This window comes from Dipodomys merriami, unplaced genomic scaffold (assembly GCF_024711535.1).
Source record: "Dipodomys merriami isolate MVZ:Mamm:240054 unplaced genomic scaffold, mDipMer1.0.p SCAF_47, whole genome shotgun sequence".
NCBI lineage: Eukaryota > Metazoa > Chordata > Mammalia > Rodentia > Heteromyidae > Dipodomys > Dipodomys merriami.
In genome coordinates, this window is record NW_027206035.1 from 11,136,243 (window position 1) to 11,202,664 (window position 66,422).

Sequence of the window (66,422 nt, forward strand, 5' to 3'; positions counted from 1 at the left end):
TTACATTGAGGATTAGGGTCATGGTTAGGGTTAGGGTGATGGTTAGGTTTAGGGTGAGGTTGAGGTTAAGGGTTAGGGTTGAGGGCTAGTGTTAGGGTAAGGGTTAGGTTGAGTGTTATGGTTATGGTGAGCGTGAGGGTGAGGTTTAGGTTTAGGATTATGTTTAGGGTCAGGTTGAGGGTTAGGGATAGGCTTAGGAGTAGGGTTAGGTTTAGAGTTAGGGTGAGGGTGAGGGGGAGGATTACTATTTGGATTAGTGTTAAGTTTAGGCTTAGGCAGATGGTGAGTTTGAGTGTGAGGGTGAGGGTTAGTTTTAGGGTGTGTGTTAGGGTTAGGGTTAGGGTTAAGGTTAAGGTGAGGGTTAGGGTTAGGGTTAGGGTTAGGATGAGGGTTAGGCTGTGGGTTAGGTTTAGGTTTAGGGTGAGTGTAAGCGTTAGGGAGAGGGTGAGGCTTAGTATTAGGCTTAGAGTCAGGGTGAGAGTTAGGGTGAGGGTTAGGGTTCGGGTTAGGTTTAGGGTTAGTTTGAGGGTTAAAGTGAGGGTTAGGGTTAGTGTTATGGTTAGGGTGAGGGTGAGGGTGAGGTTAAGTCTTAGGTGAGGGTTAGGGTGAAGGTGAAGGATAGGGTTTTTGGTGAGGGTGAGGGTTAGGGCGAGGTTTAGGGTGAGGTTTAGGGTTAATGTTAGCATTAGCCTTAGGGTAAGGGTGGGGTTTAGGTGAGGGTTAGGGTTAGGGATAGGGTGAGGATTAGGGTTCGGTTTAGGGTTAGGGTGAGGGTTAGGCAGAGGTGTAGGTTCAGGGTTAGCGTTAGGGTGAGGGTTAGTTTGAGGGTTAGGTTGAGGGTGAGGTCTAGTGTGAGGGTGAGGTTTACGGTGAAGTTTAGGGTGAGGGTGAGGGTGACAGTAAGTGTTAGGGTGAGGCTTAGGGTGAGGGTGAGTGATAGTGTTAGCATAAGTGTTAGGGTTAGGGTTAGAGTTAGGGTGAGAGTTAGGGTAAGGGTTAGGGTTAGAGTTAGAGTGATGGTGAGGGTGAGGGTTAGGGTTTTGATTAGGGTTATTGTTAGGGTTAGGGTGAGGGTTAGGCTGAGGGGTAGGGGTAGGGTTAGGGTGAGGGTGAGGATTAAGTTTAGGGTGAGGTTTAGGGTGAGGGTGAGGATTAGGGATAGCATTAGGTTTAGGGTTAGGTTTAGGGTGAATGTTAGGGTTATGGTGAGTGTGAGAGTAAGGGTTAGGTTTAGGATTCGGGTTAGGCTTAGGGTGAGGGTTAATGATAGTGTTAGGGTTAGGGTGAGGGTTAGGGTTAGGGTTAGGGTTAGAGTTAGGTTGAGGGTGAGGGTGAGGTTTAGGGTTTGGATTAGCTTAGGATTAGGGTTAGTTTGTGGGTTAGGCTGAGGGGTAGGGTTAGGGTTATGCTGAGGGTGAGGGTGAGTGTTAAGGTTAGGGTGAGGTTTAGGGTGAGTGTGAGGGTTAGGGATAGCATTAGGTTTAGGGATAGGGAAGGGTGAGGTTAGGGTTAGGGTTAGGGGGAGAGTGAGGTTTAGGGTTAGCATTAGGCTTTGGGTTAGTGTTACGTTGAGGGTTAGGGTTAAGGTAGGGTTAGTGTGAGTGTGACGGTGAGGGTTAGGTTTAGGGATAGGGTCATGGTTAGGGTTAGGTTGAGGGTTAGGTTTAGGGTGAGGTTGAGGTTAAGGGTTAGGGTGAGGGCTAGGGTTAGGGTTAGGTTTAGGGTGAGGGTTAGGGTTATGGTGAGGGTGAGGGTGACGGTTAGGTTTAGGATTAGGGTTAGGGTCAGTATGAGGGTTAGGAATAGGGTTATGGTTAAGTTTAAGATTAGAGTTAGGGTGAGGGTGAGGGTGAGGGTTACGGTTTGGATTAGGGTTAGGGTTAGGGATAGGCTGAGGGTGAGTTTGAGTGTGAGTGTGAGGCTTAGGGTTACAGTGAGTGTTTGGGTTGTGGTTAGGTTTAAGTTTAAGGCGAGGGTTAGGGTTAGGGTTAGGTTAGGATGAGGACTAGGCTGAGAGGTTGGGTTAGGGTTATGGTGAGGGTAAGTGGTAGGGTGAGTGTGTGGGTTAGGATTAGGCTTAGGGTAAGGGTGAGAGTTAGGGTGAGGGTTAATGTTAGGGTTAGGTTTAGGGTTAGATTGAGGGTGAGGCTGAGGGTAAGGCTTAGGTGAGGGGTAGGGTGAGGGTGAGGGATAGGGTTTTTGGTGAGGGTAAGTGTTAGGGCGAGGTTTAGGTTGAGGTTAGCATTATCCTTAGGGTAAGTGTAAGGGTTTGGTTGAGGGTTAGGGTTAGGGTAATGGATAGGGTGAGGATTAGGTTTCGGTTTAGGGTTAGGATGAGGGGTAGGGTTAGGGTTAGGGTGAGGGTGAGGGTTAGTTTAAGCATTAGGGTTAGGGTTAGGTTTAGGCTGAGGTTGAGGTTGAGTGTGAGGGTGAGGGTAAGGGTTAGGGTGAGTGTTAATGTTGGGGTTAGGGTTAAGGTTAGGGTGAGTGTTAGTGTTAGGGTTTGGATTAGGATGAGAGTTAGGCTAAGAGTTAGGGTTAGGGTTAGGGTGAGGATAAGGGTTAGGGTGAGGGTTAGGATGAGGGTGAGGGATAGGGTTATGGTGAGGGTAAAGGTTAGGGTGAGGGTTAGGGTGAGGGTGAGGGTTAGGGATAGCATTAGGGTTAGGGATATGTAAGGGTGAGGGTGAAGGTTCCATTTAGGGTGAGGGTGAAGTTTAGGGTTAGCATTAGGGTTTCGGTTAGGGTTATGTTGAGGGTCAGGGTTAGGGAAGGGTTAGGGTGAGTGTGATGGTTAAGGTTAAGGTTAGGTTTAGGGTCATGGTTAGGGTTAGGGTGAGGGTTAGGGTTAGGGTGAGGTTGAGGGTAAGGGTTAGGGTGAGGGCTAGGGTTCGGATTAGGGTTAGGGTGAATGGTAGGGTTATGGTGAGGGTGAGGGTGAGGGTTAGGTTTAGGATTATGGTTAGGGTTAGGTTTAGGCTGAGGTTGAGGGTGAGGGTGAGGGTTAGGGTTAAATTGAGGTTTAGGGTGAGGGTAAGGGTTAGGGTGAGGTTTAGGGTGAGGGTGAGGGATAGGGTGAGGGTGAGGGTAAGATTTATCATGAGGGTTAGGTTGAAGTTGATGGATAGGTTTATGGTGAGGGTAAGGGTTAGGGCGAGGTTTAGGGTGAGGTTGAGGGTTAATGTTAGCTTTAGGGTTACGGTGATGTTGAGGTTTAAGGTGAGGTTTAGGGTTAGGTTTAGGGAGAGGGTGAGGATTAGGGTTAGTTTTATGGTTATGGTGAGGGTTAGGCTGAGGGGTAGGTTTAGGGTTATTGTTAGGGTGAGGGTTAGGGTGAGGGTTAGGGTTAGGGTGAGGATAAGTGTTAGGGTGAGGGTTAGAATGGGGTGGAGTTTTAGGGTTAGCATTAGGGTTAGGTTTAGGGGTAGGGTGAGGGTTACAGTTAGGGTTAGGGTGAGGGTGAGGGTTAGTTTAAGCATTAGGGTTAGGCTTATGGGTGAGCGTTATAGGGTTATAGGGTTAGCATTAGGGTGAGGGTGAGGGTGAGGGTTAGGGTTAGGGTGAGGGTGAGGGTGAGGGTTAGGGTTAGGTTTAGGATTAGAGTTAGGGTTAGGGTTAGGCTGATTGTGGGGGTGACAGTGAGGGTAAGGGTTAAATTTAGGTTGAGGTCTAGGGTCAGTGTGAGGGTTAGAGTGAGGTGAGTGTTTGGGTTAAAAAGGCTTAGGGTTAGGGTTAGGGTGAGGATTAGGGTGAGGGTGAGGTTTAAGGTGAGGGTTAGGGTTAGGGTTATGGTGAGGGTGAGGGTGAGGGTGAGGATTAGGGTTCGGGTTAGGATTAGGGTTAAGGTTGGGGTTAGGCTGAGGGTGGGGGTGAGGGTGAGCATGAGGGTGACGCTTCGGCTTTAGGTGAGGGTTTGTGTTAGCGTGAGGGTTAGGGTGACAGTGAGGGTTAGCTTAAAGTGACGGTTACGGTTAGGGTGAGGGTTCGGGTGAGGGTTCAGGTGAGGGATAGGGTGAGGGGTAGGATGAGGGTTAGGGTTAATGTGTGGTTTAGGTTTGGGTTTAGGGTTAGAGTGAGAAAAAGGGTTAGGGTGTGGGTTAGGATGAGAGTGAGGGTTAGAGTTAGTGTTAGGGTTAGGGTGAGGTTTAGCGTGAGGGTTATAGTGAGGGTTAGGATTAGGGTTAGGGTTAGAATTAGGGTGAGGTTGAGGGTGAGGGTTAGGGTTTGGATTAGGGTTAGGGTTAGGGTTAGGCTGAGGTTGAGGGTGAGGGTGAGGGTGAGGGTTGGAGTTATGGTGAGTGTTAGGGTTGGGGTTAGGGTTAAGTTTAGGGTGAGGGTTAGTGTTAGGATTAGGGTTAGGATGAGGACTAGGCTGAGGGTGAGGGTTAGGGTAAGGGTGAGGGTAAGGTTTGGGTGAGGGTTAGGGTGAGGTTGAGGGTTAGGATTAAGCTTAGGGAGAAGGTTAGGGTGAGGGTTAGTGTTAGGATGAGGGTTAGGGTGAGTGTTAGGGTTAGGGTTAGGGTGAGGGTGAGGGTAAGGTTTAGGGTCAGGGTTAGGGTGAGGTTGAGATTTAGGATTAGGCTAAGGGTTAGGGTGAGGGTTAGGGTGACTTTAGTGTTAGGGATAGGATTAGGTTGAGATTTAGGCTGTGGTTTAGGTTTAGGGTTAGGGTGATGGTAAGGGTTACGTTTGGGTTAGGGTTAGGCTAAGGGGTAGGGTTAGGGTTAGGTTTAGGGTGAGGGTTAGGGTGAGTGTTAGGGTGAGAGGAGGTTTAGGATGAGGGTTAGGGTGAGGTTGAAGTTTAGGTTTAGCATTAGGGTTAGGGTTAGGGATAGGGTGAGGGTTAAAGTTAGGGTTAGAGTGAGGGTGAGGGTTAGTTTTAGCATTAGGGTTACGGTTACGGTTAGTGTGAGGGTTAGGGTTAGGTTTAGGTTGAGGGCGATGGTAAGGGTAAGGGTCGGGGTTAGCATTAGGGTTAAGGTTAGGGTGAGGCTGAGGGTGCGGATAAGGGTTAGTATTAGGGTGAGGGTGAGGGTTAATGTAAGCATTAGGATTAGGGTTAGGATTAGGGTTAGGATGATGGTTACTGTTTGGGGTAGGATTCGAGTTAGAGTGAGGGTGAGGGTGAGCGTTAAGGTTTCAATTTGGGTTAGTGTTACCCTTAGAGTGAGGGTGAGGGTGAGCTTAAGGGTTAAGGTGAGGATTAGGGTGAGTTTGATGTTTAGGTTTAGCAATAGGGTTAGGGTTTGGGTTAGGGTGAGGGTTAGGGATAGGGTTAGGGTTCGGGTGAGGGTCAGTGTTAGGGTTAGGGTTAGGGTTAGGGTTAAGGTAAGGGTTAGGGTTAATGTTAGGGTTGGGTTTAGGGTGAGGGCTAGGGTGATGGTGAGGTTTAGTCGGAGGGGTAGGGTGAGGGTGAGGGTAACAGGGTTAGGGTGAGGCTTAGGGTGAGGGTGAGTGTTAGTGTTAGCATTAGGGTTAGGGATAGGGTGAGGGTTAGAGTGAGAGTTACGGTTATGGTTAGCTTAATAGTTAGAGTGAGGTTGAGGGTGAGGGTTAAGGTTTTGATTAGGGTTAGTTTTAGGGTTATGGTGAGGGTTAGGCTGAGGGGTAGGGTTAGGGTTAGGGTGAGGGTGAGGGTGAGTGTTAAGGTAAGGGTGAGGGTTAGGGTGAGGTTGAGGGTTAGGGATAGCATTAGGTTTACAGTTAGGGTTAGGGTGAGGGTTAGTGTTAGGGTTAGGGTGAGGGTGAGGTTTAGGGTTAGCATTAGGGTAACGGTTAGGGTTTGGTTGATGGTTAGGGTTAGGATAAGGATAGGATGTGTGTGAGGGTCAGGGTTAGGGTTAGGGTTAGGGTGAGGGTTAGGGTTCGTGTGAGGGTTAGGGTTAGGGGAGGTTGAGGGTGAGGGTTAGTGTGAGGGCTAGGGTTAATGTTAGGGTTAAGTGAGTGTTAGGGTTAGGGTTAGGTTTAGGGTTAGAGTGAGGGTTAGGGTGAGTGATTGGGTGAGGGTTAGGGTTAGGGTTAGGTTTGTGGTGAGGGTGAGGGTGAGGGCAAGGGTTAGAGTGAGGGTGAGGGTTAGTGTTTGCATTAGGGTTGGGGTTAGGCTTAGTGTGAGTGTTAGGGTGAGGGTGAGCATGAGGGTTAGGGTTAGGGTTAGGTTTAGGGTGAGGGCTAGGGTGAGGGTGAGGGTTAGACTGAGGGTTAGGGTGAGGGTGAGGGTTTCCTTTAGGAAAGGCTTAGGGTTAGGGATAGGGTGAGGATTAGGGTGAGGGTGAGGTTTAAGGTGAGGATTAGGGTTAGGGTAAGGATTAGAGTTAGGGTTAGGGTGAAGGTTAGGGTTAGGGTGATGTTTAGGGTGAGGGTGAGGGTTAGGGTAAGGGTGAGGTTGATGGTCAGGGTGAGGTTGTAGGTTGGGGCTAGGGTTAGGGTGAGGGTTAGGGTGACAGTCAGGGTTAGGGTTCAGGTGAATGTTAGGGTTAGGGTTAGTACGAGGGTTAGGGTTAGGTTTAGGGTGACTTTTAGGGTTAATGTGGGGGTTAGTGTTAGGTTTAGAGTTAGTGTGGGGATAAGGTTTAGGGTGTGGATTAGGGTGAGAATGCGGGTTAGAGTTAGGGTTAGGGTGAGATTTAAGGTTAGGGTTCGGGTTAGTGTGAGGATAAGGGTTAGGGTGAGGTTTAGGGTGAGAATGAGGGTTAGGGTTAGCGCTATGTTTAGTGTGTGGTTTATGGTGAGGGTTAGGGCAAGGGTTAGGGTGACAGTGAATGTTAGATTTAGGGTTAAGCTGAGGGTTATGGTTAAGCTGAGGGTTAGTTTTAGGCTTACAGTGAGGGTTAGGGTGAGGGTTCGGGTGAGGGTGAGGGTGAGGTTTAGGGTGTGGGTGATGGTTAGGGTTAGGGTGAGGGTGAAGGTGACTGTGAGGTTTAGGGTGAGGGTGAGGATTAGGGTTAGCATGAGGCTTAGGGTGAGGGTTAGGGTTAGGGTTAGGGTGAGGGTGAGGGTTAGGGTTAGTGTGAGGGTGAGGGTTAGGTTTAGGGTGAGGGTTAGGGATAGGGTTAGGGTTAGGATGAGGGTTAGGCTGAGGGTTAGGTTTAGGGTTAGGTTGAGGGTGAGGGTGAGGTTAAGGGTTACAGTGAGGGTTAGAGTGAGTGTGAGGGATAGGGTTAGGGTTAGTTTTAGTGTGGGCGTTAGGGTGAGGGTTAGGGTTTGGTTTAGGCTAAGGGTTAGGGTGAGGGTTAGGGTGAGTTTAAGGGTTAGGGTGATGGTTTAGTCGAGGGTGAGGGATAGGGTTATGATGAGGGTAAGGGTTAGGGTGAGGGTTAGGGTTAGGTAAGTGTTAGGTTTTGGTGAGTGTAGGGTAAGTGTTAGGTTGTGGGCTAGGGTTAGGGTTAGGGTTAGGATGAGTGTTAGGGTTATGGTGAGGGTGAGGTTGAGTTTTAGCTTTAGGATTAGGGTTAGGATTAGGGTGAGGGTTAGGGATAGTTTTAAAGTGAGGGTTAGTGTGAGGATAATGTTGAGGGTGAAATTTAGGGTGGGAATGAGAGTTAGGTTTAGCGTTTGGTTTAGGGAGAGGTTTATGGTGAGGGTTAGGGTTAGGGTTAGGGTGAAGGTGAATGTTAGAATTAGGGTTAAGGTGAGGGTTATGGTCAAGAGGGTTAGGTTTAGGTTTAGGGTGAGGGTTAGGGTGAGGGTGAGGGTGAGGGTGAGGTTTAGGGTGTGGGTGACGGTTAGGGTTAAGGTGAGGGTGAAGGTGACTGTGAGGGTTAGGGTGAGGGTGAGGATTAGGGTTATGGTGAGAGTTAGGGTGAGGGTTAGTGTGAGGATTAGGGTTAGGGTTAGGGTTAGGGTTATGATGAGTTTAAGGGTTAGCGTGTGGTTTAGGGTGAGGGTGAGGATTAGGGTTAGCGTTAGTTAGGATGAGGGTTAGGCTGAGAGTTAGGCTTAGGCTTAGAGTTTGCAAGAGATTGAGGGTGAAGGTAAGGATTATGCTGAGGTTTAGGTTGGTTGTGAGGGATAGGTTTAGGGTTAGTTTTAGTGTGGTCGTTAGTGTGAGGGTTAGGGTTTGGTTTACGGTAAGGGTTAGGGTGAGGGTTAGGGTGAGGTTAAGGGTTAAGGTGAGGGTTAGGTTGAGGGTGAGGGATAGGGTTCTGATGAGGGTAAGGATTAGGGTGAGGGTTAGGGTGAGGTTGAGGGTTAGGGTTTGGTTGAGTGTAGGGTAAGTGTTAGGGTGTGGGCTAGGGTTAGGGTTAGGGTTAGGATGAGTGTTAGGGTTATGTTGTGGGTGAGGTTGAGTGTTAGCTTGAGGATTAGGATTATGGTTAGGGTGAGTGTTAGGGATAGGGTTAGGTTTAGGGTAAGGTTTAGAGTTAGGGTTAGGGTGAGCGTGAGGGTTAGGGATAGCATTAGGGTTAGGGATAGGGAAGGGTGAGGGTTAGTGTTAGGGTTAGGGTGAGGGTGAGGTTTAGGGTTAGCATTAGGGTTTCGGTTAGGGTTAGGTTGAGGGTTAGGGTTAGGGTAGGGTTAGGGTGAATGTGAGGGTGAGGGTGAGGGTTAGGGTTAGGGTCTTGGTTAGGGTTAGGGTGAGGGTTAGGTTTAGGGTAAGGTTGAGGGTAAGGGTTAGGGTTGAGGTCTAGGGTTAGCGTTAGGGTTAGGGTGAGTGTTAGGATTATGGTGAGGCTGAGGTTGAGGGTTACGTTTAGGATTAGGGTTAGGCCAGGGTGAGGTTTAGGGATAGGGTTAGGGGTAGGGTTAGGGTTAGAGTTAGGGTGAGGGTGAGAGTGAGGGTTACAATTTTCATTATGTTGACGTTTAGGCTTAGGCTGAGGGTGAGTTTGAGTGTGAGGGTGAGGGTTAGGGTGAGTGTTAGGGTTGGGGTTAGCGTTAATGTTAACGTGAGAGTTTGGGTTAGGTTTAGGTTTAGGACGAGGGTTAGGCTGAGGGTTAGGGTGAGGGTAAGAGTTAGGGTGAGGGTGAAGGTTAGGTTTAGGTTTAGGGTTATGGTGAGAGTTGGGGGAGGGTTAGGTTTAGGTTTAAGTTTATGGTGAGGGTGAGGGTTAAGGTGAGGGTTAGGGTTAGTGTTAGGGTTAGGGTGAGGGTGAGGGTGAGGGTAAGGCTTAGGTGAGGGTTAGGATGAGGGTGAGGAATAGGGTTTTTGGTGAGGGTAAGTGTTAGGTCGAGGTTTAGCGTGAGGTTTAGGGTTAATGTTAGCATTAGCCTTAGGGTAAGGGTGGGGTTTCGGTGAGGGTTAGGGTTAGGGTTAGAGATAGGGTGAGGATTAGGGTTCGGGTTAGGGTTAGTGTGAAGGTTAGGCTGAGGGTTAGGGTTAGGGTTAGGGTTAGGGTGAGGTTTGATGTGAGGGTTAGGGTTAGGTTTAGGCTTAGATTTAGGGTGAGGGTTAGGTTTAGCGTGAAGTCTAAGGTTTGGGTGAGCTTTACGGTGAAGGTTAGGGTGAGGGTGAGGGTTACAGTTTGAGTTAGGTTGCTGCTTAGGTTCAGAGTGAAGGATAGTGTTAACATTAGGGTTAGGGTTAGGGTTAGGGTGAGAGTTAGGGTTAGTGTTAGGTTTAGAGATAGATTGAGGGTGAGGGTGTGGGTTAGGGTTTTGCTTAGGGTTAGTGTTAGGGTAAGGGTGAGGGAAAGGCTGAAGGGTAGGGTTAGGGTTCGGGTGAGGGTGAGGGTGAGGGTTAAGGTTAGGGTGAGGGTTAGGGTGAGGGTTAGGGTGAGGGTGAGGATTAGGAATAGCATTAGTTTTAGGGTTACGGTTAGGGTGAGAGTTAGGGTTATGGTGAGGGTGAGGGTAAGGGTTAGGTTTAGGATTAGGGTTAGGCTTAGGGTGAGGGTTAGGGATAGGATTAAGGTTAGGGTGAGGGTTAGGTTTAGGGTTAGTGTTAGAGATAGAGTGAGGTTGAGGGTGAGGGTTAGGGTTTGGATTAGGGTTAGGGTAAGGTTTAAGCTGAGGTTGAGGTTGAGGGTGAGCCTGAGGGTTAGGGATAGCATTATGTTTAGGGATAGGGAATGGTGGGTTAGGGTGGGGGTTAGGTTTAGGGTTAAGGTGAGAGTGAGGTTTAGGGTTGGCATTAGGGTTTGGGTTAGGGTTTCGTTGAGGGTCAGGGTTAGGGTAGGGTTAGCGTGAATGTGAGGGTGAGGGTTAGGGTTAGGGTTAGGGTCATGGTTAGGGTTAGTGTGAGGGTTAGATTTAGGGTGAGGTTGAGGGTAAGGGTTAGGGTGAGCCTTAGAGTTAGGGTTAGGGATAGGGTGAGTGTTAGGGTTATGGTGAGGGTGAGGGTGATGGTTAGGTTTAGGATTAGGGTTAGGGTCAGGGTCAGGGTTAGGGATAGTGTTAGGGGTATTTTTACAATTATGGTTAGGGTGAGGGTGGGGGTGAGGGTTACGTTTTGGGTTAGGGTTAGGTTTAGTGTTAGGCTGAGTGAGAGTTGGACTGTGAGTGTGAGTGTTATGGTTAATGTGAGTGTTATGGTTGGGGTTTGGGTTAAGTTTAAGGTGAGGGTTAGGGTTAGGATGAGGGTTAGGCTGAGGGTTAGGGTTATGGTTAGGGTGAGGGTAAGCGTTAAGGTGAGGGTGAGGGTTAGGATTAGGCTTAGTGTTAGGGTGAGATTTAGGGTGAGGTTTAGGGTTAGGGTTAGGTTTAGGGTTAGTGAGAGGGTTAGTGTGAGGGTTAGTGTTAGTGTTAGGGTTAGGGTGAGGGTGAGGGTGACGGTAAGGGTTAGGATGAGGGCTAGGGTGAGGTTGAGGTTTAGGGTTAGCATTCAGATTAGGGTTAGTGTGAGGGTTAGCGTTACAATTAGGGTTAGAGAGAGGGTGAGGGTTAGTGTTAGCATTAGGATTAGGATTAGGGTTAGTGTGAGGGTTAGGGTTAGGGTTAGGATTATGGTTATGGTTATGATTAGACTGAGGTTCAAGTTGAGCATGAGGTTGAGGATTAGGGTTAGGTTGAAGGTTAGAGTTAGGTTTAGTGTTAAGTTTAGGGTGATGGCTAGGGTTAGGGTTAGGGTTAGGATAAGGGTTAGGGTTACATTTAGGCTTAGGGTGAGGGTTAGGGATAGGGTTAAAGTGAGGGTTTGTGTGAGGGTAAGGGTTAGGTTTAGGGTTAGGGTGAGGGTATGGGATAGGGTTATGGTGAGGGTAAGGGTTATGGTGAGGGTTAGGGTGAGGGTGAGGTATAGGTTTATGGTGAGAGTAAGGGTGAGGGCAAGGTTTACGGTGAGGTTGCGGGTTAATGTTAACAATAGGGTTATTGTGAGGGTGAGGGTTAAGGTGAGTGGTAGGGTTAGGTTTAGGGAGATGGTGAGGATTAGTGTTAGTTTTATGGTTAGGGTGAGGGTTAGGCTGAGGGGTACTGTTACAGTTATTGTTAGGGTGAGGGTTAGGGTGAGGGCTGGGTTAGGGTTAGGGTGAGGTTGAGGGTGAGTGTAAGGGTTAAGGTGAGGGTTAGCGTGAGATGGAGTTTTAGGGTTAGCATTAGGGTTAGGTTTAGGGTTAGGGTGAGGGTTCCAGTTAGGGTTAGGGTGAGGCTGAGGGTTAGGTTGAGGGTGAGGGCGAGGGTTAGGGTTAGGGTTAGGATTAGTTAGGGTTAGGGTTAGGCTGATGGTGGGGTGACAGTGAGGGTGAGGGTGAGGTTTAGGGTGAGGTGTAGGGTCAGTATGAGGGTTAGAATGAGGGTGAGTGTTTCAGTTAGAAAAGGCTTAGTGTTAGGGTTAGGGTGAGGATCAAGGTGATGGTGAGGTTTAAGGTGAGGGTTAGGGTTAGGGTTAATCTGTGGTTTAGGTTTAGGTTTAGGGTTAGAGTGAGAATAAGGGTTAGGGTGAGGGTTAGGGTGAGAGTGAGGGTTAGAGTTAGCGTTAGGTTTAGGGTGAAGGTTAGAGTGAGGGTTAATGTGAGGGTTAGGCTTAGTGTTAGGGTTAGAGTTAGGTTGAGGATGAGGGTGAGGGTTAGGGTTAGGCTTAGGGTTACAGTTAGGTTTAGGCTCAGGTTGAGTTTGAGGGTGAGGGTTAGGGTTAGGGTGAGTGTTAAGGTTGGGGTTAGGGTTAAGGTTAGGGTGAGGGTTAGTGTTAGGGTTAGGGTTAGATTGAGGGTTAGGGTTAATGTGTTGTTTAGGTTTAGGTTTAGCGTTAGAGTGAGAATAAGGGTTAGGGTGAGGGTTAGGGTGAGAGTGAGTGTTAGTGTTAGCGTTAGGGTTAGGGTGAGGTTTAGGGTGAGGGTTAAGGTGAGGGTTAGGGTTAGGGTTAGGGTTAGAGTTAGGGTGAGGGTTAGGGTGAGTGTTAGTGTTAGGGTTAGTGTGAGGTTTACGGTGAGGGTAAGGTTTAGGGTGGGAGTTAGGGTGAGGGTGAGGGATAGGGTTATGGTGAGAGTAACTGTTAGGGCGAGGTTTAGGGTGAGCTTGAGGGTTAATGTTAGCATTAGGTTTAGGGTGAGGGTTCGAGTGACAGTGAGGGTAAGGGTTAGGGCGAGGGCTTGGGTTAGGGTTAGTGTTTGGGTGAGGTTTAGGTTTAGGGTGAGGGTGAGGGTGAAGTTTAGGTTTAGGACTAGGCTTAGGTTTAGGGTTAGTATTAGGGTGAGGGTGAGGGTGAGGGTCAGAGTTAGGTTTAGTGTGAGGTTTAGGGTATGGCAAGGGTTAGGGTGAGGGTGAGGGTGAGGTTGAGGGTGAGGGTGAGAGTTAGGTTTAGGGTTAGGGTTATGGTTAGTTTTTGGTTAGGTTACGGTGAGGGCTAGGGTGAGGCTGAGGTCTAGGGTTAAGGTTAGGATTAGGGTGAGGGTTAGGGTTAGGGTGAGTGTTACGGTGAGGGGTAGGGTTAGCTTTATTGTTATGGTGAGGGTTAGGTTTAGTGTGAGGGTTAGGGTTAGGCTTAGGATTAGCGTGAGGGTAAGGGTTAGGTTTAGGTTTAGAGTTAGTGTTAAGGTTAGTGTGAGGGTGAGGATTATGGTTAGTGTTAGGGTGAGGGTTAGGTTTAAGGTGATGTTTAGTTTGAGGGTGACAGTTAGGGTTAGTGTTCAGGTTCGGGTTAGGGTGTGTTTGAGGGTTAGGGTTAGAGTGAGGGTTAGGGTGACGGTGAGGGTTAGGGTGAGTTTGAGGTTTAGGGTTAGGGTAAGGTTTATGGTGAGGGTTAGGGTTAGGTTAATGTTAGGGTTAGGGTGACGTCTAAGGTTAGGTTTAGGGTGATGCGTAGGGTTAGTGTGAGGATTAGGGTTAGGGTTAGGGTTAAGGTTAGGCAGAAGGTTAGGGTTAGTTTTCGGGGGAGGGTAAGGTTTTGGTGAGGGTAATGTGAGGGTTTGGGTTAAGCTTAGGTTTAGGGTGAGGTTTAGGGTGAGGGTTAGTGTTAGTGTTAGGGTGTGGGTTAGGGTTAGGTTAAAGGTTAACCTTATCATTAGGGTGATGTGTACGGTTAGGTTTAGGGTGAGGGTTAGGGTTAGTGTGAGGTTTAGGGTTATGGTTAGGGTTAAGATTAGGATGAAAGTGATGGATGGGGTTAAGGTGAGGGTAATGGTTAGGGCGAGGTTTAGGGCGAGGTTGAGGGTTAATATTACAGTTAGGGTTACGGTGAGGAGGAGGGTTAGGGTGAGGGGTAGGATTAGGGTTAGGGATAGGGTGAGGATTACGGTTAGGGTTAGGTTTAGTGTTACGGTTAGGCTGAGGGCTACTGTTAGGGTTAGGGTTAGATGGAGGGTTACAGTGAGGGTTAGGGTTAGGGTTATTGCTAGGCTGAGGTTGAGGGTGAGGGAAAGGGTTAGGGTGAGTGTTAGGGTGAGGTTTAGGTTTAGGGTTAGCATAAGGTATAGGGTAAGGGGTAAGGTTAGAATTAGGGTTAGGGTGGGGGTGAGTGTTAGTGTTAGCATTAGGGTTATAGTTAGGGTTAGGTTTAGGGTGAGGGTGAAGGTGAGGGTTAGGTTTAGATTTAGGATTAGGTTTAGGGTTAGCGTTAGGCTGAAGGTGGGGGTGAGGTTGAGGGTGAGTTTTAGGGTTAGGGTTAGTTTTAGGGTGAGGTTTATGTTTAGGGTAAGCATTAGGTATAGGGTAAGTGTTAGGGTTAGAATTAGGGTTAGGGTCGGGGTGAGTGTTAGTGTTAGCATTAGGGTTAGAGTTAGGGTTAGGTTTAGGGTGAGGGTGAGGGTGTGGTTTAGGGTTAGATTTAGGATTAGGTTTAGGGTTAGGGTTAGGCTGAAGGTGTGGGTGAGGTTGAGGGTGAGTTTTAGGGTTAGGGTTAGTTTTAGGGTGAGGGCTAGGATGAGGGTGAGGGTTAAGATAAGGGTTAGGGTTAGGGTGAGGGTGAGGTCTACGGTTAGGGTTAGGATTAAGATTAGGGTTAGGGTTAGACTAAGGGTGACAGTGAGGTTGAGGGTGAGTGTTAGGGTTAGGGTTAGTTTTAGGGTGTGGTCTAGGGTGAGGGTTAGGGTGAGGTTGAGGGTTTTGGTTAGGAAAAGCTTAGGGTTGGGTTTAGGTTGAGGATTATGGTGAGGTTGAGGTTTAATGTGAGGGATAGTGTTATGTGAGGATTAAGTTAGGGTTAGGGTGAGGGATAGGGTTAGGGTGGTGTTTAGCGTGATGGTGAGTGTTATGGTGAAGGTGAGGGTGAGGGTGAGGTTGAGGGTGCAGGTGAGGGTTACGGTTGGGGTGAGCGTTAGGGTGACCATGAGGGATAGGGTGAAGGTGAGGGTTAGGGTTAGGGTTAGTGTGAGGGTGAGTGTTAGGGTTTGGGTGAGGGGTAGGGTGAGACTGACGGTTAGGGTGAGCGTTAGGGTTAGGGTGAGAATTAGGGTGAGTGTTAAGGTGAGCGTTAGGGTTAGTATGAGGGTGAGCGTTAGATTTAGGTTTCAGGTAAGGTTTATTGTTAGGGTGAGGTTTAAGGTAGGATTAGGGTGAGGGTGAGGGTTAGGATTAAGCTTAGGGAGAAGGTTAGGGTGAGGGTTAGGTTTAGGATAAGGGTTAGGGTGAGTGTTATGGTTAGGGTTAGGTTGAGGGTAAGGTTTAGGGTCAGAGTTAGGGTGAGGTTGAGTGTTAGGATTAGGCTAAGTTTAGGGTGAGGGTTAGGGTGATTTTAGGGATAGGATGAGAGTTAGGCTGAGGTTAGGTTTAGGGCTAGGTTGAGGGTAAGTGTTAGGATGAGGGTTAGGGTTCCGCTAAGGGGTAGTGTTAGAGTTATGGTGAGTGTTAAGGTAGGGTTAGGGTGAGTGTGAGGGTTAAGGTTAGGGTTAGGGTTAGGGTCATGGTTAGGGTTAGGGTGAGGGTTAGGGTTAGGGTGAGGTTGACGGTAAGGGTTAGGGTGAGGGCTAGGGTTCGGATTAGGGTTAGGGTGAATGGTAGGGTTATGATGAGGGTGAGGGTGAGGGTTAGGTTTAGGATTATAGTTAGGGTCAGAGTGAGGGTTAGTTATAGGATTAGAGGTAGAGTTAGGGTTAGATTTAGGGTGAGGGTTACGGTTTGGATTGGGGTTAGGTTTAGGGTTATGCTGAGATTGAGTTTGAGTGTGAGGGTAAGGGATAGGGTTAGGGTGTGTGTTAGGGTTGGGGTAGGGTTAAGGTTAGGGTTAAGGGTTAGGGTTACGGTTAGGGTTAAGGTTAGGATGAGGATTAGGCTGAGGGTTAGGGTTAGGGTTAGTATGAGGGTAAGCATTAGGGTGAGGGTGAGGGTTAGGTTTAGGGTTAGGGTTAGGGAGAGAGTTACGGTGAGGTTTAGGGTTAGGGTTAGGTTTAGGGTGACGGTGAGTGTAAGGGTAAGGCTTAGGTGAGGTTTAGGGTGATGGTGACGGACAGGGTTTTTGGTGAGGGTAAAGTAAACTTTAATTTAGGTGAGTTTTAGGGTGAGGTTTGGGTTAATGTTAGCATTAGCCTTAGTGTAAGGGTGAGGGTTTGGGTGTGAGTGAGGGTTAGGATTAGGGATAGGGTGAGTATTAGGGTTTGGGTTAGTGTTAGGTTGAGGGTTAGGCTGAGGTGTAGGGTTAGGGTTAGGTTTAGGGAGAGGGTAAGTGTGAGGTTTAGGGTTAGAATGAGGGTGAGGGTGAGGGTAAGTGTTAGTTTGAGGGTTAGGGTGAGGTTGAGGTTTAGGATTAGCATTCGTATTAGGGTTAGGGTGAGGGTTAGTGTTAGGGTTAGGGTTAGAGTGAGGGTGATGGTTAGTGTTAGCATTAGGGTTAGGATTAGGGTTAATGTGAGGGTTAGGGTTAGGGTTAATATTATGGTTATGGTTAGGGTTAGGCTGAGGGTGAGGTTGAGGGTGAGGGTGAGGGTTAGGGTTAGGTTGAGTGTAAGTGTTAGATTTAGGGTTAAGTTTAGGGTGAGTGTTAGAGTTAGGGTTAGGGTTAGGATGAGAATTAGGGTTAGGCTTAGGGTTCAGGTGAGGTTTAGGGTGAGGGTTAGGGTTAGGGTTAAAATGAGGGTTAGGGTGAGGGTAAGGTTTAGGGTGAGGTTTAGGGTGAGGGTGAGCGTAAGATTTATGGTGAGGGTTAGGTTGAAGTTGATGGATAGGTTTATGGTGAGGGTAAGGGTTAGGGCGAGGTTTAGGGTGAGGTTGAGGGTTAATGTTAGCTTTAGGGTTACGGTGATGGTGAGGGTTAAGGTGAGGGTTAGGGTTAGGTTTAGGGAGAGGGTGAGGATTAGGGTTAGTTTTATGGTTATGGTGAGGGTTAGGCTGAGGGGTAGGTTTAGGGTTATTTTTAGGGTGAGGGTTAGGTTTAGGGTGAGGTTGAGGGTGAAGATAAGTGTTAGGGTGAGGGTTAGAATGGGGTGGAAGTTTAGGGTTAGCATTAGGGTTAGGTTTAGGGGTAGGGTGAGGGTTACAGTTAGGGTTAGGGTGAGGGTGAGGGTTAGTTTAAGCATTAGGTTTAGGGTTATGGGGAGGGTTAGCGTTAGGGTGAGGGTGAGGGTGAGGGTTAGGGTTAGGTGAGGGTTAGGGTGAGGGTGAGGGTGAGGGTTAGGGTTAGGTTTAGGATTAGAGTTAGGGTTAGGGTTAGGCTGATTGTGGGGGTGACATTGATGGTGAGGGTTAGATTTAGGTTGAGGTCTAGGGTCAGTGTGAGGATTAGAGTGAGGGTGAGTGTTTGGGTTAAAAAGGCTTAGGGTTAGGGTTAGGGTGAGGTTTAGGGTGAGGGTGAGGTTTAAGTTGAGGGTTAGTGTTAGGGTTATGGTGAGGGTGAGGGTGAGGGTGAGAATTAGGGTTCAGGTTAGGATTAGGTTTAAGGTTGGGGTTAGGCTGAGGGTGGGGGTGAGGGTGAGCGTGAGGGTGATGCTTCGGCTTTAGGTGAGGGTTTGTGTTATCGTGAGGGTTAGGGTGACGGTGAGGGTTAGCTTAAAGTGACGGTTACGGTTAGGGTGAGGGTTCGGGTGAGGGTTCAGGTGAGGGGTAGGGTGAGGGGTAGGATGAGGGTTAGGGTTAATGTGTGGTTTAGGTTTGGGTTTAGGGTTAGAGTGAGAAAAAGGGTTAGGGTGAGGGTTAGGATGAGAGTGAGGGTTAGAGTTAGCGTTAAGTTTAGGGTGAGTTTTAGGGTGACGGTTAAAGTGAGGGTTAGGATTAGGGTTAGGGTTAGAATTAGGGTGAGGTTGAGGGTGAGGGTTAGGGTTTGGATTAGGGTTAGGGTTAGGTTTAGGCTGAGGTTGAGGGTGAGGGTGAGGGCGAGGGTTAGAGTTATGGTGAGTGTTAGGGTTGGGGTTAGAGTTAAGGTTAGGGTGAGGGTTAGTGTTAAGTTTAGGGTTAGGATGAGGGCTAGTCGGAGGGTGAGGGTTAGGGTAAGGGTGAGGGTAAGGTTTAGGTGAGGGTTAGAGTGAGGTTGAGGGTTAGGATTAAGCTTAGGGAGAAGGTTAGGGTGAGGGTTTGGGTTAGGATGAGGCTTAGGGTGAGCATTAGGGTTAGGGTTAGGGTGATGGTAAGGTTTAGGGTCAGGGTTAGGGTGAGGTTGAGTGTTAGGATTAGGTTAAGTTTAGGGTGAGGGTTAGGGTTACTTTAGGGTTAGGGATAGGGTTAGGATGAGAGTTAGGCTGAGGTATAGGTTTAGGGTTAGTTTGAGGGAAAGGGTTAGGTTGAGGGTTAGGGTTACACTAAGGGGTAGGATTAAGGTTAGGGTTAGGTTGAGGGTTAGGGTGAGGCTTAGGGTTAGGGATAGTGTTAGGGTGAGTGTGAGGGTGAGAGGAAGGGTTTGGATGAGGGTTAGGGTGAGGTTGAAGTTTAGGTTTAGCATTAGGGTTAGGGTTAGGGATAGGGTGCGGGTTTAGGTTAGGGTTAGAGTGAGGGTGAGGGTTAGTTTTAGCATTAGGGTTACGGTTACCATTAGTGTGAGGGTTAGGGTTAGGGTTAGGGTGAGGGCGAGGGTGAGGGTAAGGGTTAGGGTTACCATTAGGGTTAAGGTTAGGGTGAGGCTGAGGGTGGGGGTAAGGGTTAGGGTTAGGGTGAGGGTTAAGGTGAGGGTTAGGGTTAGGGTTAGGTTGAGGTTGAGGGTGAGGGTAAGGGTTAGGGTGAGGGTTAGAGTGAGCTGGAGGTTTAGTGTTAGCCTTACGGTTAGGTTTAGGGTTAGGGTGAGGGTGAGGGTTAGTTTAAGCATTAGGGTTAGGGTTATGGTGAGGGTTAGCGTTAGGGTGAGGGTGAAGGTGAGGGTTAGGGATAGGGTTAGGGTAAGGGTTAGGGTTAGGGTGAGGGTGAGGGTGAGGGTTAGGGTTAGGTTTAGGATTAGAGTTAGAGTAAGGGTTAGGCTGATTGTGGTGGTGACGGTAAGGGTGAGGGTTAGGTTTATGGTGAGGTCTAGGGTCAGTGTGAGGCTTAGGTTGAGGGTGAGGGTTTCAGTTAGATAAGGCTTAGGGTTAGGGTTAGGGTGAGGATTAGCGTGAGGGCGAGGTTTAAGGTGAGGGTTATGGTTAGGGTTAGGGTGAGGGTGAGGGTGAGGGTGAGGATTAGGATTAGGGTTAGGATTATGGTTAGGGCTGGGGTTAGGCTGAGGGTGGGGTTGAGGGTGAGGGTGAGGGTGATGCTTCGGCTGTTGGTGAGAGTTTGTGTTAGGGTGAGGTTTAGGGTGACGGTGAGGGTTAGGGTGAAGGTGACTTTTACGGTTGTGGTGAGGGTTCAGGTGAGGGTTCAGGTGAGGGTTCGGGTGAGGGGTAGGGTTAGGGGTAGGATGAGGGTTAGGGTTAATGTGTGGTTTAGGTTTAGGTTTAGGTTTAGAGTGAGAATAAGGGTTAGGGTGAGGGTCAGGATGAGAGTGAGCGTTAGAGTTAGAGTTAGGGTTAGGGTGAGGTTTAGGGTGAGGGTTAAAGTGAGGGTTAGGATTAGGGTTAGGATTAGAATTAGGGTGAGGGTGAGGGTGAGGGTTAGGGTTTGGATTAGGGTTAGGGTTAGGGTTAGGCTGAGGTTGAGGTTGATGGTGAGGGTGAGGGTTAGAGTTATGGTGAGTGTTAGGGTTGGGGTTAGGGTTAAGGTTAGGGTGAGGGTTAGTATTAGGGTTAGGGTTAGGATGAGGGTTAGGATGAGGGTTAAGTTTAGGGTTAGGGTGAAGGTAAGGGTTAGGGTGAGTGTTAGGGTGAGGGTGTGGTATAGGTTTATGGTGAGGGTAAGGGTTGGGTGAGGTTTAGGGTGAGGTTGAGGGTTAATGTTAGCATTAGGGTTAAGGTGAGGGTGAGAGTTAGGGTGAGGGGTAGGGTTAGGGTTAAGGAGAGGGTGAGGATTAGGGTTAGGGTTATGGTTAGGGTGAGGGTTAGGCTGAGGGTTAGGGTTAGGGTTATTGTTAGGGTTCGGGTTAGATTGAGGGTTCGGGTTAGGGTTAGGGTTAGGGTGAGGTTGAGGGTGATGGTAAGGGTTAGGTTGAGGGTTAGAGTGAGGTGGAGGTTTAGGGTCAGCATGAGGTTTAGGTTTAGGGTTAGGGTGAGGGTTAGGGTTAGGGTTGGATTGAGGGTGAGGGTTAGTTTTAGCATTAGGGTTAGGGTTATGGTGAGGGTTAGGGTTAGGTTGAGGGTGAGGTTGAGGTTATGTTTAGTGTTAGGATCAGAGTTAGGTTAGAGTTAAGCTGATGGTTGTGGTAACGGTGAGGGTGAGTGTTAGGTTTATGTTGAGGTCTAGAGTCAGTGTGAGGGTTAGGGTGAGGGTGAGGATTTTGTTTAGAAAAGGCTTAGGGTTAGGGTTAGGTTGAGGATAAAGGTTAGGGCGAGGGTTAGGGTGAGGGTGAGGGTTAGGGTTAGAGTTAGGTTCAGGGTGAGGTTTATGGTGAGGGTTAGGGTTTGGGTTAGGGTGACGCTGAGGGTTAGATTTAGGGTTAAGGTGAGGGTTAGGGTTAAGGTGAGGGTTAGGTTTAAGGTTACGGTGAGGGTGAGTGTTCAGGTTCGGTTGAGGTGTTGGGTGTTGGTGACGGTTAGGGTAAGTGTGAGGGAGATGGTGACTTTGAGGGTTAGGGTGAGGGTGAGGATTAGGGTTAGCGTTAGAATAAGGGTGAGGGTTAAGTTTAGGGTTAGGGTGTGGGTGAAAGTTAGGATTAGGGTTAGGCTGACTGTTAGGATTAGGGTGAGGGTTAGGGATAGGGTTTGGGTTAGCATGAGGGTTAGACTGAGGGTTAGGTTTAAGGTTAGGGTGAGGGTGAGGGTGAGGGTAAGGGTTGGGGTGAGGGTTAGGTTGAGTGTGAGGGATAGGGTTAGGTTTATATTTAGTGTGGGCATTAGTGTTAGGGTTAGGGTTTGGTTTAGGGTAAGGGTTAAGGTGAGGGTAAGGGTGAGGATAAGTGTTAGGGTGAGGGTTAGGTTGAGGTTGAGTGATAGGGTTCTGATGAGGGTAAGGATTAGGGTGAGGGTTAGGTGAGGTTGAGGGTTAGGGTTTGGGTGAGTGTAGGATAAGTGTTAGGGTGTGGGCTAGGGTTAGGGTTAGGGTTAGGATGAGTGTTAGGGTTATGTTGTGGGTGAAGTTGAGTGTCAGCTTTAAAATTAGGGTTAGGTTTAGGGTGAGGGTTGAGGATAGGGTTAGGGTTAGGGTAAGTTATAAGGTTAGGTTTAGGGTGAGGTGAGGTTTAGGGTTTGGAGTAGGGTTAGTGTTAGGGTTAGGGTGAGCGTTAGGTTGAGGGTTAGTGTTAGGGTTATGGTGAGGGTGAGGGTGAGTGTTAAGGGTAGCAAGAGAGTTAGGTTGAGAGTGAGGGATAGGGTTAGGGTTAGGGTTAAGGTTAGGGTGAGGTTTAGGGTTAGGGTTAGGTTTAACATGAGGGTTAGGTTGATGGTTAGGGTTCGGGGAAGGGTAAGGGTTAGGGTGAGGTAAAGGGTGAGGATGAGGATTAGAGTTAGGCTTACAGTTAGGTTTAGGATATAGGGTAAGGGTGAGGGTTAGGGTTAGGGTTAGGGTCAGGGTCAGGGTGAGGGTTAGGTTAGGTTTTGGGTTAAGGTGAGGGTTAAGGTGACAGTGAGGGTTAGGGTGAGGGTGAGGGTTAGGTTTTGGTTTAGGGTTAGGGTTAGGGTGATGGTTAGTGTTAAGTTTAGGGTTAAGTTGAGCGTTTTGGTTAGGGTTAGGTTTAGAGTTAGGGTCACGGTGAGGGTGATGTTTAATATTTGGATTAGTGTTAGGGTTAGGTTTAGGATGAGGGTGAGGTTGAGGGAGAAGGTGAGGGTTAGGGTTTGGTTGAGGGTTAGGGTTAAGGTTTATGTGAGTGTTAGGGTTAGGGTTAAGTTTAGGATGAGTTTTTGGCTTAGGGTTAGGTTTAGATTTCCGGTGAGGGTAAGGTTTAGGGTGAGCATTAGGGAGAGGGTGAAGGGTAGGCTGAGGCTTAGCCTTAGGGTGAGGGTAAGTGTGAGGGTAAGGGTGAGGGTAAGGTTTAGGGTGAGGGTTAGGGTGAAGGTGAGGGATAGGGTTAAGGTGAGGGTAAGATTTAGGGCAAGGTTTAGGGTGAAATTGAGGGTTAATATTAGGGATACGGTGAGGGTGAAGGTTAGGGTTAGGGTTAGGGATAGGGTGAGGATTAGGGTTAGGGTTAGGTTTAGGGTGAGGGTTAGGCTGAGGGGTGTGGTTAGGTTTAGGGTTAGGGTGAGAGTTAGAGTGAGGTTTAGGGTTAGGTTTGGGGTTAGGGTTAGGGTGAGGTTGAGGGTGAGTGTAAGAGTTAGGGTGAGGGTTAGGGTGAGGTTGAGGTTTAGGGTTAGCATTAGGGTTAGGGTTCGGTTGAGGTTTAGGGTTAGGTTTAGGGTTAGAGTGAGGGTGAGGGCTATTGTTAGCATTAGGGTTAGGGTTAGGTTTAGGTTTAGTGTTAGGGTGAGGTTGAGGGGGAGCTTTCAGTTTAGGATTAGGGTTAGGGTTAGGGTTAGGCAAGGGTGAAATTGAGGATGAGGGTTAGGGTTAGGATTAGTTTTAGGATGAGGGCTAGGGTGAGGGTGAGGTTTAGAGTAGGGTTAGGGTGAGGGTGTGGGTTCGGGTTCGTTTGAGTTTTAGGGTGTGGGTGATGGTTAGGGTTAGGGAGAGGGTTAAGTTTAAGGTGTGGGTTAGGATATGGGTGAGGGTTAGGATTAAGGTGAGGATTAGTGTTAGGGTTAGTGTTAGGGTTATGGTGAGGCTAAGGGTTAGGATGAGGTTTAGGGTGAGGGTGAGGTTTAGGACTAGCGTTAGAATTGGGTGAGTGTTAGTGTGAGGGTTAGGATATTGGTTACGCTTAGGGTGATGATGAGGGTTACAGTTAGGGTTAGGATTAGGGTTAGGGTGAGGATTAGGTTTAGGGTGAGGTTGAATGTGAGGGTTAGGTTTAGGATTAGGCTTAGTTTTAGGATTAGGCCTAGGGTTAGGGTGAGGTTGAGGCTCAGAATTAGGTTTAGGGTGAGGATTAGGGTTATGGTTAGGGTTAGGGTGAGGGTGAGGGTGAGGGTTGGGGTGAGGGTGATGGTGAGGGCGAGGGTGAGGTTGAGTGTTAGGTTTAAGGTGAGGGTTAGGGTTAGGGTTAGGGTTAGGGTTAGGGTGAAGGTGGTGGTGAGGTTGAGGGTAAATGGTGAAGTTTAGGGTTTGGGTGAGGGTTAGGTTTAGGGTTAGGTTGAGTGTGAGGGTTAGGGTTAGGGTTAAGGTTACCGTTAGGGTGAGGGTTAGGGTTATGATTAGGGTTAGGATGAGGGTTAAACTGAAGGTTAGGGTTAGGGTTCGGGTGAGCATAATGGTTAGGGTGAGCGTTAGGTTGAGGGTGAGAGGATGGTTAGGCTTAGGGTTATGATGAGCTTTAGGGTGAGGGTAAGTGTTAGGGTGAGGGTTAGTGTGGGGGTGAGGATACGGTTAAGGTGAGGGTAAGGGTTAGGGCGAGGTTTAGTGTGAGGTTGAGGGTTAATGATAGCATTAGGGTTATGGTGAGGGTGAGGGTTAGGGTGATCGTTAGGGTTAGGGTTAGGTATAGGGTGAGGATTAGGGTAAGGTTTAGGTTTAGGGTGAGGTTTAGGCTGAGGGGTAGGGTTATGATTAGGGTTAGGGTGACGGCTATGTTGAGGTTTTGGGTTAGGATTAGGGTTAGGTTTAGGGTGAGTTTGAGGGTGAGGGTAAGGGTTAGGGTGAGGTTTAGTGTGAGATTGAGCTTTAGGGTTAGCATTAGGGTTAGGGTAAGGGTTAAGGTTAGGGTTAGGGTGAGGATGAGGGTTACAGATTGGGTTAGGATTAGGGTTAGGATTAGGGTTAGGCTGAGTGTGGGGGTGAGGTTAAGGGTGAGGGTTAGGGTTAGGGTTGATTTTAGGGTGAGTGATAGGGTGAGGGTGAGGGTTAAGGTGAGGGTTGGGGTGAGGGAGAGGGTTTTCCGTTAGGAAAGGCTTCGTTTTCGGGTTACGGTGACGATTAGGTTGAGGGTGAGGTTTAAGGTGAGGGTTAGGGTTAGGGTGAGGATTAGGGTTATGGTTAGGGTGAGGGTTAGGTTTAGGGTGATGTTTAGTGCGAGGGTGAGGTTGAGGTTGAGGGTAAGTGTTTAGGTGAGGTTGAGGGTTTGGTTGAGGTTTAGGTTGAACGTGAGGGTTAGGGTTAGGTTTAGGGTAATGGTTAGAGTTAGGGTTAGGGGGAGGGATAGAGTGAGGGGCAGGTTTAGGGTTAGGTTTGGGGTTAGAGTTAATGTAAGCGTTAGGGTTAGTGTTAGGGTTAGTGTGAGGGTAAGGGTTGGGGTGAGGGTTAGGGTGAGAATGAGGGTTAGGGTTAGCCTTAGGGTTAGGGTGAGGATTAGGGTGAGGGTTAAAGTGAGGGTTAGGGTTAGGGTTAGTATGAGGGTAAGGTTTAGAGTCAGATTTAGTGTGAGTGTTAGGGTTAAGGTGAGGTTTAGCGTAGGATTATGGTCCGGGTGAGGGTCGGGTGAGGGTGAGTTTTAGGGATTGGGTGATGATTAGGTTTAGAGTGAGGGTTAAGGTGACAGTGAGGGTTAGGGTGAGGGTGAGGGTTAGGATTACTGTGAGGATTAGGGTTAGGGTTAAGGTTAGGTTTATGTTGAGGGTAAGGATTAGGATGAGGTTTAGGGTGAGGGTGAGTTTTAGGGATATCATTAGAATTAGGGTGAGTGTTTGGTTGAGGGTTAGGTTTCGGTTTAGGCTTAGGGTGAGGGTGAGGGTTAGAGTTAGGGTTCGAGTAAGGGTTAGGGCAAGGGTAAGTTTTAGGGTGAGGGTTAGGGTGAGGGTGAGGATTAGGGTTAGGTTGAGGGTTAGCGTGAGCATTAGGGTGAGGGTTAGGTTTAGGTTTAGGGTTAGGGTGAGGTTTCATGTTAGGGTTAGTGTTAGGGTTAGTGTTAGGGTTAGTGTGAGGGTTAGGGTGAGGGTAAGGTTTAGAGTGAGGGTAAGGGTGAGGGTGAGGGTTAAGGATAGCATTAGGGTTAGGGTTATGGTTAGGTTGAGGGTTAGAGTTAGGGTTAGTGTTATGGTGAGGGTGAGGGTGAGGGTGAGGGTTAGCATTAGGTTTAGGGTTAGGCTGAGAGTGAGGGTTAGTGTTAGGGTTAGGGTGAGGTTTAGGTTTAGGTTTAGGGTGAGGGTTAGTGTTAGGGTGACCGTGGTGGTGAGGTTGAGTGTAAGGGTGAGGTTTAGGGTTTGGGTGAGGGTTAGGGTTAAGGTTAGGTTTAGGCTGAGGTTGAGGTTGAGGGTGAGGTTGAGAGTTAGGGTTAGGGTTAGGGTGAGGGTTAGGGTTAGAGATAGGGTTACGGTTAGGGTGAGGGTTAGGGTTAGGGTTCTGGTCATGTTAAGGATTATGTTGAGGGTTTGGGTTAGAGTGAGGCGAGGCTTAGGTTTAGGGTTATGGTGAGCTTATGGGTGAGGTTAAGGGTTAGGGTGAGGGAGAGGGTAGTGTTAAGGTGAGGGTAAGCGTTAGGGCGAGGTTTAGGGTGAGGTTGAGGGCTAATGTTAGCATTAGGGTTATGGTGAGGGTGAGGGTTAGGGTGAGGGTTTGGGTTAGGGTGAGGGTGAGGGTGAGGATGAGGGATAGGGTTAGGGCTAGGATTAGAATTAGGTTTAGGTTTAGGCTGAGGGTGGTAGTGAGGTTGAGGTTGAGGGTTAGGGTTAGGGTTAGTTTTAGGGTGAGGGTTGGGTGAGGGTGAGGGTGAGGGTGAGGGTTACGTTGAGGGTGAGTATTAGGGTTAGGGTTAGATTGAGGGTTAGGGTTAGGGTGATGTTTAGGTTGAGGGTGAGGGTGAGGGTGAGGGTGAGGGTTAGGGTGAGCGTTAGCGTGTAGGTGAGAGTTAGTTTTAGGGTGAGTGTTAGGGTGATGGTTAGGGTTAGGGTGAATGTGAGGGTTAGGTTTAATTTTAGGGTGAGTGTTAGGGTGAGTCTTAGTGTGAGGATTAGCGTTCGGTTTAGGGTTATGGAGAGCGTAAGTTTTAGGGTGAGGTTTAGGGTGAGGGTGAGGGTTAGGGTTAGCGTTAGAGTAAGGGTGAGGTTTAAGGTGAGTGTTAGGGTTAGGGTGAGGGTTAGGGTTAGGGTTCGGGTTCGGGTTAGGGTGAGGATCAGGGTTAGTGTTAGGGTTAGATTTAGGGTGATGGTGTGCGTTAGGGTTAAGATTAGGGTTAGGGGTAGGGGTAGGCTGAGGTTTAGGGTGAGGCTTAGGATTAGGGTGAGGGTTAGGTTTAGGGTAAGGGTTCGGGTGAGTTTGAGTGGTAGGGTTAGGGTTAGGAAGAGGGTTTGGCTGAGGATTGGCATTATGGTTATGGTTAGGTTGAGGGTAAGGTTTAGGGTGAGGGTTAGGGTGAGGGTGAAGGTGAGGATTAGGGTTAGGTTGAGGGTTAGGGTGAGCATGAGGGTGAGGGTTAGATTTAGGTTGAGGGTTAGGGGGAGGGTTAGATTGAGGATTAGTGTTAGGGTTTGTGTAAGGGTTAGGTTGAGGGTGTGGGTTAGGGTGAGGTTGAGGTTTAGGCTTAGTATTAGGGTTAGGGTGAGGGTTAGGGTTAGGTTTAGGGTTAGGGTGAGGGTGAGGGCTAGTGTTAGCATTAGAGTTAGGGTTAGTTTTATGGTTAGGGTGAGAGTGAGGGTTTGGGTTCGCCTGAGTGTTAGGGTGAGGTTTACAGTGAGGGTTAGGTTTCGGGTTAGGGTTAGTGTTTAGGTTAGTGTGAGGGTGAGCATTATGGTTAGTGTTAGGTTGAGGGTTAGGGTTAAGGTGATGTTTAGGTTGAAGGTAACGGTTAGGGTGAGTGTTCTGGTTCGGGTTAGGGTGAGGGTGAGGGTCAGAGTTAGTTTTAGGGTGAGGGTTAGGGTTATGGTTAGCTTTAGGGTGAGTTTGAGGGTGAGGGTTAGGGTGAGGGTGATGGTGAGGTTGAGGGTGAGAGTGAGAGTTATGTTTAGGGTAAGTATTATGGTTAGTGTTAGGTTTAGAGTTAGAGGCTGAGGGCTTTGGTTAAGGTTAGGATTAGGGTGACGGTTAGGTTTAGGGTGAGGGTTAGGATTAGGATTAGGGTTAGGGTGAGGGTGAAGGCTAGTGTTAACATTAGAGTTAGGGTTAGGGTTAGGGTTAGGGTAAGGGTGAGGATGAGGTTTAGGGTTAGGATTAGGATAAGGTTTAGAATTAGGGTTAGGCTGAAGTTGGGGTAAGGTTGAGGGTGAGGGTTAGGGTTAGTTTTAGGGTGATAGCTAGGGTGAGGGTGAGGGTTAGGTTGAGGGTTAGGATGAGGGTGAGGGTTTCGGTTAGGAAAGGCTTAAGGTTAGGGTTAGGGTGAGGATTAGGGTGAGGTTGAGGTTTAAGGTGAGGGATAGGGCTATGTGAGGTTTAAGGTTAGGGTTAGGATGAGGGTTAGGGTTAGGGTGAGGGTGAGGGTGAGGGTGTAGGTGAGGGTTAGGGTTATGGTGAGGATTAGGGTGACGGTGAGGGTTAGGGTGACGGTGACGGTTAGGGTGCAGGTGAGAGTTAGGGTTAGGGTTAGGGCTAGGGTTAGGGTTAGGGTTTGGTTGAGAGTTAGGGTGAGCGTTAGGGTCCAGGTTAAGTTTAGGTTTAGGGTTAGGGTTAGGGTTAGGGTGAGGTTTAGTGTTAGTGTTAGGGTTAGGGTTAGGTTCAAGGTTAGGGTGATCGTTAGCGTGAGGGTTAAGTTTAGGTTTAGGGTTAGGGTGAGGTTTAGGGTGAGGTTTAGTGTTAGTGTTAGGGTTGGGGTTAGGGTGAGGGTTAGGGTGATGGTAAGGGTTGGAGTCAGGTTTAGGGTGAGGGTGAGGGTGAGGTTTAGGTTTAGGGTGAGGGTTAGGTTTAGTGTGAACGTTAGGATAAGTGTTAGGTTTAGGTTTAGGGTGAGGGTTAGGTTTAGTGTGAAGGTTAGGCTAAGTGTTAGGGTTAGGATTAGGGTGAGGGAAAGGTTTATGGTGAGGGTCAGGTCGACGGTGAGGTTTAGGGTTAGGGTGAGGATTACGGTGAGCGTTAGGATGAGGGTTAGGTTTAGGTTTAGGGTTAGGGTGAGGGTTAGGGTTAGGGTTTGTATTAGGGTTAGGGTTAGGGTGAGGTTTAGGGATAGGGATAGGGTTAGGGTGATTGGTTTAGGTTTATGTTTAGATTTCGGGTGAGGGTGAGGGTTAGGTTTTGAATTATGGTTAGGGTTAGTGTTATACTGAGGTTGAGGTTGAGTCTGAGGGTGGGGGTTAGGGTAAGGATGAAGGTTAGGATTAGGGTTAGTGTTAAGGTTAGGGTGAGGGTGAGGGTTAGGGTTAGGTTTAGGATGAGGTTTAGGCTGATGGTTAGGGTTAGGGTTCGGGGGAGGATAAGGGTTAGGGTGAGGATTAAGGTGAGGATGAGGGTTAGGGTTAGGCTTAGGGTTAGGGTGAGTGTTAGGGTGAGGGTTAGTGTTAGGTTTAGCATTACGGTTAGGATGAGGGTTAGGGTGAGGATAAGGGTTAGGGTGAGGTTGAGGGTGAGGGTGAGGGATAAGGTTAAGATGAGGGTATGTATTAGGGCGAGGTTTAGGGTGAGGTTGAGGGTTAATTTTAGTATTAGGTTTATGGTGAGTGTGAGGGTTAGGTTGATGTTTAGGGTTAGGGTTAGGTATAGGGTGAAGATTAGGCTTAGGGTTAGGTTTAGCGTGAGGGTTAGGCTGAGGGTTAGGATTAGAGTGAGGGTTAGGTTGAGGGTTAGGATTATGGTTAGTGTTAAGGTTAGGGTGAGTTTGAGGGTGAGGGTAAGGTTTAGGGTGAGGCTTAAGGTGAGGTTGAGGTTTAGGGTTAGCATTAGGGTTAGGGTTAGGCTTAGGTTGAGGGTTAGGTTTAGGGTAAGGTTGAGGGTGGGGTGAGGTTGAGGGTGAGGTTTAGGGTTAGGTTGAGTTTTAGGTTGAGGGCTAGGGTGAGGGTGAGGGTTAGGGTGAGGGTTAGGGTGAGAGTGAGTTTTTCGGTTAGGAAAGGCTTAGGTTTAGGGTTAGGTTGAAGATTAGGGTTAGGGTGAGGTTTAAGGTGAGGTTTAGGGTTAAGGTGAGGATTAGGGTTAGGGTGAGGGTGAGGGTTAGTGTTAGAGTGATGTTTAGGGTGAGGGTGAGGGTTAGGGTGAGGGTGAGGGTGAGGATGTAGATGAGGATTAGGGTTAGGGTGAGGGTTAGGGTGAAGTTGAGGGTGAGGGTTAGGTTTAGGGTGAGGGTTAGGGTAAGGGGTAGGGTGAGGAATAGGGTGAAAGGTAGGGTTAGGTTTAGGGTGAGGGTTAGGGTTAATGTGAGTGTTAGGTTTAGGATTAGGGATAGTGTGAGGATAAGGTTTAGGCTTAGGGTTAAGTTGAGAGTGAGGATTAGGTTTAGAGTTTGAGTTAGGGTGAGAGTTACTCTGAGGGTTAAGGTGAGGGTTAGGGTTAGAGTTAGGTTTAGGGTGAGGGTTAGGTTTAGGGTAAGGTTTAGGGAAAGTTAAGGGTGTGGGTTCGGGTTCGCGAGAGGGTGAGTTTTAGGGTGTGGGTGACGGTTAGGGTTAGGGTGAGGGTTAATATGGCGGTGAGGGTTAGGGTGAGGGTGAGGGTTAGGGTTGTGGTGAGGATTACGGTTAGGGATAGGGTTAGGGTTATGATGAGAGTAAGGGTTACGATGAGGATTAGGGTGAGGGTTAGGGTTCAGGTTAGGCTTAGGGTGATGGTGAGGGTTACAGTTAGTGTTAGGATTAAGGTTAGGGTTAAGCTGAGGGTGAGGGTGTGGGTGAGGGTGAGGTTTAGGTTTAGGGTGAGGGTTAGGTTCAGGGTTAGGTTTAGGGTTAGGTTGAGGGTTATGGTTAGGTTTAAGAAGATGTTTTGGCTGAGGCTTAGGGTTAGGGTTAGTATGAGTGTGAGGGAAAGGTTTAGGGTTAGGGTGAGGTTTAGGTTAAGAATTAGAGTGAGGGTTAGGGTGAGGGTGAGGGTTAGGAATAGCATTAGGTTTAGGTTTATGGTTAGGGTGAGGGTTAGATTTACAGTTAAGTTTAGGGTGAGGGTAATGTTGAGGGTTAGAGTTAGGGTTAGAGTTAGGGTTAGGGTGAGTGTTAGGGTTAGGGTTAGGGACAGGGTGAGGGCGAGGGTGAGGGTTAGGGTTAGGGTGAGGATTAGGGTTACAGTGAGGTTTAGAGTGACAATGAGGTTAAGGGTGAAGGTGAGGGCTATGGTTAGGGTTAGGGTTAGAGTGAGGTTTAGGTTTAGGATTAGGGTTAGGCTTAGTGTGAGGTTAAGGGTTAGAGTGAGTGTTAGGTTGAGGGTGAGGTTTTGGGATAGCATTAGGTTTAGGGTTAGGGTTAGGGTGAGGGTGAGGATTTCGTTTAGGGGTAGAGTTAGGGTTAAGGTTAGGGTTAGGGTGAGGGTTAGGTTTAGGGATAGGGTTAGGTTGAGGGTGAAGGTTAGGGTTAGGGTGAGTGTTAGGGTGAGAGGTAGGGTTAGAGTTATTGTTAGGGTGAGGGTTACGTTTAGTGTGAGCGTTTGGGTTAGGCTTAAGTTTAGGGTGAGAGTAAGGTTTAAGGTGAGTGTTAGAGTGAGAGTAAGGGTTCGATTTAGCCTGAGTGTTAGGGTGAGTGTTACTGTGATGGTTAGGGTTAGGGTTAGGGTTAGGGTGAAGGTTAGGTTGAAGGTGAGGGTTATGGTTAGTGTTAGCGTGAAGGTTAGGGTGAGGGTGATGTTTAGGTTGAGGGTGACGGTTAGGGTGAGGGTTAGGGTCTGCGTGAGGGTTAGGTTTAGAATGAGGGTTAGGGTGATGGTGAGGATTAGGGTGAGTATGAGGGTTAGGGTTATGTTGAGGGTTATGGTTAGGGTTAGGAAGACGTTTTGGCTGAGGCTTAGGGGTAGGGTTAGGATTAGTGTGAGGGTAAGGTTGAGGGTGAGGGTGAGGGTGAAGGTTAGGGTTAGGGTTAGGGTTAGGTTTAGGTTTAGGTTGAGGGTGAGGGTTAGGTTTAGGATTAGGGTTAGGGTTAGGGTTAGGCTAAGGATGAGAGTGAGGATGAGGGTTAGGGTTAGGGTGAGGATTAATGTTAGGGTAGGGATTAAGGTGAGGGTGAGTGTGAGGGTTAGGGTGAGGGTGAGGGTAAGGATTTGGGTGAGGGTTAGGGTTAGGTTTAGGCTGAGGGTTAGGGTGAGGGTGAGGGTTAACGTTAGGTTGAGGGTTAGGGTTAGTTTTAGCGTTAGGGTGAGGGTTAGTGTTAAGATTAAGAAAAGGGTGAGGGTTAAGGTGAGGGGAAGGGTTATGGTTAGGTTTAGGGTTAGTGTGATGATTAGGGTTAGGGTGAGGGTTAGGTTTATGGTTAGGATTAGGGTGAAGTTGAGGTTGAGGTTTAGGTTTAGGGTTAGGTTGAGGGTTAAGGTTAGGGTGAGGGTTATAGTGATGGTGAGGTTAAGGGTAAGGGTTAGGATGAGGTTTATGGTGATGGTGAGGGTTAGGGTTAAGCTTAGGGTTAGGGTGAGGGTTAGGTTTAGGTTTAGGTTGAGCGTTAGGGTGAGGGTGTGGTTTAGGGTTAGGGTTAGGGTTAGTGTGAAGTTTAGGGTGAGGGTTAGGCTGAGGGTTAGGGTTAGGGTTAGGTTTAGGGTGAGGGTGAGGGCTAGTGTTAGCATTAGAATTTGGGTTAGGGTTAGGGTTAGGGTGAGGGTGAGGGTTAGGGTTACGGTTAGGATTAGGTTTAGATTTAGGGTTAGGCTGAAGTTGGGGGTGATGTTGAGGGTGAGGTTTAGGGTTAGTTTTAGGGTGAGGGCTAGGGTGAGGGTGAGGGTTAGGGTGAGGGTTAGTTTGAGGGTGAGGGTTTTGGTTAGGAAAGCCTTAGTGATAGGGTTTGGGTGAGGATTAGGTGAGGGTGAGGTTTAAGGTGAGTGTTAGGGTTATGTGAGGATTAAGGTTAGGGTTAGGGTGAGGGTGAGGGTGAGGGTGAGGGTGTAGGTGAGGGTTAGGGTTGGGGTGAGGTTTAGGGTGACGGTGAGGGTTAGGGCGAGGGTGAGGGGTAATATGAGGGGTAGGTTTAGGATTAGGGTGAGGGTTAGGGTTTAGGTGAGGGTTAGGGTTAGAATGAGTGTGATGGTTAGAGTTAGGTTTAGGGTGAGGGTTAGTGTTAGAGTGAAGTTTAGGCTAAGGCTAGGGTGAGGGTGAGGGTTCGGGTGAGGGTGAGTTTTAGGGTGTGGGTGGCGGTTAGGTACAGAGTGAGGGTTAAGGTTACTGTGAGGGTTAGGGTGAGGGTGAGGGTTAGGGTTATGGTGAGGATTAGGGTTAGGGTTAGATTTAGGGTTATGGTGACAGTAATGGTTAGGATGAGTTTTTGGGTGAGAGTGAGGTTTAGGGATAGTGTTAAAGTTAGGGTGAGGGTGAGGGTTAGGGTTCAGTTTAGGCTTAGGATGAGGGTGAGGTTTAGAGTTACGGTTAGGGTTATTGTTAGGGTGAGGGTATGGTTTAGTGTGAAGGTTATGGTGAGGGTGAGGGTTAGGGTTAGGTTGAGGTTTAGTGTGAGCGTTAGGGTGAGTGTTAGGTTTAGGTTTAGGTTTAGGTTTAGGGCCAGGGTTAGGGTGAGATTTAGTGTTAGTGTAAGGGTTAATGTTAGGGTGAAGGTTAGAGTGAAGGTAAGTGTTAGAATGAGGTTAAGGGTGAGGGTGAGGGTTAGGGATAGCATTATTGTTAGGGTTAGGTTTAGGGTTAGGGTTAAGGTTATGGTGAGGGTGAGGGTTAGGGTTAGCATTAGGATTAGGGTTAGGTTTAGGGTTATGTTTAGGGTTAGAGTGAGGGTGAGGGTGAGGGTTAGGTTTAGGTTTATGGTTAGGGTGAGTGTTAGGGTTAAGATGACAGTGAGGGTAAGGGTTAGGGTGAGGGATAGGGTTAGGTTTAGGGTTAGGGTGAGGTTTAGGTTTAAGGTGAGAGTGAGTGTGAGAGTTAGGTTTAGGATTAGGCTTAGGTGTAGGGTTAGGCTTAGGGTGAGGTGAAGGTGAGGGTCAGAGTTAGGTTTAAGTTTATGTTTAGGGTTATGGTTAGGGTAGGGTGATGGTGAGGGTGAGGGTGATGTTGAGGTTGAGGATGATGGTGAGGATTAGGGTTTGGGTGAGGGTTAGGGTTAGGGTTATGGTTAAGGTTAGGGTGAGGGTTAGGGTTAGGGTTAGGGTTACGATGAGAGTTAGGCTGATGGTTAGGCTTTGAAATAGGGTGAGGGTAAGGGTTAGGTTGAGGGTGAGGTTTAGGTTTAGTATTAGGGTTAGGGTTAGGCTGAGGTTTAGGGATAGGGTTAGGGTTACGATGAGGGTTTTGGTTAGGTTTAGGTTTAGAGTTAAGGTGAGGGTGAGGGTTAGGGTTTGAATTAGGGTTAGGGTTAGGGTTATACTGAGCTTGATTTTGAGGCTGAAAATGAGGGTTAAGGTTAGGGTGAGAGTTAGGATTACGGTTAGGGTTAAGGTTAGTGTGAGGGTTAGGGTTAGGGTTAGGTTTAGGATGAGGGTTAGGCTGACGATGAGGGTTAGTTGTCGGGGGAGGATAAGGGTTAAGGAGAGGGTTAAGGTGATGGTGAGGGTTAGGCTTAGGCTTTGGGTTAGGCTGAGGGTTAGTGTTAGGTTTAGGGGTAAGGTTAGGGTGAGGGTTAGGGTGAGGATAAGTGTTAGGGTGAGGTTTAGGGTGAGGGTGAGGTTTAGGGTTAGGGTTAGGGTTATTGTTAGGGTTAGGTTTAGGCTGATGGTGAGAGTGACTGTGAGGGTGAAGGTGAGATTTAGGGTTAGTGTGAGGGTTAGTGTTAGGGTGAGGGTAAGGTGTAGAGTGAGGGCTAGGGTGAGGTTGAGGGTTAGGTTGAGGTTGCAGGTGAGGGTGAGGTTTAGGCTTAAGTTTAGGGTGAGGCGAGGGTGAGGGTTTAAAATAGGTAAGGGTTAGGGTTATGGTTAGGGTGAGGGTAAGGTTTAGGGTGAGGGTTAGGGTGAGTGTGAGGGTAAGGATTAGCGTTAGGGTTAGGGTTAATGTTAGGGATTAATGTTTGGCTTAGGGAGAGGGTTAGGGTGACAGTTAGGTTTAGGGTGAGTGTTAGGGTTAGGTTAAGGTGAGTGTAAGTGTTAGGGCGTGGGTTAGGGTGAGAGTGAGATTTAACGTTAGCATTAGGGTTAGGATGAGGGTAGCTTTAGGGTTAGGGTGAGGGTTAGGGTGAGTGTGAGCTTGAGGGTTAAAGTTGGGTTGAGGGTGAGGGTGAAGGTTAAGGTTAGGGTTAGGGTTAGGCTTAGGGTTATGATGAGTGTTAGTGTTATTGTTAGGGTTAGGGTGAGGGTGAGAGTGAGGGTTAGTGTGAGGGTGAGTTTGAGGGTGAGGATGAGGGTGAGGTTTAGGGTTAGGTTTAGGGTTAGGATGAGGGTGAGGGTTAAGGTTAGGATTAGGGTTATTGTTAGAAGTAGGCTGTGGGTGAATGTGAGGGTGAGGGTTGCGGTTAGGGTTCAGGTGTAGGTTAGGGTTAGTGTGAGGGTTAGGGTGAGGGTGAGTGTAAGGGTTATGGTGAGAGTTAATGTGACCATGAGGTTTAGGGTTAGGGTTAGGGTGAGGATTAGGATTAGGATTAGGGTTAGGGTGAAGGCTATTGCGAGGGTGAGGGTTAGGGTGAGGGTTCGGGTTACGGTTAGGGTTAGGTGTATGGTGAGGGTTAGGGTAGGGTGATAGCTTGGGTGCGGTGAGGTTTACGGTGAGGGTGAGGGTTAGGTTTGATGTGAGGGTTAGTGTTAGGGTGAGGGTAAGCTTTAGACAGGGTAGTGTGAGGGTGAGGGTTAGGGTGAGGGTCAGGGTGAAGGTTAGGGTTAGGGTTAGGGTTAAGGTGAGGGTCAGGTTTAGTGTAAGGGTTAGGTTTCAGGTTAGTGTTAGTATTAGGGTGAGGGTAAGGGTTAGGGTGAAGGTTAGGTTGAGAGTGAGGGTTAGGGTTAGAGTGAGTGTTAGGATGAGGGTTAGGGTGACAGTGAGGTTTAGGTTGAGGTTTAGGGTGAGGTAGAGGGTTAGGGTTAGGGTTAGGGTTAGTGTGAGGGTCAGGTTTAGTGTAAGGGTTAGATTTAAGGTTAGGATTAGGATTAGGATGAGAGTAAGGCTTAGGGTGAAGGTTAGGGTGAGAGTGAGGGTTAAGTTTAGCGTGGTTATTAGATTGAGGGTTAGGGTGAGTGTGAGGTTTAGGGTTAGGGTGAGGGTAAAGGTAAGGAAGAGGAGAGGGTGAGGTTTTCCGTTAGGGTTAGGATTAGGGTGAGTGTGAATCTGAGCGTTAGGGTTAGGTTGAGGGTTAGATTTTGGGTTATTGTGTGGGTTAGCGTTAGGTTTAGGGTTAGGGTGAGGGTGAGGATGAGTGTGAGGGTTAGGGTTAGGGTTAAATTTAGGGTGAGAGGAGGGTGATCGTCTCCTTTAGGTAAGTGTTAGGTTTAGGGTTAGGGTAAGTGCTAGGGTTATGGTTAGGTTCAGGGTGATGTTTAGTGTGAGAGTGATTGTTAAGGTGAGGCAAAGGTTTCGGGTAAGGGTGAGGGATAGGGTGTGTGTGAGGGTTTGTGTTAGGATGACGGTGAGGTTTAGGGTGATGGTGAGGGTGAGGGTTAGGGTTAGGGTTAGGGTGAGGTTTTGGGTGAGGGGTAGGTTTAGGCTTAGGATGAGGGTTAGGTTTAGTGTGAGGGTTTGGGTGAGGGTTAGGGATAGGACGAGGCTGAGGGTAAGGGTTAGGTTAAGGTTAGGTTGAGAGTGAGGTTTAGGATTAGCGTGAGTGTTAGGGTGAGGGTTAGGGTGAGGGTTAGGGTTAGGGTTAGTGTGAGGGTTAGGGTTAGGATTAGGATTATGGTTAGGGTAAAGCTGAGGGTGAGGGTGAGGGTGAGGGTGAGGGATAGGGTTCGGGTTAAGGATCGCCTTTGTTTGAGGTTTAGGAATAGGGTCAGTTTTAGGGTGAGAAGAAGGGGTAGGGTGAGGGGTAGGGTGAAAGTTAGTTTTAGGGATAGGGTTAGGGTTAGGATTATGATGTGTGTGAGGTTGAGTGTTAGAGTAAGGGTGAGGGTTAGGGTTAGGGTTAGAGTGAGGGTGAGGGTGAGGGCTAGGTTTAGTGTTAGGTTTAGGGTGAGGGTGAGGGTTAGGGTTAGAGTTAGGGTTAGGTTTAGGGTTAGCCTGAGGGTGAGAGTTAGTGTGAAGTTGAGGGTGAGGTTTAGGGTTAGGGTTAGGGTGAGGGCTAGGGTGAGAGTGAGTGTTAGTGTGTGTTTGAGTTTTAGGGTGTGGGTTAGGTTAGGTTAGGGTTAGGGATAGGGTAAGAGTGAGAATTAAGATGAAAGTGAGGGTAAAGTGAGGTTTAGGGTTAGGGTGAGGGTTAGGGTTAGGAATGGTGTTAGTGTTAAGGATAGGGTTAGGGTTACGGTAAGGTTTAAGGTTAGGTATAGGGTTAGGGTTAGGGTTATTGTTAAGGTTGCGTTAGTGTTAGGGTGAGGGTGAGGATGAGGGTGAGCATTAGGGTTAGGGTGAGTGTGAGGGTGAGTTTTAGGGTTTGCATTAGGGTTAGGGTTAGGATTAGACTGAGAGTGAGGGTGAGAGTTTGGGTTTGGGTGAGGTTTAGTGTTAGAGTTAAGATTAGTGTGAGGATGAGGGTTAGGGTTATGGTTAGGGTTCGGATGAGTGTTAGGGTGACGGGTAGGGTCATGGTTAGTGTGAGGGTTAGGGTTAGTGTGAGGGTTAGTGTTAGGGTTAATGTTAGGTTTAGGGTGAGGGGTACGGTTAGGTTTATGGTGAGGGTTAGGGTTAGGGTTATGGATAGGTTGAGGGTGAGGGTGAGGCTGAGGGTTAGGGCAAGGGTTAGTGTGAGGGGTAGTGTTAGGGCTAGGGTGATGGTTAGGTTTAGGGTTAGGATGAAGTTTAGGGTGCGCGTGAGTGTGAAGGTGAGGTTTTCCTTTTGGTAAGGGTTAGGGTTAGGGTTAGGGTGAGGATTAGGTTGAAGGTGAGGGTTAAGGTGAGGGTTAGGGTTAGGGTGACGATTTGGGTTAGGGTGAGGGTGAGGGTTACGGTTAGGCTTAGTGTGAGAGTTAGTCTTAGTGAGAGGGTTAGGGTTTGGTTTAGAGTCAGAGTTAGTGTGAGGATAAGGGTTAGAGTGAGGATTAGGGTGAGGGTGAGGGTGACAGTTACCGTCAGGGTTAGGGTGAGTGTTAGGGTCAGGGTTAAGCTTAGGGTTAGGTTTAGCATTAGTTTGAGGTTGAAGGTTAGGGTTATGGTTAGGGCGAGGGTTAGGGTAAGGATGAGGTTTCGGTTTAGGGTTAGGTTTAGGGTTAGGGTGAGGGTGAGGGTGAGGTTTAGGGTTAGTGTTAGGGTGAGGGTGAGGTTAAGGTTTAGGATTAGGGTTAGTGTTAGTCTTAGGGTGAGGGTGAGGATGAGGGTGAGGGTTACGGTGAAGTTTATGGTTAGTGTTAGGTTTAGGTTGAGGGTTAGGTTGAGAGGTAGGTTTAGGTTTAGTGTGAACCTTAGTGTTAGTTTGAGGGTTAGGGTTAGGTTTAGGTTTAGGGTTACCGTGAGGCTAAGGGTAAGGGTAAGTTTTAGTATGAGGGTGAGGTTTAGGGATAAGGTTAGGGTGAGGGTGAGGGTTAGGGTGAGGGTTAGGGTGAGGTTGAGGTTTAGTCTTACCGTTAGGGTTAGGGTGAGTTGTAGGGTGAGATTTAGGGTTAGGGTCAAGTTTAGGGTTATTGTGAGGGTTAGGCTGAATTTGAGGGGGAGGGTGAGGGTGCGGGATAGGGATATGGTTAGGATTAGGTTTAGGATTAGTGTTAGGCTGAAGTTAGGGGTTAGGTTGAGGGTGAGGGTTACGGTTAGATTTAGTTTTAGGGTGAGGGCTAGTGTGAGGGTGATGTTTAGGGTGAGGGTTAGGGTGAGGGTGAGGGTTTCGTTTAGGAATGCCTTAGGGATAGGGTTAGGGTGAGGATTAGGGTGAGTGTGAGGTTTAAGGTGTGGGTTAGGGTTATGTGAAGATTAAGGTTAGGGTTATGGTGAGGGTGAGGGTGAGGGTGTAGGTGAGGGTTGGGGTTGGGATGAGGGGTAATTTGAGGGGTAGGTTTAGGGTTAGTGTGAGGATAAGGGTTAGGGTGAGGGTAGGGTGAGAGTGAGGGTTAAGGTGATGGTTAGGTTTAGTATGAGGGTGATGGTTAGACTTAGATTAGGGTGAGGGTTAGGTTTAGGTTAAGGTTTAGGTCCAGGTTTACGGTGAGGTTTAGTGTTAGATTTAGGGTTAAAGTTAGGGTGAGGGTTAGAGCGAAGGTAAGGGTTAGAATGAGGGTTAGGGTGAGGGTGAGGTTTAGGGATAACATTAGGGTTAGGTTTAGGGATAGGGTGAGGGTGAGGGTTAGGGTTAGCAGTAGGGTTAGTGTTAGTGTTAGTGTTAGGGATAGGGTTAGTGTGAGGGTGAGGGTAAGGGTTATGATTAGGGTTAGGTTTAGGGTGAGGGTTAGGGTTAAGGTGACAGTGAGTGTAAGGGTTAGGATGAGGGCTAGGGTTAGGGTTAGGGTTAGGGTTGTTTAGGTTTAGGGTGAGGGTGAGGGTGAGAGTTAGGTTTAGGATTAGGCTTAGGTGAAGGGTTAGGCTTAGTGTGAGAGTGAGGGTGAGGGTCAGAGTTAGGTTTTAGGTGAGGATTAGGGTTATTGTTAGGCTTAGGGTGAGGGTGAGGTTGAGGGTGAGGGTGAGGATTAGGGTTTTGGTGAGGGTTAGGGTTAGGGTTAGGTTTAAAGTTAGGGTGAGGGTTAGGTTTAGGGTTAGGGTCAGAATGATAGTTAGGCTGATGGTTAGGCTTAGGGATAGGGTGAGGGTAAAGGTTAGGGTGAGGGAGACGGTTAGGTTTAGGATAAGGGTTAGGGTTAGGGTGAGGTTTAGGGATAGGGCTAGTTTTACGGTGAGGATTTTGGTTAGGGTTAGGTTTAGAGTTAGGGTGAGATTGAGGGTTAGGGTTTGAATTAGGGTTAGGGTTAGGGTTATACTGAGGTGGAGTTTGAGGCTGAAGGTGAGGGTCAGGGTTAGGGTGAGGGTTAGGATTAGGGTTAGGGGTAAGGTTAGGTTGAGTTTTAGGGTTAGGGTTAGGTTTATGATGAGGGTTAGGCTGACGATGAGGGTTAGGGTTCGGGGGAGGATAAGGTTTAGGGTGAGGGTTAAGGTGAGTGTGAGGGTTAGGGTTAGGCTTAGGGATAGTTTGAGGGTTAGGGTGAGACTTTAGTGTTTCCTTTAGGGTTAGGGTAAGGGTGAGGATAAGGGTTAGGGTGAGGGTCAGGGTGAGGTTGAGTTTTAGGGTTAGGGTTAGGGTTTGGGTTATTGTTAGGGTTAGGTTTAGGCTGAGGGTGAGAGTGATGGTGAGGGTGCGGGTGAGATTTAGGGTTGGTGTGAGGGTTAGTGTTAGGGTGAGTGTGAGATTTAGAATGAGGGCTAGGTTGAGGGTGAGGGTTAGAGTGAGGGTGCAGGTGAGGGTGAGGGGTAGGTTTAGCGTTAGGGTGAGTTGAGGGTGAAGGTTTCCGATAGTTAAGGTTAGTGTTATGGTTAGTGTGAGGTCTGGGTTAGGGTGAGGTTTAGGGTGAGTGTGAGGGTGATGATTAGCTTTAGAGTTAGGGTTAATGTTAGGGTTAATGTTTGGGTTAGGGTGAGGGTAAGGTTGAGGGTTAGGTTTAGGGTGAATGTTAGGGTTAGGTTTAGGGTGTGGGTTAGTGTTAGGGTGATGTTTAGGATGAGGGTGAGGGTGAGAGTGAGGGTGAGGGTGAGGCATAGTGTTTGGGTGAGGGTTAGGTTTAGTGTGAGGATTACCGTGACGTTGAGTGTTTGGGATAGTGTTAGGGTTAGGTTGAGTGTTAGAGTTAGGGTTAGGGTTAGGGTGAGTGTTATTGTGAGGGTTAGGGTTAGATTGAGGGTTAGGTTTAGGGTTAGAGTGAGGGTTAGGGTGAGGTTTAGGGTTAGTGTTAGGGTTAGGGTGAGGGTTAGTGTTACGGTGAGTGTGAGGGTAAATATTAGGGTGAGTGTTAGTGTTAAGTTGAGAGTAAGGGTTAGGGTGAGGGTGAGGTTTAATTTTAGCATTAGGCTTATGGTGAGGGTAGCTTTAGGATTAGGGTGAGGGTGAGGTTTAGGGTTAAGGTTGGGGTGAGTGTGATGATGAGGGTTAAGGTTACTGTTAGGGTGAGGGTGAGGGTTAGGGTTAGGATTAGGGTTATTGTTAGAATTAGGCTGTGGGTGAGGGTTAGGGTGAGGGTGAGGGTTAGGGTTGTGTTCGGGTGTAGGTTAGGGTTAGTGTGAGGGTTAGGTTGAGGTTGAGTGTAAGGGTTAGTGTGAGACTTAGAGTTACCGTGAGGGTGAATGTTAGGGTTAGGATGAGGTTTACGGTTAGGATTACGGTTAGGGTGAGGGCTAGGGTGAGGGTAATGTTTAGGGTGAGGGTCTGGGTGAGGGTTAGGCTGAGGGAAAATGTTATGGTTACATTGAGGTTTAGGTTTAATCTGAGGATTATGGTTAGGCTTAGGTTGAGGGTGAGGCTGAGGTTTAGGGTGAGCGTGAGTGTGAGGGTGAAGGTTAGGGTTAGGGTTAGGGTAAGGGTGAGCTTTAGTGTGAAGGGGAGTGTTAGGGTTATGGATAGGGTGTGGGTTAGGGTGAGGGTTTGGGTTAAGGATAGGGTTAGGTTTAGTGTGAGGGTTAAGGTTAATGTTAGCGTTTCGGTTAGTGTAAGGGTTAGTGTGAGTGTGAGGGTGAGGGTTAGGGTTAGGTTGAGGTTTAGGTATAGGGTGAGGGTTAGGGTTAGGATTAGGGTTAGGGTGTGGGCTAGGGTGAGGGTGAGGGTTAGGGTTAGAATTAGGGTAGGGTGAGGTTTAGTGTTAGTGTTAGGATTTGGGTGAGGTGTAGGCTTAGGGTTAGGGTGAGGGTTAGGCTTAGGGTTAGGGTTAGGGATAGGGTGAGGGTGAGGTTAAGGCTTAGGTTTAGGGTTAGGGTGAGGGTGAATGTTAGGGTTAGTTTTAGGGTTAGGGTGAGGGTTAGGGTTACGGTTAGAGTTAGGGTTAGTGTGAGGGTTATGGTTAGGGTTAGGTTTAGCATGAGGGTAAGGCTTAGGGTGAGGGTTAGGGTTAGTGTGAGAGTTAGGGTTAAGATTAGTGTTAGATTGAGTTTGAAGGTGAGGGTTAAGGTTGGGTGAGGTTTAGAGATAGAGTGAGGGTTAGGGTTGGATAAGGGTTAGAGTTAGTGTGAGGGTGAGGGTGAGGGTTAGACTAAGGGTGATGGTGAGTGTGAGGGTGACGGCTTGGTTTAGGGTGAGGGTTACGGTTATGGTTAGGGTGAGGGTAAGCGTGAGGGTTAGGGTTAGGGGTAGGATGAGTGTTAGGTTTAGGGGTAGGGTTATGGTTATTGTGGGGGTCGGGTTACTGTGACTGTAAGGTTTACGGTTAAGGTTAGGGTTAGAGAGAGGTTAAGTGTTAAGTAAGTGTGAGGGTTAGGGTTAGGGTTAGGTTTAGGGTGAGGGTAAGGTTTAGGGTGAGTTTTAGTGTGAGTTTGAGGGTTAGGCTTAGGGTTAGTGTTATGATTAGTGTGTGGTTGAGGGTGAGGTTGAGGGTAAGTGTGAGGTTTAGGGTTAGGGTTAGGGTTAGGTTTAGGGTGAGGGTTGAAGTGAGGGTTAGAGTAAGGGTTAGGGTTAGGGTTAGGGTTAGAATGAGGGTTAGGTTTAGGATCAGGGTTAGGTTTAGGGTTAGGCTGAGGGTGAGGGTGAGGTTGAGGGTTAGGGTTAATGTTGGGTTAATGCTAGGCTGACGGCTATTGTGAAGGTAAGGGTTAGGGTGAGGTAGAGGGTGAGAGTGTGGGCTTCATTTAGGGGTTAGGGCTAGGTTTAGGGTGAGGATTATTTTGAGGGTGAGGCTTAGGGTTAGGATGCGGGTTAATGTTAGGGTTAGGTTGAGGGATAAGTTTAGGGTGATGTTAAAGATAAAGGTGAGAGTTATGGTGTGGGTGAGTGTTCGGGTGTGGGGTACGGTTATGGTTAGAGTTTGGTTGAGGACTAGGGTGAGGGTGAGGGTTAGGTTTAGGGTTAGGTATAGAGTGAGAATTAGGTTTAGGGTTGGGGTTAGGGTGAGGTTTAGGCTGAATGGAATGGTTAGGGTTAGGGTGAGTGTTAGGTTTAGTCTGAGGGTTAGGGATAGGGTTAGGGTAAGTGTGAGGTTAATGGTTAGGGTGAAGGTTAGCTTGAGGGTGCGGGTTAGGCTTAGGGTTATGGTTAGGGTGAGGGTGAGGGTTACGTTTAGGTTTAGGGTGAGGGTTAGGGTGAGGGTTAGGATTAGGGTTAAGCATAAGGTGAGGGCGAGGTTTAGGCTGAGGTTTAGGGTGAGGTTGAGGGTGAGGGTTAGTTTTAGGGTAAGCTTGAGGGTTTGGGTTAGGGTTAGGTTTAGGATTAGGGTTAGGGTTAGGGTTGGGCTGAGGGTGAGAATGAGGGTGAGGGTGAGGGTTAGGCTTAGGGTTAGGGTGAGGGTTAGGGTTAATCTGAGGGTTAGGTTGAGGGTGAGGATAAGGGTTAGGATGAGGGTTAGGGTGCGTGGGAGATTTAGGGTTAGGGCTAGTGTTAGGGTGAGTGTTAGTGTGAGGGTTAGGGTTAAGGTTAGGTTAGGGTTAGGGCGAGGGTTAGGATGAGAGTGAGAGTTAGGTTTAGGATTAGTGTTAGATTTAGGGTTAGGCTTAAGGTGAGGGTGAGGGTGAGGTTTAGGGTTAGGGATAGTGTTAGGGTTACGGTGAGGGTTAGGGTTAGGTTGATGTCTAGGGTCAGGGTTAGGGTTAGGGTGCGGGTTAGGGTTAGGGTGAGGCTTAAGGTTAGGGTTAGGATTAGGGTGAGGGTTAGGGTTAGGCTTAGGCTTAGGCTGTGAGTGAGGTTGAGTGTGAAGGTGAGGGTTAGGTTTAGGGTGAGGCTTAGGGTTAGGTTTAGGGTGAGGGTTATGTTTAGAGTGATGTTTAGCGTGAAGTTGAAGTTCAGCGTGAGAGTAAGGGTTAAGGTTTGGGTGAGGGTTAGGGTTAGGGTGAGGGTTAGGGTGACGGTGAGGTTTAGGGTGAGTGTGTGGATTAGGTTTACGTTTAGGGTGCGGGTTAGGGTTACTTTTTGGGTTAGGGTAAGGGTTAGGTTTAGGGTTAGAGTTAGGATTAGTTTGCGGGTTAGGGTTAGGGTTAGTGTTTGAGTTAGGGTGAGGGTAAGGGTTAGGGTGATGGTAAGGGTTAGGGTGAGAGTTATGGTTAAAGTTTAGGGTTATATTGAGGTTGAGTTTCAGGGTTAGGGTTGGGTGAGGTTTAGAGTTAGAATGAGGGTTAGGGTTGGATTAAGGTTAGAGTTAGGGTGAGGGTGAGTGTGAGGGTTAGGGTTAGGATTAGGGTTAGGGTTAGGGCAAGTGTTAGTGTGAGGATTAGGGAGACTGAGGTTTAGGGTTAGGGTTTAGTTTAGGGTGAGGCATAGGGTGAGGGTGAGGGTTAGGGTTAATGTTAGGATGAAGGTTAGAGTGAGGGTTACGTTTAGGGTTAGGGTTAGGTTGAGGGTTATGATCAGAGTGCGGGTTAGGTTGAGGGTGAGGGTTAGGGTTAGGGTGAGGGTATTGATTAGTTTTAGGTTAAGTGTTAGGGTGAGGGTTAGGGTGAGGGGTAGGGTTAGGGTTAGGGTGAGGGTTAGGCTTAGTGTGAGGTTTAGGGTTAGAGTTAGAGTTCCTGGCAGTGCTAGGGTGAGTTTGAGCGTTAGGATTAGGGTTAGGATTAGGATTAGGGTTAGGGTGAGGGTGAGGGTGTGGGTGGGATTTAGGGTTAGAATTAGGTTTAGGGGGAGCATGAGAGTGAGGGTTAGCTTTAGGATTAGGATTAGGGTTAGGCTTAGGCTCAAGTTGAGGGTGAGAGTAAGAGGTAGGATTCGGGTTAGGGTTCAGGTTCAGGTTAGGGTGAGGGTTAGGGTTAGGGTGAGGTTTAGGATGAGGATGAGATTGAGGGTTGGGTTAGGTTTAGGGTGAGGGTTAGGGTTAGGATTAGGATTAGGGTTAGGTTAAACCTGAGGGTGAGGGTGAGGGTGAGGGTCAGGGTGAGGGTGAGGGTTAGGGTTAAGGTGAGGGATAGGGTGAGGTTTAGGTTTAGTTGTGAACGTTAGGTTTAGTGTGAGGGTTAGGGAGAGGTTTAGTGATAGGACGATGCTGAGGGTAAGTGTTAGGGTGAGTGTTAGGGTGAGGGTGAGGGTTAAGATGAGGGTTAGGTTTAGGGTGAGGTTTAGGGTTAGGGTTAGGGTTAGGGTGAGGGTGAGGGTGAAGCTTAGGGTTAGTGTTAGGGTTAGGGTAAGTGTGCGGGTGAGGGTTAGGGTTAGGGTTAGGCTGAGGGTGAGAGTGACGGTGAAAGTGAGGGTGAGATTTATGGTTAGGGTTAGGGTATGGGTTAGGGTGAGGTCTAGGGTGAAGGTGAGTGTTAGTGTGTGGTTGAGGTTGAGGGTGAGCGTTTAGGTTAGGTTAGGGTTAGGGTTAGTGTTCGGGTGAGAATTAGGATGAGGCTGAGGGTTAGGGTGAGGGTTAGGGTTAGGTTTAGGTTTAGGGTTAGGAATGTTTTTAGGGTTAGGGTTAAGTTAAGGGTTATGGTTAGGATTAGGGTTAGGGTTAGGGTTAGGGTTATTGTTAGGGTTAGGGTTAGGGTTTGGGTGAGTGTGAGGGTGAGGGATAGCGTTAGGGTTAGTGTTAGGTTTAGGTTTAGGGTGAGGGTGAGGGTTAGGGTTAGGATTACGGTTAGGGTTAGGGTTAGACTGTGGGTGAGAGTGAGGGTGAGGGTTGGGCTTAGGGTTATTTGTAGGGTTAGGGTTAAGAGTAGGGTGAGGGTGAGTTTTAGTTTTAGCATTAGGGTGAGGGTTAGGGTTAGGGCTAGGCTTAGGTTGAGGATGAGGGTTAGGGTTCCGGTTAGGGTTAGGATGAGGGTTAGGGTGAGGGGTCGGGTCCTGGTTACGGTGAGGGTTAGGGTTAGTGTGAGTGTTAGGGTTAGTTTAGTGTTAGGGTTAGGTTGAGGGGTACATTTATGGTTAGGGTGAGGGTTAGGTTTAGTTTGAGGGTTAGGGTTAAGGTTAGGATTAGCGTGAGGGAAAGGTTTATTGTGAGGGTTAGGGTCAGGGTGAGGTTTGGGTTTAGTGTGACCATTAGGGTTAGGGTTAGGGTGAGGTTAAGGGTTAGGGTGAGGGTGAGGGTTAGGGTGAGACTGAGGATTAGGGTTAGTGTGAGTGATAGGGTGAGGGTTAGGTTGAGGGTTAGTGTTAGTGTTAGGGTTAGGGTTAGTGTGAGGGTGAGGGTTAGGGTTAAGGTTAGGATGAAAGTTAGGGTTAGGCTTAGTGTGAGGTTTAGGGTTAGGGTTAGGTTTAGAGTCAGGGTGAGGGTGAGGGATAAGGTTAGAATTAGGATTGTGGTTAGGGTTAGGATGAGGGTGAGGTTGACTGTGAGTGTTAGGGTTAGGTTGACAGTGAGGGTCAGGGTTAGTGTTAGGGATTGGGTGAGGTTTACGGTGAGGTTTTGGTTTAGTATGAGGGTTAGGCTGAGGGCTAGGGTTAGGGTTAGGGTGAGGGTTATGTTTAGTGTGAGGGTTAGAATTAGGGTTAGTGTTAGGGTGATGGTTAGGATTAGGTTTAGGGTTAGAGTTAGGGTTATAGTTAGGGTTAAGATGAGGGTGAATGTGAGGGTGAGGGTGAGGTTTAGGGTAAGGTTTAAAATGAGGGTTGGGTGAAGGTTAGGGTTAGGGTTAGGGTGAGGTTTAGGGTTAGGATTAGGGTTAGGGTGAGGGGTAGGTTGAGGGTGAGGGTTTGGTTTAATGTGAGGGTAAGTGTTAGGGGGAGGGTTAGCTTGAAAATGAGGGTTAGGGTTAGCGTAAAAGTTTTAGTTTGAGGGTTAGGGTGAGGGTTAGGGTTAAGGTGAGGTGAGGGTTAGGGTTAGGGTTAGGTTTACGGTGAGGTTGAGGGTGAGGGGTATTGTTAGAATTAGTATTCGGGTTAGGTTTAGGATTAGGGTCAGGTTCAGGGTGAGGGTTAGGTTTAGGGTTACAATGAGGTTCAGGGTGAGTGTTAGGCTTAGGTTTATGGTTAGGGATAGGGTGAGGATTAGCGTTAGGGTTAGGTTCAGTGTGAGGGTTAGGGTGAGGGGTAGGGTTATGTTTAAGGTGAGGGTAATGTTTAATGTGAGGGTTAGGGTTAGGGTTAGTTTTAGGGTGAGGGTTTAGTGTTAGGGTTAAGGTTAGAGTTGGGGTTATCTTTAGGGTTACGGTGAAGGTGAGGGTGATGGTGAGGGTGAGGTTTAGGGATAGGGTTAGGTTTAGTGTGATGGTGGTAGTGAGGGTTAGGATTAGGATTAGGATTAGGGTTAGGTTTAGGATGAGTGTGAGTGGGAAGGGGAGGGGGAGGGTTAGGTTTAGGGGTATGTTTAGGGTTAGGGTTAGAGTGAGAGTTAGGTAAAAGTTATTGTTAGGATTAGGGTGAGGGTGACGGTGAGTGTGAGGGTTCGGGTGAAGGTTAGTGTTAGGGATAGAGTTAGGGTGAGGGCTAGGGTGAGTGTGAGGTTTAGGGTTATGGTGAGGTATAGGGTGAGAATTAGGGTTAGGTTTAGGGTTAGGGTGAGGGTTAGGTTCAGGTGTAGGGTTAGGGTTAGGGTGAGGGTTAAGTTTAGTCTGAGGGTTACGATTAGTTTTTGGGTTAGGGTTAAGCTTAAGGTGAGGGTAAGGGTAAGGGTGAGGGTGAGGTTTAGGGTTAGGTTTAGGGTGAGGCTTTGTTTGAGGGTTAGGGTTAGGGTTAGGGTTAGGGTTAGGGTGAGGGTGAGGGTTAGAGTTAGGGTAAGGGTGAGGGTGAGAGTGAGGCTGAGGGTTAGGATGAAGGTGAGGGTGAGGGTGAGGGTGAGGGTTAGGGTTGAGGTGAAGGTAGGGGCGAGGATTACAGTAAGGTTTTGTTTTAAGATTAGGGTTAGGCTGAGGGTGAGGTTGACGGTGAGGGTGAGGTTTAGGGTTAGGATTAGGGTGAGTGTGAGGGTTAGGGATAGGGTGAGGTTGAGGGTTAGGATTAGCGTTAGGATTAGAGTAAGAGTTAGGGTGAGGATTAGTATGAGGGTGCGGGTTAGGGTCAGGGTGAGCGTTAGGTTTAGGTTTAGGGTTAGGGTGAGGGCTACGGTGAGGGTAAGGGTTAGGGTGAGGGTGAAGGTGAGGGTGAGGGTGAGGGTGAGGGTTAGGGTTAGCTTAAGGTTTATGTTTAGGGTTAGGGTGAGTATTAGGGTGACTTGATGATTAGGGTAACGGTAAATGTTAGGGTGAGGGTTAGCGCTATGGTTAGGGTGAGGGTTAGGGTGAGGGTGAGGTAAAATGTGAGCGTGAGGGTTAGGGTGAGTGTGAAGATTTAGGTTAGGGTTAGGTTTAGGGTTAGGGTGGGGGTGAGGGTTAGGATTAGGTTAGGGTTAGATTTAGGGTGAGGGTGAGGGTGAGTATTAGTGTGTAGGTTACGGTTAGGGTTAGCATTGGGGTAAGGATGAGAGTGAGAGTTAGGTTTAGGATTAGTGTTAGGTTAGGGTTAGGGATAGGGTTAGGGTTAGGTTTAGTGTTAGGGTTAGGTTGATGTTTAGTGTTAGTATTAGGGTTAGGGTGAGGGTTAGTGTTAGGTTGAGGTTTAGGTTTAGGGTTAGGGTTAGGGTGAGGGTTAGGCTTAGGGTAAGGCTTAGGCTGTGAGTGAGGGTGAGGTTGAGGGTGAGGGTTAGGTTTAGGGTGAGGCTTAGGGTTAATGTGATGGTTATGTTTAGGGTGATGTTTAGTGTGAGGGTGAGGGTCATGGTGAGAGTGAGGTTTAGGTTTTGGGTGAGGGTTAGGTTTAGGGTGAGGGTTAGGGTGACTGTGAGAGTTAGGGTGAGGGTGAGGATTAGGGCTAGGGTTAGGGTGAGGCTTAGGTTTATTTTTAGGGTTAGGGTGAGGTTTAGTGTGAGGTTTAGGTTTAGGGTTAGCATTACGATTAGTGTGAGGGTTTGGGTTAGGTTTAGGGCTTGGGTTAGGGTGAGGGTAAGGGTTAGTGTGAGGTTTAGGGTTCGGGTGAGAGTTAGGGTTAAGGTTAGGGTTAGATAGATGTTGAGGGTGGGGGTTATGGTTGGGTGAGTGTTAGAGTTAGACTGAGGGGTATGGTTGGATTAGGGTTAGAGTTAGGTTGAGGGTGAGGGTGAGGGTTAGAGTTAGGATTAGGGTTAGGGTTAGGGTTAGGCTGAGGGTGAGCGTGAGGGTGAGAGTGAGGGTTAGGGTTAGGTTTATGACTAGGGTGAGTTTTAGGGTTAGGGTTAGGTTGAGCGTGAGGGTTAGTTTTAGGGTGAGGGTTAGGGTTAGGGTTACGGTTAGGATGAGGGTTAAGGTTAGAGTGAGGGTTAGGGTTAGTGTTAGGTTGAGGGTGAGGGTGAGGGTTAAGTTTAGGATTAGTGTTAGGGTTAGGGTTAGTCTTAGGGTGAGGTTTAGGGTGAGGGTGAGGCTTAAGTTTAGGGTGAGGGTTAGGGTGTGAGTGAGGGTTAGTTAGTTTGAGAGTCTGGGTGATGGTGAGGGTTAGGGCGAGAGTCATGGTTAGACCTAGGGTTAAGGTGAGGGTTAGGGATAATGTGAGCCTTAGTGTGAGGGTGAGGAAAAGGGTTAGGTTGAGGGTTAGTATGAGTGGCAGGTTTAGCTTTAGCGTTATTGTTAGGGTGAGGGTTAGGGTTACATTTAAGTTAGGGTCAGGGTGAGGTTTAGGGTTAATATTAGGGTTAGGTTTAGGGTAAGTGTTAGGGTGAGTTTTAGGGTTAGGGTGAGGGTTAGGTTTAGTGTGTGGGTTAGGGTTAGAATGAGGGTTAGGGTTAGGATTATGGTTAGGGTGAGGGCTAGGGTGAGGGTGAGGTTTAGGGTTAGACTTAGGGTTAGGGTGAGTGTTAGGGTTAGGGTTAGTGTTAGGGTTAGTGTGAGTTGAAGTTGTTGTTTTTTTTTTTTTTGTCGGTCGTGGGGCTTGAACTCTGGGCCTGGGCGTTGTCCCTTAGCTCTTCAGCTCAAGGCGAGTGCTCTACCACTTGAGCTACAGCGCCCCTTCCGGTTTTCTGGTGGTTTTATTGGAGATAGGAGTCTCACAGTCTCTCCTGCCCGGGCTGGCTTTGAACCGTGATCCTCAGATCTCAGCCTCCTGAGTAGCTAGGATTACAGGCGTGAGCCACCAGCGCCCGGCGTGAGTTGAAGTTTTGGGTTAGGGTGAGGGTTAGGTTTAGTGTGAGGGTTAGGGTTAGGGTTAGGGTAAGGGTGAGGGTTAGGGTGAGAGTGAGGTTTAGGGTTAGCGTGAGTGTTAGCGTGAGGGTTAGGTTTAGGGTTAGTTTTAGTGTTAGGGTTAGGTTTAGGGTGAGGATGAGGGTAAGGGATAGTGTTAGAATTAGGATTAGGGTTAGGGTTAGGATTAGGGTGAGGTTGAGGGTGTGGTTTAGGTTTATTGTGACAGTCAGGGTCAGGGTGAGTTTTAGGGTTAGGTTTAGGGTTAGGGATAGGGTGAGGATTAGTGTTAGGGTTCGGTTTAGTGTGAGGGGTAGGCTGAGGGGTAGGGTTACCTTTAGGGTGAGGGTAAGGTTTAATGTGAGGGTTAGAGTTATGGTTAGTGTTAGGGTAAGGGTTAGGGTTAGGTTTAGGTTTAGTGTTGGGGTTATTGTTAGGGTTAGCGTGAGGTTGAGGGTGACAGTGAGGGTGAGGTTTAGGGATAGGGTTTGGTATAGAGTGAGGGTGGGAGACAGGGTTAGTGTTAGGATTATGATTAGGGTTAGGGTTAGGCTGAGGGTGAGTGGGAAGGGGAGGGGAGGGATAGGTTTAGGGGTAGGTTTAGGGGTAGGGTTACGGTGAGAGTTAGGGTTATATTTATTGTTAGGATTAGGGTGAGGGTGAGGGTGAGGGTTCAGGTGAGGGTGAGGGTTAGGGATAGATTTAGGATGAGGGCTAGGATGAGTGTGAGGGTTATGGTTATGGTTAGGGATAGGGTGAGAATTAGGGTTAGGGTTACGGTTAGGGTGAGGTTTAGGCTCAGGGATAGGGTTAGGGTTAGGGTGAGGTTTAAGTTTAGTCTGAGGGTTACGGTTAGGTTTAGGGTTTGGTTTAGGCTTAGGGTGAGGGTAAGGGTAAGGGTGAGGTTTAGGGTGAGGGTGAGGTTTAGGGTTAGGTTTATGTTGAGGGTTGGGTGAGGGTTAGGGTTAGGGTTAGGTTTAGCGTGAGGGTGAGGGTTAGGGTTAGGTTTAGGGTTAGGGTTAAGGTTAGGGTTAGGATTACGGTGAGGGTGAGGGTTAGGGTGAGGTTTAGGGTTAGGGTGAGGGTGAGAGTGAGGCTGAGGTTTTGGGTGAGGATGAGGGTGAGGGTGAGTACGAGGTTTAGGGTCAAGATGAGGGTAAGGGTGAGGATTAGGGTAAGGATTTGTGTTAGAATTAGGGGTAGGATGAGGGAAAGCTTGAGGTTGACGTTGATTGTGAGGGATAGGGTAAGGATTAGGGTTAGGATTAGTTAGGTTGAGGATGAGCTTGAGGATGAAGGTGAGGGTTAGTTTTAGGTTTAGGGTCAGGGTTAAGGTTAGTGTGAGGGTTAGGTTGAGTGTAAGGGTAAGGTTTAGATGGAAGTTACAGAGGGTGTGGGTTAGGGTTAGGGTTAATGTGAATGTGAGGCTTAGGATGAGGGTTAAGTTTAAGGATAGGGTTAGGGTTAGGGTGAGGGTTAGTGTTAATGTTAGAGTTAGGCTTAGGGGAAGGGTTAGGGTTAGGGTTATGGTTAGTTTGAAGGTTAGGGTTAGGGTGAGGGTTATGGTTAGGATTAGGGTTAGGGTGAGGGGAAGGGTAAGGGTGAGGGTTAGGGTGAGGGTTAGGGTTAGGGTTAGTGTGAAGTTAAGTGTTAGGGTTAGGTTTAGGGTGAAGGTTAGGTTTAGGTTTAGGGTTAGGTTTAGGATTATTGTTAGGATTAGGGTAAGGCTGAGGGTGAGGGTGAAGGTGAGGTTGAAGTTGAGGTTTAAGGTTAGGTTTATGGTTAGGGTGAGGGTGAGAGTGAGGGATAGGGTTAGGATTAGAATTAGGTTTAGGGTTAGGCTGAGGGTGAGGGTGACGGAGAGGGTTAGGATTAGGGTGAGTGTTAGTGTTCAGTTTAGGTTGAAGTTTAGGTTTAGTGTGAGGGTGAGGGTTAGGTTAGGGTGAGGGTAAGGGTTAGGGTTAGGATGAGGGCTAGGGTCAATGTGAGGGTTAGGGTTAGTGTTAGTATGAGGTTAAGAGTTAGGGAGAGGGTTAGGGTGAGGTTGAGGTTTAAGGTTAGTTTGAGGGTAAGGATTAGGGTGAGGGTTAGGGTGTGGGTAAGGGTTAGCCTTAGGGTTAGGCAGAGTGCTAGAGTGAGGGTGGGAGTTAGGGTTAGGTTTAGGATTAGGGTTTTTCATAGGGTGAGGGTGAGGGTGAGATTTAGGTTTAGGATTAGTGGTAGGTTCAGGGTTAGACTTAGGGTGAGGATGAGGGTGAGGGTAAGGGTTAGGGTGATGGTTAGGTTAAGGTTGATGTTTAGGGTGAGGGTGAGGGTTAGGGTTAGGTTTAGGATTAGGGTGAGTGTTAGGGTTAGGGTTAGGGTTAGGGTGACTGTTAGGTTTGGGGTAAGGGTTAGGGTTAGGGTTTGGTTTAGGATGAGTGTTACGGTTAGGGTGAGGGTTAGGGTTAGTGTTAGGTTGAGGGTGAGGGTGAGGGTTAAGTTTCGGATTAGTGTTAGGGTTAGTGTTAGTCTTAGGGTGAAGGATAGGTTAAGGGTGAGGCTTAAATTTAGGGTGAGGATTAGGGTTAGGATGAGGATTAGAGTGACAGTGAGGGTTAGTTTGAAGGTGACAGTTAAGCTTAGGTTTAGGGTGAGGGTTAGGGTTAATGTGAGGCTTAGGGTGAGGGTGAGGATAAGGGTTAGGTTGAGGGTTAGGATGAGTGGGAGGTTTAGAGTTAGGGTTAGGGTTAGGGTGAGGGTCAGGTTTAAGGTTAGGTTAGGGTTAGGGTGAGGGTTAGGTTTATTGTCAGGTTAGGGTTAGGGTTAGGGTGAGATTTAGGGTTAGGGTTAGGTTTAGCGTGAGGTTGAGGGTGAGGGATATTGTTAGAATTAGGATTTGGGTTAGGTTCAGGATTAGGGTGATTTTGAGGGTGCGGGTTAGGTTTAGGTTTACAGTGAGGGTCATGGTGAGGTTTAGGGATAGGTTTAGGCTTAGGGATAGGGTGAGGATTAGCATTTGGGTTAGGTTTAGTGTGAGGGTTAGTCTGAGGGTTAGGGTTACGTTTAGGGTGAGGGTAAGGTTTAATGTGAGGGTTAGGGTTAGGGTGAGGTTGAGGGTGATGGTGAGGGTGAAGTTTAGGGATAGGGTTAGGTTTAGAGTGAGTGTGCGAGTGAGTGTTAGGGTTAGGATTAGGATAAGGGTTAGGGTTAAGCTGAGGGTGAGTGCGACGGGGAGGGGGAGGGTTAGGGTTAGGTTTAGGTTTAGGGTTAGGGTTACAGTGAGAGTTAGGTTAAACTTATTGTTAGGATTAGGATTATTGTGAGGATGAGGGTGAGTGTGAGAGATCGGGTGAAGGTTAGGGTTAGGGTTAGGGTGAGGGTGAGGGTGAAGGTTAGGTTAGTATGAGGGTTAGGGTTAGGGTTAGTGTCAGGTTTAGGGTAAGGGTTCGGGTTAGGGTTAGGGTTAGGATTAGGGTGAGGGTGAGGGTTAGGGTTAGGATTAAGTTTACGGTTATATTTAGGCTGAGGGTGAGGGTGAGTTTGAGAGTTAGGGTAGGGTTGGGTTAATGTTTGGCTGTGGGCTATTGTGAGAGTGATGGTTCGAGTGAGGCTGTGGGTGAGTGTGAGGGTTTCGGTGAGGTAAGGGTTAGTCTTAGGGTTAGGGTGAGGATTAGGATGAGGGTGAGGGTTAGGGTTAGAGTGAGTGTTGGTGTTAGGGTTAGGGTCAGGGATAGGTTTATGGTGATGTTTAGGATGAGGGTGAGGTTTAGGTTGAGGGTTCGGTTTCCAGTGCTGTTTAGGTTTACGGTTAGAGTTAGGGTGAGGGTTAGGGTGAGGGTCAGGGTTAGGGTTAGGGTTAGGGATAGCGTGAGAATTAGGATTAGGTTTAGGGTTTGGGTGAGTGTTAGGCTGAGGGGAATGGTTAGGATTAGGGTGAGGGTTAAGTTTAGTCTGAGTGTTAAGTTTAGGATTAGGGTTAGTGTGAGTTCAAGGGTTAGGGTGAGGGTTAGGGTGAGGGTGAGAGTTAGGGTTAGGTTTAGGGTGAGGGTTATAGTTAGGGTGAGGATTAGTGTGTGCTATGGTTAGGGTTAAGGATAGGGTGACGGTGAGGTTGAGGCTAAGATTTAGGGTGAGGGTGAGGGTGAGTGTGAGGGTTAGGGTTAGGGTAAGAGTGAGGGTGAGGGATAGGGTTAGGTTTAGGGTTAGGGTTATGGTTAGGATAAGGGTGAGAATGAGGGTGATGATGAGGGTTTGGCTTAGGTTTAGCTTGAGGTTTAGGGTTAATGTGAGGGTTAGGTTGAGGGTGAGGGTAAGGGTTAGGTTTAGGGTTAGGGTGAGTGGGATGTTTAGGGTGAGGGTTAGTTTGAGAGTTAGGGTTAAGGTTAGGTTAGGGTTAGGGTGAGAGTTAGGGTTAATGTTAGGCCTAGGGTTAGGGTAAGTGTTAGGGTGAGGGTTAGGGTTAGCGTGAGGGCTAGGGTGAGGGTTAGTGTTAGGGTAAGGGTTAGGGTTAGGGTTAGGGTGAGGGTGAAGGTTAGGGTTAGGGTTAGGGTGAAAGTTAGGGTTAGGTTTAGGGTTAGGGTGAGGTTTAGGTTTAGAGTTAGGTTTAGTGTGAGGGTGAGGGTGAGGGATAGGGTTAGAATTAAGATTATGGTTAGGCTTAATATGAGGGTGAGGTTTAGGGTGAACGTTAGGGTTAGGGTGACAGTGAGGGTCACGGTGAGATTTAATGTTAGGGATGGGATAGGGATAGGGTGAGGATTAGCGTTAAGGTTCGGTTTAGTGTGAGGGTTATTCTGAGGGGTAGGGTTCGGGTTAGGGTGAGGGTTAGGTTTAGTGTGAGGGTTAGGGTTAGGGTTAGTGTTAGGGTGAGGGTTAGGGTTAGGATTAGGCTTAGAGTTTAGGTTATTGTTAGGGTTAGGGTGAGGGTGAGGGTGAGGTTTATGTTAGAGTTAGGTTTAGAGTGAGGGTGGGAGTGAGGGTTAGGTTTCGGATTAGGATTATTGTTAGGGTTAGGCTGAGGGTGAGTGGGAAAGCGAGGGGGAGGGTTAGGATTAGGGGTAGGTTTAGGGTTAGTGTTAAGGTGAGAATTAGGGTTAAAGTGATTATTAGGATTAGGGTGAGGGTGAGTGTGAGGGTATGGGTGAGGGTTCGGGTGAGGGTTAGGTTTAGGGATAGATTTAGGGTGAGGGCTAGGGTGAGTGAATATTAGGGTTATGGTTAGGGATAGGGTGAGAATTAGGGTAGGGTTAGTTTTAGGCTGAAAGTTAGGCTCAAGGTTTTGGGATAGGTTTAGGGTGAGGGTTAGGTCTAGTCTAAGAGTTACAGTTAGGATTAGTGTTAAGGTTACGGTTAGGGTGATGGTAGGGGTTAGGGTGAGGGTTAGGGTGAGAGTGATGTTTAGGTTTACATTTACGGTGAAGGTTGGGTGAGGGTTAGGGTGAGGTAGAGAGTTAGGTTTAGGTTTAGGGTGAGGGTTATGGTTAGAGTGAGGGTTAGGGTTAGGGTTATGATGAGGGTGAGGGTGAGGCTGAGGGTTAGGTTGAGGGTGAGTGTGAGGTTGTGTTTGAGGGTTCGGGTTAGGGTGAGGGTGAGGGTGAGGGTGAGGGTTAGAGTAAGGATTTGGTTTAGGATTAGGGTTAGGCTTAGTGTGAGCATGAGGGTGAGGGTAAGGGTTAGTGTGACGGTTAGGGTTAGGGTTAGGGTGAGGGTTAGGTTTAGGTTGAGGTTTAGGGTGAGGGTGAGAATTAGGGTTAGGGTTAGGATTAGGGTGAGGGTTAGGGTTAGGGTTAGGGTTAGGGTGAGGGTTAGGTTTAGGCTGAGGGTTAAAGTTAGAGTTAGGGTTAGGATGAGGCTTACTGTTAGGGTGAGGGTTAGGGTTAGTATTAGGTTTAGGGTGAGGGTGAGTGTTAAGTTTAGTTTTAGTGTTAGGGTTAGGGTTATTCTTAGGGTGAGGGTTAGGGTGAGGGCGATTCTTCAGTATAGCCTGAGAGGTAGGGGGTGGGTGAGGGTTATGGTTAGGGTGAGGGTTAGGGTGACGTTGAGGGTTAAGTGAGGGTGAGGGTTGGTCTTTGTTTTACAGTGAGGTTTAGTTTTTATGTGAGGCTTAGGGTGAGGGTGAGAATAAGGGTTAGGTTGAGGGTTAGGATGAGTGGGAGGTTTAGTTATAGGGTTAGTGTTAGGATCAGGGTTAGGGTGAGGGTTAGGGTTAATATTAGGTTAAGGTTAGGGTGAGGGTTAGGGTTAATGTTAGGGTTAGGTTTAGGGTAAGTGTTAGGGTTAGGGTGAGGGTTAGGTTTAGGGTTTGGTTTAGGGTTAGAATGAGGGTCAGGGTTAGGGTGAGGTTTATGCTAAGGATTATGGTTAGGGTGAGGGCTAGGGTGAGGGTGAGGGTTAGGGTTAGGCTTAGGGTTAGGCTGAGGATTAGGGTTTGGTTTAGGTTTTGGGTTAGTGTGAGTTGTAGTTTTAGGGTTAGGGTGATGGTTAGGTTTAGTGTGAGTGTTAGGGTGACAGTTAGGTTTAGGGTGAGGGTAAGTGGTAGGGTGCGGGTGAGGTTTAGGGTGAGAGTAAGGGTTATGGTTAGCTTGAGTGTTAGGGTGAGGGTTAAGGTGAGGGTTAGTGTTAGGGTTAAGGTTAGGTTTACAGTGAGGGTGAGGGTTAGGTTTAGAGTTAGGGTTAAAGTTAGGTTTAGGGTTAGGGTTAGGTTTAGGGTGAGGTTTAGGGTTAGGGTTTGGTTTAGCATAAGGGTGAGGGTGAGGGATAGGGTTAGAATTAGGATAATGGTTAGGCTTAAGATGAGGGTGAGTTTAAGGGTGAGCATTAGGGTTAGGGTGACAGTGAGGGTCAGGGTGAGATTTAGGGTCATGGGCGGTTAAGAGATAGGGTGAGGATTAGCGTAAGGGTTCGGTTTAGTGTGAGGGTTAGGCTGAGGGGTAGGGTTATGGTTAGGGTAAGGGTTAGGTTTAATGTGAGGGTTAGGGTTAGTGTTAATTTGAGGGTTATGCTTAGGTTATGGTTAGAGTTGGGGTTATTGTTAGGTTTATGGTGAGGGTGAGGGTGAGGCTGAGGGTGAGGGTGAGGTTTACGTTAGGGTTAGGTTTAGAGTCAGTGTGGGAGTGAGGGTTAGGGTTAAGATTAGGATTAGTGTTAGGGTTAGGCTCAGGGTGAGTGGGAAAGGGAGGAGGAGGTTTAGGGGTAGGGGTAGGTTTAGGGTTAGCGTTAAGGTAAGAGTTAGGGTTAAAGTGATTGTTAGGATTAGGGTGAGGGTGAGCGTGAGGGTTCGGTTGAGGGATCGGGTGAGGGTTAGGGTTAGTGATAGAGTTATGGTGAGGGCTAGGGTGAGTGTGAGGGTTAGGGTTATGGTTAGGTATAGGATGAGAATTAGGGTTAGGGTTAGGGTTAGTGTGAGAATTAGGCTCAGGGGTAGTTTTAGGGTTATGGTGAGGGTTAGGGTGAGGGTGATGTTTAGTTTTAGGTTTATGGTGAGCGTTGGGTGAGGGTTAGGTTTAGGGTGAGGGAGAGAGTTGGGTTATGATGAGGGTGAGGGGGAGGATGAGGCTTAGGTTGAGGGTAAGGGTGAGGTTGAGCTTGAGGGTTAGGGTTAGGGTGAGGTTGATGGTGAGGGTGAGGGTTAGGGTAAGGATTTGGGTTAGGATTAGGGTTAGGCTGAGGGTGAGCTTGATGGTGAAGGTGAGGTGATGGTTAGGGTTAGGACTAGGGTTAGGATTAGGGTTAGGCTGAGGATGAGCTTGAGGGTGAGGTTGAGGGATAGGGTTAGAGTTAGTGTGAGGGTTAGGATTAGGGTAAGGGTAAGGTTTAGATTGAAGGTTAGAGTGAGGGGGAGGGTTAGGATTAGGGTTAGGGTTAGGGTGAGGTTTAGGATGAGGGTTAAGTTTAAAGTTAGGGTTAGCGTTAATATTAGGGTTAGGCTTAGGGTAAGGGTTAGGGTGAGGGTTATGGTTAGTGTGAGAGTTAGGGTTAAGGTGAGGGTTAGGGTTAGGATTATGTTTAGGGTTAGGGTGATTTTTAGGTTTAGGTTGAGGTTTAGGGTTAGGGTAAGGGATAGGTTTAGGGTTAGGTTGAGGGTTAGATTTAGTGTGAGGGTTAGGGTGAGGGTAAGGGTTAGGGTGAGGTTTAGCTTGAGAATGAGGGTTAGGGATAGAGTAAGTGTTAGGGTGAGGGTTAGGGTGGGTGTTACGGTTAGGGTGAGAGTGAGGGTTAGGTTTAGTGTTAGGGTGAGTTTAAGGGTTAGTGTTTGGTTTAGGGTGAGGGTTAGTGTTAGTGTTAGGGTTAGGGTTATTGTTAGGGTTAGCGTTAGGCTGAGGGTGAGGGTGTAGGTGAGGATGAGGTTGAGGTTTAGGGTTAGGTTTAGGGTTAGAGTGAGGGTGAGAGTGAGGGATAGGGTTAGGATTAGAATTAGGGTTAGGGTTAGGCTGAGGATGAGGGTGAAGGTGAGGGTTAGGATTAAGGTTACTGTTATTGTTAGGGTTAGGGTGAAGTTGAGGTTTAGTGTGAGGGTTAAGGTTAGGGTTAGGGTGAGGTGTAGGGTAAGGGTTAGAATGAGATGTAGGGTTACTGTGAGGGTTAGTTTAGGGTTAGGATGAGGGTAAGGGTTACGGTGCGGGTGAGGGTGAGGGTGAGGGTAAGGGTTAGGGTGAGGTTAAGGGTTAGGGTGAGGGTTAAGGTGTGGGATAGGGTTAGGCTTAGGGTTAGGGAGAGGGCTAGGATGAGGGTGAGAATTAGGGTTATGGTTAGGGTTAGTTTTAGCCTTAGGGTGAGGGTGAGGTTGAGGGTTAGGTTTAGGATTAATGTTAGGTTTAGGGTTAGGCTTAGTGTGAGGGTGAGGGTGAGGGTTAGTGTGAGGGTTAGGGTTAGGTTTAGGGTGAGGGTTAGGTTTAGGTTGAGGTTTAGGCTGCGGGTGAGGTTTAGGGTTAGGGTTAGGATTAGGGTGAGGGTTACGGTTAGGGTTAGGTGAGGGTTAGGTTTAGCGTGAGGGTTAGGGTTAGGCTTAGGGTTAGGATGAGGTTTAAGGTTAGGATGAGGGTTAGGCTTAGTGTTAGTGTTAGGGTGAGGGTGAGAGTGAGGATTAAGTTTAGGATTAGTGTTAGTGTTAGGGTTAGTCTTAGGTTGAGGGTTAGGGTGAGGGCGATTCTTCAGTTTAGGGTGAGATGTAGGGTGTGGGTGAGGGTTAAAGTTAGGTTGAGGGTTAGGGTGTCGTTGAGGGTTAACTGAGGGTAAGGTTTAGTCTTAGTTTTAGGGTGAGGATTAGGGTTAATGTGAGGGTTAGGGTGAGGGTGAGGATAAGAGTTAGGTTGAGGGTTAGGATGAGTGGGAGGTTTATTTATAGGGTTAGTGTTAGGGTCAGGGTTAGGGTGAGGGTTAGGTTTATTATTAGGTTAATGTTAGGGTGAGGGTTAGGGTTAATGTTAGGGTTAGGGTTAGGGTAAGTGTTGGGGTGAGGGTTAGGGTTAGGGTGAGGTTTAGGTTTAGGGTGTGGTTTAGGGTTAGAATGAGGGTCAGGGTTAGGGTGAGGTTTAAGCTTAAGATTATGGTTAGGGTGAGGGCTAGGGTGAGGGTGAGGGTTAGGGTTAGGCTTAGGGTTAGGGTGAGAGTTATGGTTATGGTTATGGTTAGTGTTAGGGTTAGGGTTAGGTTTAGGTTGACGGTGAGGAATTGTGTTAGAATTAGGATTAGGTTTTGGGTTAGGATTAGGGTGAGGTTGAGGGTGAGGGTTATGGTTAGGGTGACAGTGCGGATAACGGTGAGGGTTAGGGTTAGGGTTATGTATAGGGTGAGGATTAGCTTTAGGGTTCAGTTTAGTGTGAGGGTTAGGCTGAGGGGTAAGGTTACATTTAGGGTGAGGGTAAGGTTTAATGCGAGGATTAGGGTTAGGGTTAATGTTAGGGTCAGGGTTAGGGTTAGGGTTAGGGTTAGAGTTGGGGTAATTGTTAGGTTTAGGGTAAGGGTTAAGGTTAGGCTGAGGGGTTTGCTTAGCTTTAGGTTGAGGGTTAGGTTTGGTGTGAGAGTCAGGGTTAAGTTTAGGGTTAGTGTTAGGGTGAGGGTTAGGGTTAGTGTTAGGTTTATTGTTAGAGTTAGTGTAAGGGTAAGGGTTAGGCTTAGAGTTAAGTTTAGGGTGAGGGCTAGGGTGAGGTTTAGTGTTAGGGTTAGGATTGGGGTTAGGATTAGTGTATGGGTTAGTGTTAGGGTTAGGGTTAGGCTTAGGGTGAGGGTAAGGGTTAAGGTGAGTTTTATGTTTAGGATGATGTTTAGGGTTAACGTTAGTATTATGGTGAGTTTTAGGGTGAGGGTTATGTTTAGGGTTAGGGTTAGGGTGAGGGTGACGTTTAAGGTTAGGGTTTGGGTTAGGGTTAGGGTTAGGGTGAGGGTGAGATTGAGGGTTAGTGTTCGTTGAGTGTTAGAGTGAGGGGGAGGATTAGGGTTGGGCTATTGGTAGAGTTAGGGTGATGTGAGGGTGAGGGTTATGGTTAAGATTAGGGTAGGCTTAGGGTTAGACTTAGGGTGAGGGTGAGGGTGAGCACCAGAGTTTGGGTTGGATTAGTGTTAGGGTTAGGGTGAGGGTGAGGGTAAGGGTTAGAGTTAGGGTTAGGGTGAATGTGAGGGTGAGGGTTAGGTTTGGGTGAGGGTTAGAGTTAGGGTGAGGGTTAGGGTTGGGTAAGGGTTATAGTTATGGTGAGGGTGAGAGTGAACATTAGGGTTATGAATAGGGTTAGGGTTAAAATTAGACTGTGCATGAGGTTGAGGGTGAGGGTGAGGGTTTGGGTTAAGGGTTAGGGCTAGGGTTAGGGTGAGGGTGAAGGTTAGGGTTAGGGTTAGAATAAGGGTGAGGGTGAGGGTGAGGGTTAGGATTAGGATTAGTGTTAGGGTTAGGGTTAGGCTGAGAGTGAGGGTGCACGTTTGGGTTATGGTTAGGGTTCGGTTGAGGGTTCAGGTGAGGGTTAGATTTAGGGTTAGGGTGAGGGTTAGAGTGAGGGTTAAGGTTAGGATTAGGGTTAGGGTGAGAGTTAGGATTAGTGTTAGGGTTAGTGTTAATATGAGGTTTAGGGTTAGGTTTAGGGTTAGGGTTAGGTTTAGGGTTTGGGTTAGGTTGAGCGTTAAGTTGAGGTTTAGGGTTATGGTCAGGGTGAGGGTTAGGGTTAGGGTCAGTGTGAGGTTTAGAGTTACGTCAGGGTTAGGGTTAGGGGGGGGTTAGGTTTATGGTTAGGTTTAGGGTGAAGGCTTGGGTGAGATTTTGGTTTAGGGTTAGGGTTACATTTAGGGATAGGGTGAGGATTAGGGTTAGGGTTAGAGTTAGGGTTAGGCTGAGGGGTAGTGTTAGGGTTAGGGTGAGGTTTAGGTTTAGTGTGAGAGTTAGGATTAGTGTTAGGGTTAGTGTTAGGGAGAGGGTTAGGGTTAGGGTTAGGGTTAGGTTTAAGGTTAGGGTGAGGGTTAAGATGAGGGTGAGGTTGAGAGTGAGGGAGAGGGTGAAGTTTATGGTTACGGTTAGGTTTAGGGTGAGGGTGATTGTGAGGGTTAGGGTTAGGATTAGTATTAGGGTTAGGTTTAGGCTGAGGGGGAGGGTTAGGCTTAAGGATAGGGTGAGGGTGAGTGTTAGGTTTAGTGTGTGTTAGGTTTAGTGTTAGGGTGAGGGAAAAGTTTAGGGGTAGGGTTAGGTTGAGTGTGAGTGTTAGGCTTACGGTTAGAGTTAGGATTAGTGTGTGGGCGAGGGTGAGCGTTAGATTTCGGGTGAGATTTAGGTTTAGGGTGATGATTAGGGTTAGGGATAGAGTTAGGGAGAGGGTGTGGGTGAGGGTGAGGGTTAGGGTTAGATTTAGAGTTAAAGTGAGTGTGATGGTGTGGGTTATGGTTAGGATTAGGGTTAGGGTTAGGTTAGAGATAGGCTGAGGGTGAGGGTGAGGTTGAGTGTTAGTGTTAGGGTTATGGTTAGTGTTAGGGTTTGGGTGATGGTGAGGATTCGGGTGAGGGTGAGGGTGAGTGTGAGGGTTAGGGAAAGGGTGAGTGTTAGGGTTAGGGTTTCCTTTAGGGTTAAGGTTAGGGTGAAGTTTAGGGTTAGTGTGAGGGTTATTGTTAGGTTTAGGGTGAGGGTAAGGTTTAGGGTGAGGGTTAGGGGGAGGGGGAGGTTTTGGCTTAGGGTTAGGTTTAGGATTAGTGTTTGGGTGAAGGTGAGGCTTGGGGTTAGAGTGAGGTTTAGGGTTAGGCTGAGGCTTGGGTTTAGGGTTACAGTTCGGTAAGGGTGTGGGTTAGGGTGAGGGTTAGGGTTAGGGTGAGCGTGAGAGTGAGGGTTGGGGTTGTGATAAGGGTTTGGTTTATGGTTAGGCTGAAGGTGAGGATAGGGGTTACGGTGAGGTTGAGGGTGAGGGTGAGCGTTTCGGTTGGTAAGGGTTAGGGTTAGGGTGAGTGTGAGGATTAGGATGAGGGTGAGGGTTAGGGTGAAGTTTAGGGTTAGGGTGAGGGTTAGGGTTAGATTTAGAATGAAAGTTAGGGTTAGTGTGATGTTTAGGGTGAAGGTGAGTGTTAGGGTAAGGGTGAGGGTTTGTGTGACGTTTAGGGTTAGGGTTAGAGTTAGGGTGAGGGCTAGGGAGATTGTGAGGGTTAGGGTAAGGGTGAGGGATAGGGTGAGAATTAGGGTTAGGCTTAGGGTTAGGGTGAGGATAAGGATTAGCGTTAGCATTAGGGTTAGGGTGATGTTTAGGGTGAGGGTTAGTGTTAGAATTAGAGTTAGGGTGCGGGTAAGGGTGAGGGTTAGGGTTTTGATTAGGTTGAGGATTAGATTGAAGGTTTGTGTTAGGGTTAGGGTTAGGGTGAGGGTGAGCTGAGGGTTAGTGTTTTGGTTAGGTTGAGGATTAGGTTTAGGGTGATGGTTAGGGTTAGTGTTGGGGTTAGTGTGAGGGTGAGGGTGAGCCTGAGGTTTAGGGTGTGGGTGAGGGTGAGGGTGATGGTTAGGGTGAGTGTTAGGGTTAGGGATACGTGTAGGGTGAGGGTTAGTGTTAGGGTTATGGTAAGTGTAGGGTGAGGGTTATTGTGTGCTTTAGGGTTAGGGTTAGGTTTAGGCTTAGGTTGAAGGTAAGCGTTAGGGTGAGGGTTAGAGTGAGGGTGGGGGTTAGGGTTAGGGTGAGGGTGAGGGTTAAGGGTAGAGTGAGGCTGAGGCTTAGTGTTAGGGTTAGGGTGAGGGTTCAGGTGAGGATGAGGGTAAGGTTTAGGTTGAGAGTTAGGGTGAGGGTGAGGGTCAGGGTTATGGTTAGTTTTAGGGTGAGGGTTAGGGTTAGGCTGAGGGTGAGCTTGAGGGTGAGGGTAAGTGTTAGTGTTAGGGTTTTGTTGAGGGTTAGGTTTATTGTGAGGGTTAGGGTGAGGATGAGGATAAGGATTAAGTTGAGGGTTAGGGTGAGTGGGAGGGTTAGGTTTAGGGTTAAGTTTAATGTGAGGTTTAGGTTGAGGGTAGGGATTAATGTTAGGGTTAGGTTGAGGGTAAGGGTTAGTGTTAGGGTGAGGGTTAGGGTTAGGTTTAGGGTTAGGGTGATGGTGAGGGTGAGGCTTAGGGTTAGGATGACTGTTTGGGTTAGGCTGAGGTTGAGGGTGAGGCTTAGGGTTAGGATTAGGGTTTGGTTAGGATTACGCTGAGGGTGAGGGTGAGTGTTAGGGTGAGGGTGAGTGTGAGGGTTAGGGTTAGGGTTAGGGTTAGGTTTAGGTTGAGGATAAGGAAGGGGTTAGTATTAGGGTTTGTGTGAGCCTTAGTGTTAGTGTGAGGGTTAAGATTAGTGTTAGGGTTAGGGTTCAGGATAGGGTTACCATGTGGGTAAGGGTAAGTGTGAGGGTTAGAATGATGGTGAGGTTTAGGGATAGGCTTATGGTGAGGGTCAGTGTTAGGGTGAGGATGATGGCTACAGTTAGGATCAGGGTGAGGTTTAGGTTTAGGGTGAGGGTTAGGGTTAGGTTTAGGGTTAGGGTGAGGGTGAGTGTTAGGGTTAGGTTAAGGTTTAGGGTGAGGGGTATGGTGAGGTTTAGGGTTAGGGTTTTGGTTAGGGTAGGTTGAGGGTTAGGTTTAGGGTTAGGGTGAGTGTGAGGGTGAGTTTTAGGGATCGGTTTAGGGTTAGGGTGAGTGTGAGTGTTAGGTTTAGGATTAGTGTTAGGCTTAGGGTTAGGATGAGGGTGAGGTTTAGATGTAGCATTAGGGTTAGGGTGCGGTTAGGGTTAGGGAGATATTAAGTGTGAGAGTGAGGTTCAGAGTTAGGGTGAGGGTGAGGGTGAGGGTTAGGGTGTGGGTGAGTTTAAGGGTTAGGGTGAGTGTTAGAGTGAGGATGAGGGTTAGGGTTAGGGTTATGGTTACGTTTAGGGTGAGGGGTAGGGTGAGGGTTAGGGTTAGGGTTATGGTTAGGGTAGGGTGAGGGTTACGGTTAGGCTTAAGTTTAGTGTTATGGTGAGGGTTAGGGTGAGTATTAGGGTTAGGGTTTGGTTGAGTGTTAGGGTGAGGTTTTGGGTTAACGTTAGGGTTAGGGTGAGTGTGAGGTTTAGGGTGAGGGTTACGGATAGGGTTAGGGATTGGGTTAGGCTGAGGGATAGGGTGAGAGTGGGGTTAGGGTGAGGGTGAGGGTGAGATTTAGGGTATCAGTGAGGGTTAGGTTAGGTTGAGGTTTAGGGTGTGGGTTAGTGTTAGGCTGAGGGTGAGGGTGAGGGTGAGGTTTAAAGTTACGTTTAGGATTAGTGTGAGTGTTAGGGTTAGGGTTAGGTTTAGGATGAGGTTTACGTTGAGGAGTAGGGTTAGTGTTAGGTTGAGGTTGAGGGTGAGGGTGAAGTTTAGGGTTAGGTTGAGGGTTAGGGTTAGGGTGAGGGTGAGGGTGAGGGTTAGGGTTGGGTTTAGGATGAGGGTTAGGATGAGGGGTAGGGTTAGGGTTAGTGTGAGGGTTAGGCTTAGTGTGAAGTTTAGGGTTAGGGTTAGGGTTAGGGTGAGTGTTATAGGGTTCGGGTTAGGGTTAGGCTGAGGTCTAGGGTGAGGGTTAGGTTTAGGGTGAGGGTGAGGGTTAGGGTGTCGGTGAGGGTTAGGGTAGTGTGAGGTTTAGGGTAATGGTGAGGTTTAGGGTGAGGGTGAGTGTTAGGTTTATGGTTAGAGTGACGATTAAGTTTAGGGTGAGGGTGAGGGTTAGGGTTAGTGTTAGCGTGAGTGTTTGGGTGAGTGTTATGTTAAGGGTGAGGGTTAGGTTTAGGGTTGGGGTTAGGGAAGGGTGAGGGTAAGGGTTAGGGTGAGGGTTGGTGTTAAGCTGAGGGTGAGGGTGAGGGTGAGATTTAGGGTTAGGTTTAGATTTAGTGTTAGTGTTAAGGTTAGGGTTAGAGTTATGGTAAGTTTTAGGGTGAGGGATAGGTTTAGCGTTAGATTGAAGGAGAGGGTGAAGGTGAGGTTTAGGGTAAGTGTGACTGTTAGGTTTAGGGTTACGGTGAGGATGAAGGTTACGGCTAGGTTTTGGATGAGTGTTAGGTTTACAGGTACAGTTAGGGATATTGTGAGGTTTAGGGTTAATGTGAGCATTAGGGCTACGGTGAGAGTTAAGGTGAAGATGAAGGTTAGAGTTAGGGCAAGGCTTAGTGTGAGTTTTACGGTGAGGGTGAAGATGAGGGTGAGGGTGAGGGTTAAGGTGAGGGTAAGGGTTTGTGTGAGGGTTAGGTTTAGAATTAGGGTTAGGTTGAGGGTAAGGGTTAGGGTGAGGGTTAGGATGAGGGTGAGGGTTAGGGTGAGTTTTAGGATGAGGGTGAGGGTTAGGGTTAGGGTGAGAGTTAGGGTTAGGGTTTGGGTTAGGCTGAGGTTAAGGGTTAGGGTGAAGTTGGGATGGGGGTGAGGGTTAGGGTGAGTTTTAGCATGAGCGTGAGGGTTAGGGTGATTGTTAGGGTTAGGGTGAGGGTTAGGGTTAGGGTTTGGGTTCGGTTGTGGGCTAGCGTGAGGGTGAAGGTGAGGGTGAGGGTGAGGGTTACTGTGTCGGTGAGGGTTAAGGTAGGGTGTGGGTTAGGATGACGGTGAGGATTAGGTTTACGGTTAGGGTTAGGGTTAGGGTCAGGGTAAGGATTAGGGTTATGGTTAGGGTTAGGATGAGGGTTAGGATGAGGGGTAGGCTTAGGGTTAGGTTTAGGGTTAGGGTGAGGATAAGGTTAGGGTGAGGGTAAGGGTGCGGGTTAGGATGAGGGTGAGGGTTATGGTTAAGGTGAGGGTTAGAGTCATCTTTAAGGTTAAGGTTAGGTGTTGGGTTATGGTTAGGGTCAGGGTGAGGGTTAGGGTGAGGGTAAGGTTTAGGTTGAGGGTGAGGATTAGGGTGAGGTTTAGAATTAGGGTTAGGGTTAGGTTTAGGGTGAGGACTAGGGTGAGTGTGAGGTTTAGGGTGAGGGTGAGTGTGAGGCTTAGATTTAGTGTATGGGTGAGGTTTAGGTTTAGGGTGAGGATTACCATGAAGGTGAGCATTAGGATGCGGGTGAGGGTTAGGTTTAGTGTTAGGGTTAGGGTGAGGATTAGGCTTAGTGTGAGGGTGAGGTTTAGGGTTAGATTTAGGGTGAGGGAAAGGGTTAGGGTGAGGGTTAGGATGAGGGTGAGGGTTAGGGTTGGGGTGAGGGTTAGGGTGATGTTTAAGGTTCAGGTTAGGTTTAGGTTGAGGGTGAGGGTGAGGGTGAGGGTTAGGGATAAGTTTAGGGTTAGGGTGAGGGTTAGGTTTAGGGATAGGGTGAGGGTGAGCGTTAGCTTTGGGATTAGTGTTAGGGTTAGTGTTAGGCTTAGGGTGAGAATGAGGGGTAGGGTGAGGGTTAGGGTTATTTTTAGGGAAGGGTCAGGGTAAAGGTTAGGTTGAGGTTTAGTGTTAGGCTGAGGGTGAGGGTGAGGGGTGATGGTTAGGGTTATATTGAGGGTGAGGGTGATGGTTAGGGTTAGGTTTAGGATGAGGGGTAGTGTGAAGTGTAGGGTTAGGTTCACTTTGAAGGTTATGGTTCGTGTGAGTGGTAGGTTTAGGTTTAGGGTTAAGGTGAGGGTGAGGTTTAGTGTTAGGCTTAGGGATAGTCTGAGGGCTAGGGTGAGGGTGAGGTTTAGGGTGCGTGTGAGTATGAGGGTGAGGGTTAGAGTGTCGGTGAGTGATAAGGTAGAGTGAGGGTTATGGGGACAGTGAGGTTTATGGTGAGGGTGAGGGTTACTGTTACGTTTATGGCTAGGGTAAGGCTCAGGTTTAGGATTAGGGTTAGGGTTAGGGTTAAGATGAGGGTTAGGGTCAGGGGTAACTTTAGGATTAGGGTTAGGGTGAGGGTGAGGGTAAGGGTTAGGGTGAGGGTGAAGGTTATTGTTAGGGTTAGGTTTAGGCTGAGTTTAATCGTTAAGGTGAGGGTTGGGCCTAGGGTGAGGGTTAGAGTTAGGGTGATGTTTAAGGTTATGTTTAGGTTTAGGGTTAGGCTTAGGGTGTGGGTGTGGGTGAGGGTTAGGGTTAGGGTTAGGGTAAGGGTTAGGATTAGGTTTATGGTGCAG